The sequence below is a fragment of the Heterocephalus glaber genome, unplaced genomic scaffold (assembly GCF_053883595.1).
Source record: "Heterocephalus glaber isolate CG9 unplaced genomic scaffold, H.glaber_assembly_v1.0 deba00001447, whole genome shotgun sequence".
Lineage (NCBI taxonomy): Eukaryota > Metazoa > Chordata > Mammalia > Rodentia > Bathyergidae > Heterocephalus > Heterocephalus glaber.
The window spans coordinates 5632590-5702009 of NW_028258299.1; the positions used below are offsets into that span (position 1 = coordinate 5632590).

Here is a 69420-nt window from a genome sequence, read left to right on the forward strand (position 1 = left end):
CGAAAAGGGGACAGCGGGATCGGAGGGGGCGTGAGAGGGGCCGGGAAGCCGTGACCCCACCGCCGCCGCCGCCGCCGCCGTCCGTCCGAGGCCGGGGGCGTGGTCTGCAGGGTGCGGGCGTGGCCTGGGGGCGTGGTGTGCAGGACGGGCGGGGGGAGGGGCGGGGTCGAGGGCGGGGCGGGGCAGGAAGGCCCCGCCCACACGCTTCGCTCTCCTTTTTCCACTTTAAAGAGGCTCGCCGCGTTCGCCGCTCGGCACGGAGTCGCGCTCGCAGCCGCGCTCGCGGAGGATCAAGGCTTCAGGCGCTGGCGCCGGGGCCGCGGAGGAGGCGACTTCGCTGCCTGCCTGCGGCGGGCCCGACCGGGCGCCCGGAGAGCGGCGCCCCGAGGCCCCGGTGGGTGGTGCGCGCGGCGGGCGTGGGACGCGGGTGGGGCCGGTGCCGCCCTGCGCTTGGGCAGCGACTCCGGGGCCACCTGCAGGGCGGCGCTGGGCAGGGGTCCCGGCCGCCGGGAATCGGCGCGCTCGCCTGCGCCTGGGGCGCAGGCCCGGAGGGACGTGGGGCGCATGCCGAGTTTGGGGGCCCGGCGCCCCAGGCCGCGTCCCCGCGCCCGCGCACGGAACCCGCCCGGTCCCCGGCGCCCGGTAGGCGACTCTGCCCGGCGGAGTTAGTTTCGCTTCTCCCTCCACTCGGCGCCGGGTCTGCGGCGCGGCTCGCCTGGCCCCGGGCGCCACCCTGGGCGCCACCGGCCGCCGACCGGAGCCTCCACTGCTCCTGGGGCCAGGAGCGAGAGCGCAGGGTTGTCGGGAAATCGATAAAGCGGCGCGCCGGGGCTCCTACAGCCTGCGGGGGGGCGGGACGGCTCCCCGCACCTGTGGGCGTGCGGCCCGGCCATGGCCCCGCGCGAGCCCCCGCGGTGGGCACCGGAGGGCGGCGGCGGCGGCGCGGCGGCGCCGGCGCCGGGAAGCTGTGGTTCCGCGCGTGTTCCCGAGCGTGCCTGCCCGTGCCTCTGTGCCCTTTCGTGGAGGTGTGCGCTCTGAGAGGGTGTGTGTCCGGCACCAACACGTGTGTGCCAGTGCGTTTCGGCCTTACGAGCTTGTCTGCGTGTCGCTGTCGTGTGTGTGCCCCAGTGTGGTTGTGTCTGAGTGTGTCTTGGGCGAGGGACTGCGTCCCCCATCTGTGGTAACCGGGCAGGGGCTACTGCCCAGCGGGACCCCCCTTGCTGGCTCTCCGGAGTGGGCCGGGTGGAAGTCCAGTGGGCACCCGGCCGGGGAGGCCCCCGCTGGTGCCCGGCTCTTTCCCTGCTCCTCTGTCTTTTTCTCTGAAAATGCACTGCACGGTTTGGTGATGACTTGGCAGGGGCTGCTTCCTGAGTGAGTAATATTTAATTAAATACTCCAGCCAGTAGCATCAGCCTGGTCATGAGTTGAGTTTTAACAGGTGTTCATGGCAAAAGCGCCATCCCCTGTGACTAAGGTTTGGTGTCCTTGGAAGAGTTTTCTGTCCGGGGGCAGCACGTGGGGGTGATTTCATCCCTGGCTGTTGGGTGAGGGGTGCACAGAAGGATGTGGGACTGCAGTTCCTGTCCCTGCCCCTCGAGGAGGTGGAAGGTGCCAGGTTAAGCATGGGGGCGCCGCCGTCAGGAATGGCGGAGTGAGCCTACACAGGGCATCTAGCCAAGCCCACCCTGGCCTTCCCGGGGGCCCCAGCGAGGATGGCTGCCTTACCCAAGCTGCACAGCCAAGGCTGGGCACCAAGACCAAGAGCCAGCTGTTGCTGTTGGTCCCTGTCCCCAGCACTGAGGTCATGGGCCAGGCAGCTGCAAAGTGATGGATTAGATCATTTGAAGTGTTCCTCCTCTTTCTCCTCTTTCTGCAAGGAAAACTTTATCCAGCAGATGGAGTGAGTGAGTGAGTGTGTGTGTGTGTGTGTGTGTGTGTGTGTGTGTGTGTGCATATGTGTGTGCCTCTGTGAACTGGAAAGCGTGGAGTTGCCAACTGCAGTACCTTTACAAGTCTTCTTTTTTGTACCCAGCCTGGCGGCCACCCTAGAAACAAAGCCACCCAAAGCAGTAGCCACCTGCCGAGCAGGGACGAGCCCGGTGCAGGCTTCAGGGAGGTTGGGTGCTGTGCACAGTGGATGGGTTTCGGGGTCTTAGGAAGGCATAGGCCTGCCTGGGGCTCCAGGTGATGTCATTTTGGAGTGAGGGAGATGTGTTTCTTGGGCTGCTGCAGCCAGGTGGGTCCACTCTCCCTTGGGTTCCTTGGAGATTCCGTGTGAAACCCGCCTCTGTGGAGCCCGCATGGATGGTGGAGGCCAGCAGCTCTCTGAGGACCGTGCCTGCCCCACGCCTGCCCCCTTCCTGCATCCACTGCCTCCTCCAGGGTGAAGGATGCTGGGCTGCAGATGTGATTCACATTTAGCAAAGCCTTGGATTCTCATAGTGTTCATGAGCGGAGTTCGGGAATTTTGTACCGGTTCTTCTCAAGAAGTAAGACTTGGTTGGTGTGTGTGAATGGATTTATATTTTTGTTCTAAAAGGTTTTATTAGAAACCAGGCGTGGTGGTGGCCAGCAAGCCTGTAATCCCTGTACTCGGGAGGCTGAGGCATCACCATGAGTTCAAGCCCAGATTGGACTGCATAGCAAGACCTTGTGTCGCAAAACAAATGAAAAATACCACCAAAAAGCCCCAAAAGTTTTATTAGATGGCGGTACAAGGGCAGATACAGGTTGCCTCAGTTTTCCTAGGGGTGCATGGGGCTTTTGTTCCCCTAAAGCCCGATGGATTGAACCCAGACTTCCAGGGACTTCCATTTGGGGTTCTCAATGCAGTGCTCCCCTGTTCCCTAGTTACCTGATCACAACATCCCTCCCAGTCCAAGAGTTCAAATTCTGCCCACAGCCAGGTGCCAGGCACTGTGCTGCTATGGGCTGTGATGCCAGCCCTCATCAGCATAAGCGTGGAAAACAGTGTCAGAGGCAGGTGCCAGGCCCAGGCTCCTGTCTGAGTCTTGGGCATGAACTCATATATGGACCCGGGATGTGAGTCCTCTCTCTGTCTGCCTCTTTCCAAGCAGACAAGTGACTTGGCCAAGGCCTCGGGGCTCCTGAATGCTGGAGCCACACTCGAATCCAGTACCTCGGACCCTTTGTACTGCCTTTGTCTTTCCTTCAGGAAGTTGTGTTAATTTTTTTGAACCGGGAATCGTACTCAGGACCTTGTGCTTGCGAGGCCGGTGGTGGCACCACTGAGCTAAACCCCCAGTGCTGTGTTTTTTTTAACAAATTTTTTTTTACTATGAAAAATTTCAAGGAAGGGAGGCAATAATGAGTCTTCAGTTTCCCTCACCAGGGTGGACATATGCATACACAGGCACACACATATACATACATGCTCATGCTGGGTTTTCTTGCAGCCAGTGCACAGTGTCAGGTCATCTGTAGCTACTTCCTCAGCAGCCCTGAAGGGGAAAATTGAGTCGAAAGGTCAGGGTCAGCTTGGCCTTTCTGCCTCAGAGGCAGGGTGGACAGAGTGGGGACTGTGCACTCCAGTGGCTTAGAGGGCCACCCTCTGGGCCTTTGGGTAGCTTCTTGCTTGTTTTGTGTTGTAAAAGTTCAGCTTATTGCCAGGCCTGGTGGTGCAGGCCTGTAATCTCAGTACTTAGGAGGCTGAGGCAGGAGGATCACCATGAGTTCAAGGCCAACCTGGGCTACATAGTAAGACCCTGTTTCAAAAAAACAAAAGAAAAAAAGTTCTGCATATTGCCCAATCTTAAAAATAATGAGTCGAACAGCCAGGAGGCAAACCACATCAGCAGCAGCCTTAGGCTCTGCAAGCTTCCCGAAGAGTCGGCTTACAGTCACTCAGAAAAACTGAGCCGGAGTCATTGGATCTTGGGGTGATGGAGGCCAAGTGGTGTTCCTCACCCGCCAGAGGCGAGGTGGGCGTAAGCAGCAATTACTGTAATGGACAGCAGCGGCAAAGCAGCAATCAGCACAGTCTTGACTCGAGCAGACCTGTGGCGGTGGCAAGTTAATCATGGTGCTCTGAGAAGGGAGATGGAAGCCTGCTATGTTCTTCCTCGATCTGTGTAAGCAGAAAAACTCCAGGGCGAGTGAACTAAAGTCGAACTCAAATCACAGAGCACAGAGCCATCCACTGAGCCAGGCTGCAGACCCTGCATTCCTGAGCAAGAGAAGACTGGCTTCCCTGGAGTTAGGAGCCCAGTGCACCCACAAAGATGTATGCTGGTACCCCAGCCTTCCCCCAAGGGACTTATGTCCTTTTATCAGGGACACTGTGCACTGGAGAAAAGGAAATAATCCTCGTGAGACTCCCGGATGCCAGCTGTCACTCTGGCTGCCAGTTAGAGAGGGACTCATTAAAGCAGGTCAGGTGATTGGTGGAATTTTAGCTCAGGTCCAACACACAGTGAGTCTGACGGCTCCCCAAACATATCCTGTGCTTATTTTTCCGGCTTCACAATGCATAATTGGAACAGATGTGCTTAGCAGCTGGCAGAATCCTCACAGTGCTTCCTTAACTTGTGGGGCGAGGCCTACCATGGTGCAAGGGTCACATGTGAGGCGCTAGAGCTGCTTCCACCTAGGGAGATGTAAATCAGAAGCTGCGTGGCACCCTGGAGGGACTGCAGAGATCAGCGAAACCATCAAGGACTTGGAAGATGCCTGGTGTGCAGTTTCTACACATCTCCATTCAACTCTCATTTGGCCCGTGCGGAAAGCCCGATGAACCCTGGAGAGTGACACTGCTTGGTGACTCCAGTTGCAGCTGCTGAACCAGATGTGGCTTCCTTGCTTGAGTAAACGAATGTGTCTCCTGGTACCTGGTGTGCAGTTACTGATCTGGCGAATGCTCTTGTCTAATTCCTGTCCACCATGCTGACCAGAAGCAGTGTGCTTACAGCGATACACCTGTGCTGTCCTGGCTGGGGTGGACATCAGCTCTGCTGTCTCACAGTTCAGCCTTCAGGGATCCTGATGGCTCCCCCTTCTGTAGATCACACTGGCCCATTACACATTGTGCTGATCGGACCTAGTGAGGAAGAAATAGCTCCTACTCTGGACTCACTGATACAGCATTTGTGGGAAATAAATCATATTGAAATTGGACCTTTTACCCCCTTCCCAGAGGTCTAGTGGTATGGGATGTCAAGAAACCTCTGGTGAAGGGTCATTGACCAACCAAGAAAGAGGCACAAGACTAGTGGATCCATTTGCATTTTGGCAGCAACAAACCCTCCTTTGGGTATATTGCTATGGTTCATCTTGTAAGGGTCCCCAAAAGTGGCTGGTTTCAAGTGGGGCCCAGGACGGGAGCAGGCTCTGCATCAGATCTGGGCTAAATGCAAGCTGCTCTGCCACTCAGGCCACATGATCCAGCAGCTCTGGAGGCACCCGAGATAGTAGGGGCAGGCAGGGAAGCTGATTGGCGCCTTTGGCAGGACCCTCAGGCAGGTGAACTGTAGCCCGGGGCTTTGGGGTGTCAGAGCAAGGCCCAGCCATGGTTTGCAAACAACTCCTCTCCTTTGGAGAGACAACTCTCAGTGTGCTGTTCAGTAGAAAGTAAACCTTTGACCGAGGGTCATCTGCTCGTTATAAACTGGGTGTTACCTGGCCCATGGAGCCATCACACCAGGTGTGCATGGCAGGACTCCGTCAAATGGGAGTGGTAGTTTCATGGGCTGAGCAGGTCCTGAAGTGCAGAAGTGGCCCAAATGCCCACAGTTCCTACTCCTGCCACACTTCCCCCGTCCCCAGTGTGCACCTCTAGAGGTTATGGGTGCACCCCAGTGTCAGTTGGTGGAGGAAGAGTGTTCTGCATCAGCACCCAAAAGGGGACAGCGGCAGCACGACAGTCCCTCTCTGGGTTGTCCTTGAAGGACAGTGGTGTTGGGAAACCTCCTTACTGGGCAGAGCTTTGGGCAGTGGACCTGGCTGTGCACTTTCCTTCAAAGGAGAAATGGCCAAGTATCAGTTATATACTGATTCATGGGCTCCAGCCAGAGGTCTGTGCTGGAAAGAACACGATTGGGAAATCGGTTGCAGAGAAATTTGGGGAAGAGGGATGAAGAGGTACTTGGCCAGACCCCTCTGAGTGGACAAAGGACAGGAAGATATTTGTAAGTGCTTGGCAGAGGTGACTGCAGGAGGGGGCTTTAACGATCAAGTGGACAGGATGACCCATTCTGTGCGTGGCGTCAGTCTCCTTCATGAGCAAAGTGGCCCTGGTGGCAGGAAAGGAATTTGTGCATGGGCTCAGCCATGTGGACTTCCGCTCCCCCAGGCCTTCATGGTGAGAACCATTGCTGACGGCTCAAACTGCCAGCACTGGTCAACACTGGGCGTCCAACATGGCACCATCACCCGGGGTGCCTGCCAGCCACCTGGTGGCAGGTTGATTACATTGTGCCGTTACCATCAGGGGAGGGACAGCACGCTGTCCTTACAGGAACAGATCCTAGTCCTGGGTACGGACTGGCCCTCCCTGCACACTTTGCTTCTGCCAGAAACACCATCCGTGGACTCCACATGCCTTTCCCACGACCACAGCCTGCAGTTGCGCTTCTCGTGGGAACATGCTTGGGTGACTCACCGATCTTCAGAGTTTACACCGTCCTGAACCAGCCGGCTCCATAGTCCGGTGGGATGGCCTGCTAAAGACACAGTTGCAGCTCCAGAGATGTGGCAGGCTCTTCCAGAGAGGCGGGCCAAGTACTGCAGGAGGATATGTGTGCTCTGACTCAGCATCCAGGCTACAGTGCCACTTCGAGGGATGCAGACAGGAGTGGCTCCACTCACGGTTTGCCCTGGTGACCTCTTGGGGATATTTTTGCACCCATTCCCATGATCTCATGCTCTGCTGGCCAGAGGGAGGGGTACTTGCACCAGGAGACATAAAGCTGGTCCCTCTGAACCGGAAGTTATGACAGCCACTCGGCCGGTCACCTTGCCTCCTCTTGGCATCTTAAAGTCAGCAGGCTAAGAGGAGAGTAAGGGTGTCGGCTGGTGATCGATCCAGACTCCCGCGGGGAAACTGGGCCACTGCCCTCCCACGGAGAGGTAAGGGAGAGTACGCTGGCATACAGGCGACCCTTAGGCCCTCTATTAGTATTACTGAGCTCCGTGGTTAAGGTCAGCAGAAACTACAGCTACCCTGTCCAGGCAGGACCCTTTGGGTGTGCAGGCGTGGGTCAGCTCATCAGGTGAGGCGCCCTGTGCAGGGAAGGAGAGTACTGCATGTGCAGAAGGAGTACGCGATACACCCATGCGAGCAGTCGTAGGAAGTGGGGCTGAGTGCCACAGAAACTTCCTCCCTGTTTTGTGCATACACACGCAGACAGTGCTCGGGTATCTTTGTTTGTTTCTTCTCTTGTTCTGTACCTTCTAACATAAGAGGTGCTGAATTTATACCAGGAGTCAATCACCATTGCTTTTGTGTCTCGGTGATTATGTTTCCAGAGAGAAGTGAGCACAGCTCCCAGAGACTGGCTTGCGCCCCGTGCTCTGTAGAAAAGTGGCACTGTGCTGGATGGAGCCACGACCGTGGTGTGGTCTTCATCTGGCGATTAAGTATGGCTTGGGGGGATGGCACGGGGGCCAAGTTGGCAAGGGGAAGCTTGTGATAGTTGACTTGGGATGCGGAGTTGGCTGGATGAACGGACAGCCAGGCAGCAGGAAGGCATTGTGCAGGAAAGGAAACCCAGAGGTTTGGGCTGTGATTAAAACAGTTGGGCTGCAGGGAGCTGTGTCTTTTCGGGAGTTTCCAGAGCTACATGTGTGAGTCAGTGGACCGGGTGGGAAGGATCAGGGCTCAATGGGTGGGTGCTTCCAATCAGCAGAGGGCCTAGATGGAGCAGAATGGTGTCTGCATCCATTTTCTGTGACTATGACTAAATAACCCAGGTGGGGTAATTTATAAAGAGCAGAAGTTTATTTGGCTTATGACTCTAGAGGCTGAAAGGTCCAAAACAGCACCAGCACCTACTGGGCATCAGGCGAGGGCCTGCTTGATACATTGTAACGCAGTGGAGCACATGACGTGGCCGCAGGGAGCAAGCCTGCCAGCTTAGCCACGAATACCATCCTGGGGCGCCACCCCATGACCACCTCGGGTCCTAATGACCCCCAGTGACCCAGCTCGGCTTTGGGAGGAACTTTCAGGGTACACCCTCGCACCGTGGCTAAGGTGAATGCTGGCTGTCTCCTGCAGCCAGGCCACCCTTGGATGTCACTGGACTCACATCACCTCCCCACCCCGGGCTCTCCAGCTTTGGCCGCAAGCTGAGAGTCATATCCTTAACTTTCACGGCTCTGAGGGCTTCCCTGGGTCTCAACTTTGCCAGTGGCCCATTATGGGCCTTCTAGGCATCCATAATCACGTGAGCCAAGTCCCCTAGTAAACCCCTTCTTGTCTGTCTCTCTGGAGAATAGTCACGGAGCCCTTAAGAGTCTGGTGAGGAGCCCGGGTGTCCACAGCCCTGACCTGCCAGGTGTAATTGACCTGGAAGCCTTTCTGAGGTGGAATAGGCAGGCTTTGGTGACTTGAATTGCAGATGTCACTGAGGAATCCCGGGAGGTCATGGTGTCCCATAGCTGTAGAGAGGGGCTGGGGGGCTACATATGTGGAAGTGCTTTGAACTTGTCCCGAGGGGACATGGTCCAGGTGGATGGGTTCTGGTGGCAGCTGGGCCTGGGGTACAGATGGGCTGGGACCTTCCTTCCGAGGAGGTGATGATGGCATTGCAGAAGAGTGTGCAGCTGGGATGCAGCAGGCCAGGGCATGGAGCCTTGTCCCTGGCGTTTCCTCTGGGGCTGGGGACTGGGATGCCTTTGACCTCCTCACAGCAGGTCACCACTTTCACGGGGCCTCCCCAGCACCTCATCCAAGGAAAGATCCAGGTGACAGGGCAGCACCGCCAGCCAGACAAGACACCCTGGGCATTGGTCAGACCCAAGTGGAGGTCAGTGACCTGGCTGGGAGGCCCCTAAGGTGGGGAGACGAACAGACAGGGGGTGGGACTGGGTCTCCTGGGGGACCTGTGGTGGCAGTGACCTGCTTCAGGGAGGTGGCAGAGGAAGCGGGCTGTGCTGGTCGATTTGCTCATTGGGTGGATCCCGCGAAGCTGCCTGCTAAGCCAAGATGAAGCATGGGGAGTGGCCGGTGTTGTGAGGGACCAGGCTCCCCAGGCTGGTGCCTAGGCACCCCTCGGATTTCCATGGGAAGCGGCCCTGGGTGGGTCGGGAAGACCTGGGAATCAGAAGCATTGCTTGAATGCTCTGAACACAAGACCGTGAGTCGGCTCCGTGGCGGCTCTTCTAGCTTGAAGATTTTAAGAAAGCGCTAATGAGAAAGGTTGCCTGTGTTTGTGAAGCTGTGAAAGCGATTCACTGTCATTGCCTCTGAGTGATACCTAAGAGTCGGGGTTCCTTTGGAAGCATCTCCTCCTCTTTGGCGGAATGTGGAGTCCCGGGAGTTAGAGTCCCCCTGCCATCGTGTCCTGTGTGGTCGGTTCCTCTGTCCCACCTCCTGCCCTCCGTTGGCCCTCAAAGCTCGTCTTCCCAGCACCAGGCCACATGCAGGGCCGTCTGGACAGATGGAGCGGGATAAAGGTTTCTTCTCTCTTTTGAAAAATTCCTTCGTCATTCAGCCACTGTTCCCTGAATGGTGGCTCTGTCCCTGCTGTCACGGTGCCTGCTCCGAGAGGTGCCCAGACAGGGCTGCCCGGAGGCTCGTCTGAGCCGAGTCCTTCCCATGACTGGGTTTCTTTCTTCCCCTAATGCGTCTCACCGCAGCTGAACTTGGCCTCTGGTCGCACTTTGTGTATTTTATGATGGAAAATTTCAGACACAGACAAGAGCAGAGACTGATAGGGTGAATCCCAGGTCCCGGTCAGCGGCTTCAGCCATGTCCGCTTAGTCCTTCGTTTCTTTAATGTGCATGGCAAGATGGTCTGGCTTAGGAATACCTTGAGTCCTGGAAAAGATCAAGTGGGTCATGGGCGGGGGGTTGCGGCTCAGATTCCCCAGAGTGACACCTGGACCCCACCCCGTTTCTTGCAGGACCTCAGGGCCGCCAGAGTGGGGAAGAGAAGATGGGCCAGAGGGACCCTACTTTTACCTGGGGGCACGGGGAGCGAAGTTCTGTACGAGATTTAATTTGGGGCCCACTGTGAGGGGCCTTCTCCCACCCACCTGCGCCTGCTGACTCCCAGAAGTGCTTGCGGTAAACTGTCGAGAAGAGATAAAAATCAACAGCACCAAGGGCCAGCAGGTGACGCCCAGCATGCTTCTGAGAGGGGCCAGGTGTCAGGTGTGAAAAACGGCTTCACCCACCCTGTCTGGGGGACTTGGGGTGTGACCTCTCTCTTCTTTCTGGTGGTTTGGAACATCCCTGGGAAGATTCTCTATGCAGAGTAGAGGCTGAATTTCTGTGTTGCCAAAACCAGTTCCTAAGCCTCGAGATATGGAAGCCCTCAGAGGACGGAACTTTTGTCTTCGTGTAACTTTCCCTAGCCCTCTCTTTCTCTCTAAATGTTGGATATATCCTTTTTTTCTCTTGTACCAGGGATTGAACTCAGGACCTTGTGCTTTCGAGGCAGGCAGCAGCACCACTGAGCTAAATCCCCAGCCCTTTCCCTCTAAATGTTTATAGGGCAAAGCAGGGTCTGCCGGAGCTCACTGGATCCTGTAGAGGGTGCAGTGCTGTCTCCCCGGGTGTAGACAATGGGCGCTAACGTGGGATTCGCTTGCCCGTGTAATTTACATGCCACGCGGCTGACCTGCTGTGAATGTCCACACCCATGGTCTTGGGCTGTGCACACACTCAGGCGGCCATAACACCGACTTGGGTTCATTATGCTCCTGTGGGTGGGGACAGGGTGGTGGGGTGACGATCTCTCAAGGTCCGGGAGTGCGGGTCTCAGTCCATTGTGCTTTCCTGGAAGGCCACCATGTGAGTACTGGAGGCGCTTGTGCTGACTCGTTGGTGGCTTGGCTCAGAAAGCACTCAGGGAAAGCTGCCCTCGGGAGTTTTGGGCTGCATGGAGGGATGGAATGAGGCAACCTGGGATTTTGTGAGCCAGTTGCCTGGAGCCAGCCCCAAGGTCACGGAAGTCCATGGCAGGCCTGTTGTGCGTGGGCCACCTGTGCCCTGGGCTTCAGAAATGAGGCCAGTTTGCTCCATGTTTATGGAGCTCTTGACTGTGCCAGGCTCCAGTGTGCACTGTTGCTCAGAACCCTGTCAAGTGCAGCTACTGGGCCCATTGTACAGATGGGAAACTGAAGCTTTTAAAATACAGGTCAGGGGCTGGGGATTTAGCTCAGTGGCACCACACCTGCCTCACAAGTGCAGGGTCCTGAGTTCGATCCCCGGTACCAAAAAAATAATAATAATAAATAAAATAAAATATAGGTCAGCTTACCAGGCATGCTGGTGCACACCTGTAATCCCAGCACTTGGGAGGCTGAGGCAGGAGGATCACTGCAAGTTCGAGGCCAGCCTAGAATACATAGTGAAAATAAAATAAAGTCAAATGACTTTCCGAGGGACTTGCAAGAGGTCAGGCCAGACACAGTGTGTGCTTTGCACCACTAGCCGGCCCACTGCACTGTCTCAGGAGCTGGCCCTTAGCCGGTGCTTGGTGAAGGTTGAGTGGACAAAGCGGGTGTCATTGGAACGATGAGAAAGTGGAGCTCCTGATCCTGTCCTTCTCAGGAGTGACCCAGACAATTGGGAATTGTCCCGAAGGCCTGCTGGACATTTTGGGGGTCTGCTGGGCTGTGAGGGTCCCACAGAATCCTTCTACCTGCTCCAAACTTGGAATCTATCTGAGGCTTCCTGCTGGGCTCCCTTCGGCCCCTGCCTGCTCCCCGCCCACCTCCTGGGTTCCTGACCCAGACAGACAGAGAGGGAGAGGAGGGCAGGGCCCCCGACACGAGTGTCTGCTCTTTGTCTAGGCAGTCCCACCAAGACCCTCCAAAAACAGCCTCATCCCTAGATTTCCCCCACCAGCCACGGGGTGTGGGTCTCTTATACCAGCTGTTTTTCTCCAGGAAAAAGCAACCCTAAGCCTCGGACTTTAATGACTTTCCCAGGGACACTTCCCGTGGACATTTCTGGTGGTGAGTGGCTGAGGTCACGCTCCTAAACCCAAGGAGGGTATCAAACCGGGTCACAGACTCCCAGGTCCCAGGCCAGGGGCAAAGGACCCAGGGCCAGGGACAACTGAGACCACACAGAGCACACTGTCCTGGTGAGGGGTACCCCCGGGACGGGAGACACTGGCCCTCTGGTGTCCTTTTCTTTCCCCCCAAGGGAAGCCCAGGAATCCAGGCCTTTCGAAACATCAGATAATTCAATGGGGGTTTGTGCTTCTTTTTAAAGTCACAACACTACCAGTTGGTTTGAAATGAAGCAGCTGTGGGGTGAACCTGCTTTTCCTGTCTCAATACAGCGGGCAGGGCACATGGTGTGGGTACTGCTCCCACCAGCACCTGGCCTGGCCCGCTGCCTGCCTGCCTCCTGGCCAGGCTGCATTGTGGGTAAAACGCAGGCCTGGGAACCAACTCAGCAGACTTGCCTGTGACAAGAGGCCCGAGCTGCTCTGGGCACTGAGCCCTGGGACAGCCACACCTGCCCATTCGGCTTCCTTCAGGCCATCAGGTCAGGGACCCACCCTAAGCTGTGGCCCTCAGGATGTCCACACGTGGCGCCTCGGATACATTATGTCTACCTGGTGTTCTGTCACCTCCACTTTGCACATGGGAGGCTGAGGCCCGGAAAGCATCCCCTACCTTGGTGGGATGTGATAGGGATGTTAGGTTGATTCCCAAGCCAGGTTGGGCCTCTGCTTTCCCCTGAGGCTCCAAATCCAGTGCCAGGGAACCTGCCCTGGGTACCAGGTGCACTGACGGTGACCCCCTGCAGGGGCATCGCCTGCTGGTGGGAGGGTACTGTGGGCAGGCGAGCGGTCAGGGTCACCTGGTCCTGCTCTGGGATGGGGAACCTCAGGGGCCTGGGCGGCCCCACCTCCCAGAGCACCCTGCGCACAAGGTTGCTGACTAATTCTCTCTGCAAACGGCTCAGTTTCACATGCTTGCATTTCCAGTAACTGCGTGGGTGGATTTGTTTCATTTATGGGGAAAATAAAACAAAACAAAACATGGAGGGGTTTTCTTTCCCAAGAAGAGAGGACTTGCTAATTATGGGTTTTGCGCGTGCAGCTCCGGGCATCCTGGTGCAGTTCTGCAGCCAGCAGGGCCTCCTGACGGATGGCTTCCTCCAAGGAGAAACCGCTTAGTCATTTACAAGCAGGACCAGGTGCCAGGGGTCAGGGGGTGGGGAGCTACACTGTTCGGCCCAGGCTGCCAGGGAGCTCCAGTGCCCGCCCGGGGCTTTTTCCGGCTCAGCCCTGCCCTCGGCAGGCAGGGGGAGGGGCACTGGGCCAAGAGGACGGTGCCAGGAGAGACTGCACCCCCGCCCTGGCGTTCGGTACCCCCAGGGGACCTGGGCCGGCAAGGCACGCTGGCTTCCGCTGCAGAGGGCTGCGAGGCAGCTCCCCGGGTACAGGGAGGAGAGTGTGGGGTGCATGTGGGTGTGGGCTGTCCCCTCGAACACCCCAGCCCAGTGATGGCAGCACATGTGTTGGGCCTGGAGAGCTAGCTGTGCACAGGCCACTTTGTGTCAGCATTGGGCAGGCCCTGGGTCCTCCACTGTGCCCTGAACTAAAGGCGGAGGCCTTCTGTGGCTGGGCAGGGAGGTGCGAAGGCTGTGGCCTGATAGGTGGGCGAGTAAGAGGGGAGCAGGGGCCCCTAAAGGTACCAGAGTGGGGCTCGGTGTCCTGGAGCGTGCATGTCCCAGTGTCCCAGGATGGACAGCAGTTCAGTGACATGTCTGGGTGCAGCCAGCCTGCTTGCTTCTGCCTTCCCTCCCTCCCTCCCTTCCTTCCTTTCCTCTTCCTCTTCTTCCTCCTCCTCCTTCTTTTGGTACGGGGGTACTCAGGGCCTTTGCACTGAGCTATATCCCTAGCGCTTTTTTTATTTTTCATTTTGAGGGAAGGTCTCCTTAAGTTGCCCAGACTGAGCTTGAACTTGCAATCAGCCTCCCAGAGTGCTGGATTAAAGGCATATATGTGGCCCTTCCCCTTTCTTTAGGACAGTGGCTGCTCCTGGGCCACACTGGGAAGCCATGTCCAGTCTGGGTATGGGGCTGAAGCAGTTCTGAGCCTGGCTAAGATTTGGGGGTTGGTGGCTGCAGCCTGGTACTTAGGTACAGTGTTTAACCTCTCTGAACCTCAGTTTCCTCCTGTGAAATGGAAGTGTAAGTGTGGAGAGAGGCTGCCTGGCACCATCCTTCTGACAGCTGGGACCCCAGGCCCAGGTCCCCACATGCTGGGGGGTCCTAATCCTGGCCTTGGAGAGCTCTGTTTGCCGCCTGGAAGGGAAGCCCGCAAATGCCCAGCAGTCTTCCAAAGCCTGCAACACAAGGTCAAAGGGGTCGGAGGGGAAGAGAGGCCATCAGGGCTCTGGAGGGTTTTGATGCAGTCCAACGTGTACCTGGCAGGTGAATCTGGGGAGGCTTTCTGGAGGAGGCTGGGCCTTGCCTGGGCTGTGGGAGAGCTTGAGAGCAAGGAGGAGGGAAACTGGGAGAAATTTCTGGCCGATGGGAGGTGATGTGGATGCAAAAGCAGCAGGAGCTTAGCTGGGACCCGGAGATCCAGTGAGGGCCTCACAGATGTCACAGATGTCAGCATCAAACTAGATTTGACTCCAGGACCCCAGTTTAGGTATCTGGAGAGAGAGATGCAGATATTCAGGCCACCGGCGGTAAGGACGGTGTCAATGCCATATGTAGTTTGTTTCCTGTGACAGGGGACTGATTTGCTTTTTGAGGCCCTGCAGCTTCCTGGCTGCCTGGGTGGGAGCTTTTTATTCCTCCTCAACCTTCTGTTTATCCCGTGTGTGTGTGTGTGTGTGTGTGTGTGTGTGTGTGTGAAGGGCCTGTGTGCCAGGGTTGGCCCGGGCATCCCCGAAAGCCAGTGGAAGCAGGGTGGACAGCTGTGGGCTGTGCCAGGCCAGGTGGGAACAGGAAGCAGCTGTACCCATTCCCCTTCCCAGACAGCCTGAAGTGCTGGTGCTTCCTGTGCCCGGGGAGCAGGCCTCTGGGGGCCAGGCTGATGGTGGGCAGGGGTGAAGGTGGACATGGGCACCCGGAGCCCCCTGATCCCCCCAATTCCTGGCCAGTGGGTAATGGAGTCTCCCTGCTTTAGCCTCTCCCCTTGCTGCATATCCTCTGTGGCCTGGGGCTCTGCCCCTTCCCCTGGCTGTGAAAACATTTCCCAGGCACAGCATCTCCAGGCTGTCTGGGGACCGGGCCGGCAGGCAGCAGTGTGGAGTCCTGCTTTGTGGCCCACCTGGCCCTCGCCATTTCGTCTTTGTCCCAGGGCCACCCTCCTGCCTCTGCTCCCAGGCTGGGCATCCTGGGAATACCATGACCTTTGAACTGGATCCTGGATCATTCTTTAGCCTCCTTGAGCCTCAGTTTCCACATCTGGAAACAGCTGTGAGGTCCTCTTGAGGAACTGCTGTGGGGCTAACTGAAGACAGGTGCAGTGGTCGGAGCATTGTTCTTTTGTACATTCGGCAGTTTGGGCAGAATTCACGCAGACCAGGGGCTCTGGGCACACAGCTGGACGGGGCAGAGTCCCTGTCCCTGAGGACAGGACTGTGTGGGTGCCTGGTCCAGAAGGGGCTCTGGCACAGGCTGGGGGTCCTTGCATCAAGTTTGGAGAGGAGCTCAAGTGGTGAGGCAGGGTCCCCGTTCCGCATGCATCCCAGGCTCCCTGTGGCTGGCGTTGGGTCGGGGCTTGAACCAGAGCAGCCCTGAGTGTCCACCCTCAGGAGAGGAGACTGCAGGGGTGGCCAGGAAGGTGGAGAGGGCAGACTGGATGGGCCAGTGGGCCGGTTGGTTTTAGGTGGCTCTGAGTGGACTCCGCGCCTATACTGCTGTTTTTGTGGCCACTCCCCCACCACAGCTTCAGGTGGGAAGCCACCTGCCTGCCTTGGCTGTCCCAGTGCATCCATCTTCAGCCCTCCCTGAAGGACCATGGCGGGGCCTTGCCCCGAGCTGGCCACCTGCCTGCCAGGTGCCTGAGTCAGAGACAGCCAGATCTGGTGACTACAGTGAAGCCCAATGTAGCTCCTCAGGGCTAGGCCAGGGTTCCCGGCTGGGGATGCAGATGTCCAGGTCACTGTGGCTTCTCAGTCCCTCTCTCTGCTGTAGTTTCTCCCTCCTCAGTTTGCATGGTGGAGACTTCCTCCTCCAGATGTGAACAGACACTCCGAAGTGAGCACCAGACAGTGTCCTAGGTGAGGGGCTGGAGCTTCAAGAAGACAGACAAGGATGACAACCAGCCATTCTTGTCTCTGGGGCCAGGACCACCCTTGTGTGTTGGACACGTCCACGTGCATGGCCTCCTCTTCTACCAGGGCCAGATGGCCATAAACTCCAGAGGACTTGCCTCCCAGGTGTGTGCAGATGTGGGATGCCCATATCTCCCTCATGCCTTGGAAGGGTCCTGAGGCCCAGGAGAGTCCCTGTCTCTTAGTGTCCCCTGCACACAGTTGTGGGGTGTTTTATAATAGCTGGTTTGTTCAGTGCATCTCATTTATCCCTTGATGCACAGAGAAGAGCACACCCATCACCCCCTCTCACTGTGAAGTATTTGAGGCCACTGAGCAGAAGGGGAGGGAACTGGGGACACAGCTTATGAGGAATCCCAGTGGAGGTCCTGGAACATTTTCCAGGCAGACCTTGTTGAACGCTGTTGGGCTCCTGGCACCCACCTGGCATGGTGGCAGGGGTGTGGTGGGTGCTCATTAGGAGTCTGGCTGGCTGGCTGGCTGGGTGTATGGATATATGGATGGGTGTATGGGTGGGTGGGTGGATGGATAGGTGGGTGAGTGAATGGTTGGGTGGATGGACGGGTGGGTATGTAGGTGGATGGATCAATGGATGGATGGGTAGAGGGATGGAAAGATGGATGGATGGATGGATGGATGGTTGGGTAGGTAGATAGGTGGATGGGTGGATGGATGGTTAGATGGATGGATGGATATATGGATGGGTGTATGGGTGGGTGGGTGGATGGATAGGTGGGTGAGTGAATGGTTGGGTGGATGGACGGGTGGGTATGTAGGTGGATGGATCAATGGATGGATGGGTAGAGGGATGGAAGGATGGATGGATGGATGGATGGATGGTTGGGTAGGTAGATAGGTGGATGGGTGGATGGATGGTTAGATGGATGGATGGATAGATGGCTGGGTGGATGGATGGCTGGGTGGATGGCTGGATGGATGGTTAGATAGATAGATGGATGGATGGATAGACGGCTGGGTGGATGGATGGATGGATGGATGGTTAGATAGATGGATGGATGGATAGATGGCTGGGTGGATGGATGGCTGGGTGGATGGATGGCTGGGTGGATGGGTGGATGGATGGTTAGATAGATGGATGGATGGATAGACGGCTGGGTGGATGGATGGATGGATGGATAGATGGTTAGATGGATGGATGGATAGATGGCTGGGTGGATGGATGGCTGGGTGGATGGATGGATGGATGGATGGATGGATGGATGGTTGGATGGATGGATGGATGGTTGGGTAGGTAGGTGGATGGGTGGATGGGTGGATGGATGGATGGATGATGGAAAGATGGCTGGGTAGATGGGTGGGTGGATGACCTAGCCAACCTCCTCACTAATGATGGAAAAGCTAGCACCTTTGACCCAATCCAGCACACACTCCATGGCGATCTGTGGACCATCTCTCTCAGGGCTGCACCATCCTTGGCCTCGGCCCCCATGCCTAGGTCAGTGCTTGGCACACAGTAGGGGTTGGATTCCTCAACCAGAATGAAGACTGAATCAACTGACCTTTTCCAGTAGGATCCCCTGTAGGATCATGTCTATTCACAGCTGGCCACAGCTTTCCTTTTGAAAGTGTGCTGAGGGTGGGCTCTGTGTTTCCTTGTAGGGGGGACTTCTCATTTATGTCACCCATGTTCTTGAAGCTGAAACCTCACTGGGGACCAGGTTTAGTGGATCAGGGTTACAATACACTCTGGACATGAAAGGCTAGAAGTGCTCACATTCCAAGGGAAGACCCCCACTCCTTCTCTTAACATAGGCATCTCAGCCAGGTATGGTGGCATGTGCCTATAATTAATCCCAGCACTCTGGGAGGCTGAGGCAGGACGGTCGTAAGTTCTGGTCAATTCAATAAGCCTGGGGAATTCAGTGACTTAGTGAGACCTTGTCTCAAAATAAAAAATAGAAAGGGCTGGGGCCATACCCCAGTGCAAAGGTCCTGTGTTTAATCCCCAGCACTGAAAAAAGTAAAATAGTCATTTCACTTCCCCTTGTCTGGCCCTTCCACATCTGAATTCCTGAGTCCTGACTCCCGCCTTCGGGCCCAGGCCATGGGAGAGACTTTGCCAAGGATTCTGATGAAAGAGGCAGTGAGTAATTACAGGTGCTGGAAATAGTCCCATTTCCTTTCAGCCTCCTCCTCCTATCCCCCTCAAAAAAGAAAACAACAAATTTCCCCAAAAACACTAAGCTGAAAAAAGCTCTTAAACCTTAGTTTAGTCTGCAGGGGCGGCCCCGGGTGGGCGGCCTTAAACATTTGCATTCCTGGGGCTTAGCCGGGCCCCGGAGGGTCGAGTTTCTCGGTTAGTGGTCCACGAGCAAGAACCCATACAAAGGAGAGTGTGTGCAGTGGAATCCCAAGTATCTGGACGGCTGGGGCGGGGGCTGCAGGCACAGGGACCGGCTTCATGCTTGGGTGAGAGCCGCTCCGTGCGACCTCAGCGAAACCCACCCTGACCGGGTTCACCACTGGGTGCCCAGAGAGAAGCATTTTCGCAGTTCAGGGCTTCGGACCGTGGAGCAGAGGGTGAGAGGCATCTGGGATACCAGTGAGCAGCGGGAGTGGTGGGAGGGAGGTCACCATTTTCTCCTGTGCTCCTGATTGTCCCTGTGAAGTGCTGTTGGGACCAGCCTGATGGCAGAGATGGCGAGAGGTGGATCACGTGATCTCTTTAACCAGCACTCGGCTTGTACCAGGCCCAGGGTGGAGTGGGTGGCAGCCTTGTCTTGTCTCATCCTCAAGTTGTCCCTCTGGACCAGGATTGTTATTCCTGGTTTGCAGGTGGGGAAACTGAGGCTCAGAACAATCTCAGGTCAGAGCTAGGTCAGGGTCAGAGGTGGGATTCGAACCCAAGGTTGTAACTTCAAAGCTCGTGCCTGTCTCTCCTTGTTGCAAGTTTCCCCCAGATTCTCCTTTGTTCTTCCGGCTGGGAACAATACCTGTGCTTCCACCCGATTCCCTTCATGCACTGGCCTCTGGGCAAGAGGGACCTCAAGCCCTGACTCGATGGGTGATGGACAGGGGACATTGACCAAGAGGCCCCAGGGTCCTTTGCCAGTGCATGCTCCTCAACAGTTTATGAGAAACGGTCACTGCTGGACAGAGGGTGAGGCAGCTGGGGAAGGCAGTGCCTAAGGGGTCCTGGGACAGTGACCACCTGCTGGTTCCTCTGGACACTGGCGGGAGGCCAGGAGAATGGGCATGCAGTGACAGGTGGCCTGGAAGGACGCTGGTCTGGCCTGGGGCCTGCTGATGCTCAGCAGGAGGAAGCACCGCATTAGGTCACCAGACCCTTCCCTTTGTTGTCTGGCGCGTCAGACGCCTGTGCTTGCCTGGAGGTTCCTGAATGGGGTTTGGAAATAGGTCACTCCCTTCCCGTGCCGCCAGCGCTGACCCGTGTGTGACCTTCCCCGTGGTGACAGTGTCTGGCCGTCACTCTTTGATGCCGGGTGGCCACCTCTTCCCAGCTCTGGCCTTCAAGGACTTTGCTGTCCCGGCCGAAGCCCCCTGGATGCGCCTTCCTCAGCCCCTCCTGCCTTCCGCCATGTTGGAAAGGGGAAATCCGAACTCCAGACCTTCTGTCGGAGCATCGACCTTTTCCACTCTCATGATGCACAGCCAGACTGATGGCTTGAGTGTCTGGGTGAAACCGACTAGTTCCTGCTGGGCTGTAGCCCAGGGTGGCTGGCGGTGGGACTCGGCCCCCCAGGCCTTTGCCTTCTGTGAAATTGCTGGGGTTTTTCCACTTCTCTCCTGGCTTGTCCCCAAGCTGTCCCCTGGGGCTGTGGGCAGAGATCACAGTGGATCCAGGAGATGCTTGCCGGAGAGGTCAGCAGGTGGTGGTGGCCCACGCCTGGAGCCCTGTGTTTGGGGTGGGGGTGAGGGGAGTGGCTTAGATGGGACTGATGTAACTTTCATAGAATCCAGGTGTCAATGGAGCAGAAAGGGGACTGCCAGGCTGTCTCTGTCCAGGGAGGTGGCTTTTCTCACACCTGCTGTCCTTGTGTCTTCAGGCACCAAGAGCCCATGGTGGGCAGTTTCTGGGGAAATAGCTATGATACTTAAGTATAACTGTCAACTCGACTGGCTTGGGCGCTGCTGAGGGGATTAGCAGAGCCCACTTCTGCGTGTGCCTGGGTGGTCACAGAGGCATGACCTTGGGTCTATATCTGGTCCCTGGCCCCTTCCTCCCTGGCACTGCTCCCCTGCTCTGCTTCTGGCCACCTTGAACCAAGCAGCTTTGCTCTACCATGTCCATCTGCCATGATGCTCCTGCCTTGGAGCCAGCAGACCATGGACTGAACCTCCTGAAACCATGAGCCAAATTAAACCCCTCCTCTTTTAAATGTTGTGTGTTTTGTGTCAGCTATGGGAAAGCTGACTGACACTGGATATCTCAACAGTCACCATCAGAAGCTCAAGGATGACCTGCTACTCACAGAGCAGTGGGGTTACAGCAGAGCCCCACAGAACAGGGCGCCTGGTGCCTGGCTGCCCATGCCTTGCTGTCCTTGACAGTGTCCCTTTGTGGCCAGCTGCAGAAGGCTCTGCTTGGCAGGACTGGGGGTCCAGACTCTTTACCCACTGAGGGGGCTGTTCGGTGGGGACAGGGAGGGAGTTATGACAAAAGCTTGTTCTGCTTCAGAGAAAACCCGAACCTGGGCTTCCCTGCCATGGAGTCTGCCCGTGCCTGGCCTGTCTTGTTCCACAAAAGGAGCTTTGTGTGTGGCTCCTGGCGCCCCGATGCTCTGGGAAGGGCCCGATGGCCTCCCGGCCACAGCACGCGGCCATGGTCACCTCGTGACCCCTGACTTCTTGGAGCCAACACCAGGCCAGAGGGTCGGGTTTGGGGGCAAGAAAAGTTGTCTGTTCTCCAGAGCAGACGTGCGTTCTTAGGAAACCAAGTGGGGCGGAAGCAGGAACGCTGGCCTCGTGGACTGGCAGAGGGGAGAGCCCCAGGCTGCTCCTGCCTTTGGAGACTGGCCGGGTTGGCTGCCTCAGGTGGAGCTCTGGCCTCACTTGAGGACAGAGGAGCCTGGGGACAGGCCAGGGGCAGAGGAGCTTTGGATTGGGTGGAGGAAGGTTCTGTAGCCAGCCAGGGGCAGACAGATGGACACCCGGCCACCTTTCCAGGAAGGTGGTGTGGCTGGGGAGCCCTGGATCCCCAGGCCTTGTGACCAGCACAGACAGAGGGTGTGGGACAGGCAAAGGTTCCTGGGGATTAGGCTTTGCAAAAGCAGCCGGAAGTGGGGACCAGACAGCGTGATGGGGAGAGGGGAGCGGGTGATGAGGCGGTCCTGAGGTTGGGGACCCAGTGAGCATTTTCACGGGGTGGCCGCGTGTCTTGTCAGCGAGGGCAGTGGCAGGAAAAGGGTGGGGGACACAGCTAGAAAGGCAGCGCCCAGTCATAAAGTGCTTCTATATGCATGGCTTGGACCCTTGTCTGTTCGGTGGCCTTGCCTGTTGCGTAGCAGGTACCCAGTGAGTTTGCCGGGTGATCTTCATATTTTGTGGATGCCACTGGAAGGGTTGAGCGGGATGCTGCCCTGGGAAGCCACTGTGAGGACACGGAGAGGGCTCAGCACAGAGCCCGGCCCTAGACACCCCCCCCCCATAGCTGGCCGTGTCCTACCATGGGCTGCCTGAGCTACGGCTGCCCTCTCTGCAGGAGAGGTGTGGCAGGGTTGAGCCTGTCCTTAGCTGGCCCCAGCACCCTCAGAGTAGCTGTGCCTGCCTCCCCCTCTGAGGTGCTGATTGGGGCTGGCGGGGCTCAAGGTGGAATAGTAGCAGAGCTGTGTTTCTAAAAGCAGCCGCTGAGCTGCCTTCCCTCGTGGGTGGTCCAGCTTCCTGGGTTGGCGTGAAGCACCCTGAGGTTGAGGTTTTTTCTCCATAAAAACTGGAGGGAGAGCCAGGCGTAGTGGTGCATGCCTCTAATTCCAGCAGTCCAGGAGACTGAGGCGGGAGGATCGCAGCTGAGGTATTTTAGTGAGACCCTATCTTAACATAAAAAGAGAAGATGCCTGTCCCTGCCATGAAGAAGAAGGTCCCTGTGAGTCCCCCAGAGTTCTTACACTGACAGGATCGAGGAAAGGCGGGGAGGCAGGAACAGGGTTTGGGGGTCCCTGAGGCCAGGTGGCTGGCTTCCTCCTGCACCTTTATTCCCTCCCTCTGTCCCCAGACGTGTGGCCAGGCCAGCTGCTGCCATCCATGGGTCTTCTCTGCCTTTGTGGGCTGTGTGCTCACAGGAAGTCCTTGTGGGAAATGAGTCCCCCTGTGGGACAGCTGGGGACAATGTGTGTGGTCCCTGCACCACCCCAAGGGCCATCATATTGCTCTTCTGAGCTTGGTGTCTCCTTGCTGTGGAGGCGGAGATGCACGTGGGCCACACACTGCACCCTGTGGCAGGACTCAGAGCCACCTGCAGTGCCCACTGGAAAATCGGGCTGGTGTCCTGGCGGTCACACCAGCTGGCCAGAGTGGCGCAGAGCTGGGGGTCGGCAGAGGTGTCCCTGGGGTGTCCGTCTGCCTATGGCCACATCCTCCCTGTGTGTGGGCTGGCTGGAGGGCCACAGGGGCCCAGGACAGGAGCTGGGGACCAGATCTGAGAGCCCCACGAGGCTGCGGCACCCTCCGGTCCTGCCCTGGCTGCCCATGTCCACTGTCCCCAAAGGAGACATTGGGGCCCAGGAGATAAACAGCGGCTGGATCGGCAGCCGGGCAGAGCGGGAAGTGCCGTTTCCCAGGGGCTTTCCTCATCCTTCAGTTTAGTCTGTGATGGTTTCACTTGAAAGACTTTCTGTCTGAGTCAAAACATAAAAATCCCCATGGACGCTGGGGGATCGGGAGGGGCGGCTGGCACCTTCCCTGGGGGGTTCCTAGTCCTTCCTTCTGGCTCGAAGCCTTGCCCAGGCCTCTGGCCCCTGGGGCCCCCATCTCCCATCCCCTGCTAAAGGACCCCGTGCATGGGCGGAGGGCCCCCGTGGCCTTCCGCAGCCTCACCCTCAAATAGGATGACCCATGAGGCGTGGGGAGAAAGCGTTGCTTTGTTTCTATCTGCTCCCATCTAATTTCTGTTTTGGGGTGCGTGTGTGTACTGGGTCGGTTGCCTTGTCATTGTTGAGTGTGATGTAGGCACAAGCTACATCTTTGGGGGAAACATGCTTAAAATTTAATTGATTGCCAGTGAGATGCAAAACTGGAAAAGGCTGGTAAACTGCTGCATGTGCGTGAGGCTCTGGTCTGTGGTCTGTGTGGGGAGCGGGCGTTCTTGGGGGGCTGGGGAAGTCTGGGGACACAGCAGCACTCTGGCTCTTCTCAGTGCTGGTGGGTGCCTCGTCCTCCCCAGGAGCCTGGGCCTGGAGAGAGGAGTGTAGGCATGATTCAGCTGTTTCCTGAGATCCCAACCAAGGGTCAGCAAACTTCCTGGACCAGAGGGTGAATCTGTAGGCTTTGGGGTCTCACGGTGTGTGTTGGAACTGCCCAGCCCTGCCACTGCCCGCTTAAAGCAGCCCAGACAGTGTGTAAACCGATGGCCTGGCTGTGTGCCAATAAAACTTTATTCACAGAAACAGACGGTGGGCTGGGTTTGGCCTGTGGGACATAATTTGCCCAGCCCTAGTCTAGTGGGTATTGTGGTATACACCTGTGATCCCAGCATTCTGGGAGGCTGAGGCAGGAGGTTGGAAATTTGAGCCTGGCCTGGGCAATTTAGCAACTTAGTGAGGATCTGCCTCAAAATAAAGCAAAAAAGGGCTGGAGATGTAGCTCAGTGCGAAGGCCCTGCATTCAATCCCCAGCACCTCAAAAGAAACGAAAAGAAAAAGAAAGAGGGCAGGCCTCAGTGGGCTGCGAAACCAGCCTGGTTCCTCAAGGTGCCAGCCTCTGGACTCGGGTTTGTGAACCGGCGCTCCTGTAAGAGCTACGCTTTGAGGGCTGGGGCGTGGCCTGGACCCCACAGAGTGTGCTGGGCAGGTGGGTGGTGGCTCCTGACGTCATGCTCTGTGGCACATGGAGCACCCCCTCCTCTAGGGCCTGGTAAACGTGGCGGGGTGCTGTGCCGGGTGCTTTGTGGGGCACCCCTCTGGGTGTTGGGCAGAGATGAGCTTTGCAAGGAACTCCCCTTCTCCTCCAGCTTGGGAACCCCCAGCATTAAATAGAATCCGTGAATTTCTGCTCTGCAGAACTTATCAGAGCCTTTAGGATGCTGCTGGCTTTGGGACTCTCTAGGAAGGGGTCAGATATTTCCCCCAACTCATGAGTGCTCATCTCTGAGGGGTTTAAGGATCTGTGGAGCCCACCTTGGGAAGAGCTGATCTCCCTTTGGCTCTTTATTTCACAAATGGGGAAGCCCGGTCTCTGTGGGGGGCCCCAGAAGGCTGGTGATGGCATTGGGGTGAGCCCCTCCTCCTGGTGGGGAGGTGGAGTCCGGGGAGCCTCAGGTGTTGGTCCCCGGCTGTGCTTTGGACCCCATCAGGGGGTTTTCGTCCCTGAGACACCCGCTTCTTGGTCTAGGGCTCTGCAGCCTCAGGTGTCTCCCAACTGCTCTTGCTGGTAGGGGCAGCACAGCCTTTGGGGCCTGGGCGGCCCTGGAGGAAGCTGAGTAGCACCCTGGCCTTAGCACCCCGGCCCCAGCCCTGACCCCAAGGCGCTCTCAGCCCGGCCGCTGCAGTGGCTCTTGGCCTGTCCCTTCTGGGCGTGGCCTTGGCTGGGCTCCCGGGTCGCCGGCAGGTGTGGAGGAGCAGGACCCAGGAGAAGGCTGCAAGGGGCCTCAGGGCCACCGTAGGTGCCCAGCACATGGGCTGTGGGCAGCTCGGGCCTGCTTAGGCCTGGGCACCCTACTGCGGGCTCCACGGCGGGGGCACAGAGATGGAGACAGAGGCGGAGGCGGAGGCAGCATTGCATGTGCCGCCAGGCCCGGTGTGTGGGGTCGAGGCCCGGGGACCTGATGTCAGCGTGGATGGTCACACGCCAGACCACCTCGAGGCCTGGGGACGCAGGGCCAGGATATGTGGAGTCGGAGATCACAGAGATGTTCTGGGACAAGTGTGGCTCATTTTACTCTCAAAACGCCGCCACTCAGAAGCATTTGGGAGCCTCCCAGGACTCGTTCTAGAGCCCAGGTGGCAGTGGCGTGGGGGAAGGAACAGCTGGCCCGGAGCTCCCTGGAGTGGTGGCTGCAGGGGAAGCACAGCCCCACCACCCGCGGGGACCTCAAGCCTGTGTTCAGTGTGCACCCAGCATCTGGCATCAGCTGGGCAAAGGGGTGGACCGCATTTCCTGGGGGCCAGGGCTCGCCGCTTAGAGCAGTGAGGAGCTCAGGAAGGCGGGGACCTGGGCCAGGCGTGGTGATGCCTGCTTGTGGTCCTAGCCCTCGGGGAGGCTGAGGCAGATGGACTGCAAGTTGGAGCCCAGCCTGGGCAGCTTAGCAATTTAGTGAGACCTTGTGTCTAAATAAAAAAGAAGACGGGACGGGGATATAGTTCAGGGTGCGACCCCAGTATCGCAAAGCAAAACAAAACAAAAAAAGGGTGTTTGGTGTTTTTAATACTTTTCTCTATGTGACTTTTGTGTGAAGAACCAGAGCAGTTGTTATGTGTAAATATTTATGTGGGTCCTGTGTGAACATTTGCATGTGTACGCACAGACCACCTGAAATCCCACCACCTCGAGGTCAGCAGCTCACATTCTGAAGCCAAGCCCGAAGTGGAGCCCAGTGGTAGACAACTGTCCCATGTCTACAACGTGCCAGGCTCTGGGTTTGATCCCCGGCAGCCGACCTTGTTGTGCTAATGCCAAGCACAGCAGTGCTGGTGACTTCGTGACTTCGCTGGGATGCCAGTGTGTGAGCTGCCGCCTCCTGTCTTCCCTTCTGTCTCCCTCCCCACCCCAACTGTGGTAATCTGAAGCATGTTCTGTCCTTGTAAAAAAGATGGTGACAAGATAGACCTCAGGGTGAGATTTACCGGCAGTGTCACCGCTGTGAATGGACGGCTCTGCACGTTAAGGACGCCGACACTCCAGTGGAACTGCCGCTCTGCCTTCCTCTGTGAATCTGGCTCCTCCAGGGGCATTGTAGGAGTAGAAGCAGATCGTATTTGTCCTTTTGTGACTGGCTTACTTTACTTAGCATAAATATCTTCAAGATTCTTTTGTGTTGTAGCATGAGTTAGAATTTCCTTACTTTTTAATTTTATTTTTTTGTGGTACTGGAGATTAAACCCAGGGCCTTCACACAGAGCTATACTATGCCTTCAGTGCTTTTTTTACTCTTTATTTTGAGACAGGACCTCGCTATGTCACTAAGTTGTCCAGGCTGGGCTCAGACTTGGAATCCTCCTGCCTCAGCCTCCCAGAGCTTCCTTTTTAAGGCTAAATTATATCCCATTGTGCATATATAGAGATTTTGTTTATCCACTCATTCACCCATGGACACTTGAGCCCTTTCTGTCTGCTGTGGATGCTGCTGCTGACAACACAGGTGTGCAGATGTCTCTCTGAGATGCAGGGCACATACCTGGAAGTGGAGTTGCGGGTTCACGTGATGCTCTGCGTTTTGTGAGGAACAGACCTGGACCATTTTACATTCCTGCTACGGAGGCACAGGGTTCCAGTTTCTCCACATCCTTGCCAACACTTGTCAAGTCCTGGTTTGGTTTGTGGATGTTCTGACACCTTAAAAACAAACACATAAACCTTTTATTGAACAGTGATACACCCAGGAGAGTTCGGTACCTTCCTGCTCGCCCCACCGTGAATGCATGACCCCTTGGGGTGCCGATGACTGTACAAAGCTGCCTCAGTCCTCCCCTGAAGACTGGGAAAGGCCTCCTGGTCTCCGTGGTTTCTCCCTGGCTCCTTCCTCACAGCAAGAGGCCCCGTCTCAGTACTGAGGGAATCTGGGAGTCCGAAGTGAAGCCCCGTTACTGCTCCAGCTCCCTCTGTCTGCTTGGGAGGTTGCTCATCTTTTCACTCCGCTTTAGGGTATTTGCTGTTTCTCTGAGAGCCAGCTGTTCGCATCCTCTAGGCATCTCATTATGTGCGCCAGTAGGATCTAAAGTGGACATGGTCCAGGTCGGCTTGGGGTGGGCAGGTTTGGAGGCTTCTGAACAGGCCTTGCAGATGACAGTGATCTGGGTGAGATGGGGACACGGTGCTCATGAAGGAGGCTGAGAAGGAACAGAAGAGGAGATGAGGTTTGCATCTGCGGGACCAGGAGCCCGAGGGTGGGAGTGGCAGATGCGCAGAGGCACCTGGGTCCCCCTGAGAGCCCCATGTGAGGGGCGTGGTAGGCTCCCCAGGAGACGCTGCTGGAGCCAGAGGGGGCCAGAAGGGAGGCCAAGGCCACCAGTGAGCCAGGGGCGGAGGAGCTGGCAGAGCCTGAGAGCGAGGACCACAGGTCACAGGGACAAGGGAGTGGCTGAGGCCAAGAACATGGCCTATTTTGGGGTGTGACTGAGAAGCGTACCGGATGCTCTTTTTAAGGCCATTCAATTGATGGAGCAGGAGTTCACGGCCTTGGAAGAGCAGGTTCCCTCCAGGGGCTGGGCCTGATTGGCCTGGACAGGGAGGAGGCCACCGGAAGTGTGTGGCTGCAGGAGAGAGCAGCAGCTGTGACTTCTATGCTCCTCAGCAGCAGGTGTTGGCTGAGCACCGGTCCTGTGGGCTTTGTGGGCATCAGCCATCCCCAGGTGACCGAGTCGGGGCTTCACAGGCTTGGGTGGGTGGGGGAGAGGCCAGAAGTGCAGAAGCCACCTTCCCAGGACACCCTCACTCCACTCTGTTCAGTGTCTGGCGCCCCTGGGGACTTGAGTCATTTCCTGGACAGCAGCCTGTCCTGGCTCCTAGCTGCTGGGGCTTGGCCTTCTGTGCGTGGATCTGCTTTTCTAAGTCACTTCTGCCTCCTGCCGACCCTGCATCCTTTCAGCTTGCTGGAGCACCCAGTGTGAGTAGCTGTTGGCCATGCCACCCTGCCTCAGGGGCCTCAGCCAGTGTTGATGGGACCGCATGGCCTCCCTCTCTACTGAAAGAGATCCCAGGAAACTGTCACTGAAAAAAACCATGACTACTCTCTCTTGGGGCTGATTGTCCCCTCTAGCATGGCTCCTGGGGGAGTAGGACGATGGACAGCAGTGGCTGAAGATGGATTTAAAGAGGCAGGGGAAGCCAGGCCTAGGACAGTCACCAGGTGTCTCGGTAATGCTTAGCATCTGTTAAGGAGCATCAGGACAGAGGGACCCTCCCTCTTTGAGTGATTTTTCTATGCCTTGGGGTTTTCTTTCTTTTATTTTCATATAAAGCAAAGTTTTAAAAAAAATTCTGGCAAATATGTACAACACAGAATTTAACTTTTGAACCATTTTCGAGTCTGTTCAGTGGCCCTAAGTAGATTCACGTTGTTGTGCACCAGACACCCCAGTGCACCTCAGGACCTTTTCATCTTCTCCACCGCAACTCCATCCCATTACACACTGATTCCCCACCCCTCTCCCCCAAGCCCTGGTGACATCTGTCCTGCTGTCCCTCTCCACAAATCTGACCATTCCAGGGGCCTCGGGGAGTGGAATCCTGTAGCATTTGTCTTTCTGTGACGTATTTCCCTTTGCAAATTGACCTCGAGGTTCACCTGTGTTATGGCAGGGGTCAGAAGGTCCTTGCAGGTTTGACTTACATCCCTCGTGTGTATTCCACATTTGGCCACCCGTTCATTCATCTGGAGTCACTTGGGTGGCCGTTGGCTGTCGTGAACAGTGTTGCAGCGGATACAACTGTACAAATGCTGGTGCCAGTTCCTGCTTTCAGTTCTGTAGGACAGATACGCAGAAGTGGGACTGCTGGTTAGATGGTAATTCTGAGTTTTTATCAGGGGCTACCATACTGTTTTCCAGAGGAGCTGCACTGTTTCACAAAATGAAGCATTCCAAGCCGGTGATCTTTAAGGCATCTTTATGCTTTAAAACGGTGTTGTGGTTCCGAGGTGCCTTGGTCAGCGGCCTCGAGGTGACACTTCGCATTAGGATTTGACCCCCTAGTGTCATGTGAACTCTAACCATGGCATGTGCTAACCACCACCCCATGTGCTAATGCATGTCATGCAGAGTTGTGCAAGCACTGGGCATTAATGGAGGACCCACGAGGTGCTAGTGCCTGTCAGGCACCTGGTTCGTATTATCTCCTGTGCGTCTCTCTGCAGTCTCCCGGAGTCTGCACACTTTTGTAGGTGAGATAATGAGCGATGCTTTGTCATACTCTTGAAGCGTTATGTCTTGGGTTGCAAATGTTTTGTGCACCTGGCCGATGTGTTTTCTAATTCATCCTTCCTGGGTGTTTACCTGCGTCCCCCAAAGTGAACGAATGAGAAGAGAGAGCGATTGAGGGTGAGAAAGAGGTAGGACAGGAGGGGAAGGAAAGCGACCTGAAGGGTACCAGCGTGTGGGCGGATACCTCTTGAGCAAGTGTTTGGGGACTGCTTCCCACACAGGAGCCTGGCAGATCCCCCAGGGTGAGGCACCCCAAAGGTGTCAGTTGCTGTGTTGTGGGAACAGCTGCCAGCGCTGCCCTTTGCATGGGTAGAGGAGCATCAGCCACTCGGTGGGAAGACGGGATATTCGCTCTCCAGGGACCCTGCCTCAGATCCCCCTCCGGAAGCTCAGGGGGCTGCGTGGACTAGTGGAGAAAGCTTTCTGATGTCATCTCCCCATCTGGTCCCTGCAGGTCCCCCTCAGGGGCTGCTCTGGGTGCCCAGGTCCCAACTCCTCACCGTGGTATATGGCCTGGGCCATTTGGCTCCAGCCTCTGTTTCCAGTTCTCTCAGGGTATTATTGCCTTAAATGCCCTGGCATTCCCAGAACCTCTGCATCACCCTGGGACAAAAGGAGAGGGGAAAGGGGCTTTCCGGTAGTTTCTGTCTAGTTGTCCCGGAAATGTACCATGTAAATTCCCAGCCCGTCAGCTGCCCAGATCCCCTGTCCCAACAGAGCGTGGCCCAGGGCGGTCATGTCACACCTGCAACTGCCAGCCCTGCTGCTCAGTGAGGTTGTTAACTTGCTCTAACTGGAAGACCTCCCTGGTTTGGGGACAGGAAACCCTGCTGGGGGTTGGGGGTACAGCACAGGGCTGGCTCTGGCTCTGTCCTCTGCCCTCCTCTCGGTCATGAGGGCAGAGTCCTGCCATGCTGGGGGAGAGTCCCAGCTTTGCACTTGGAGCCTCAGGCCTGCCCTCCTGAAGGGGACATGGTGGCCACAGGGCCCGGGCTGACAGCCTCCCCGCCTCCCGTTCATTCTGCCTCCTTCCTGCCCTGCCGCCCAGCCTGAGACCCGCACAGCTCCGGTGAGGCTGAGATGGCAGGAGAGCCACACAGGGCCTTCGAAGAGAGGTGCTTGGCTCTGGGGACTCCAGGTGTGCTGGGCATGGGGACCCATGTCTGGGCTGTGCCTGAAGCCCCTTCGGGACAGCGCTGGAGGGGGCCTGACCCTGGTGCCACCCTGGTCGCACCCTGGAGGGGACCACTGTCCCCTGTACACCTGGCGACAGTGGCTTGGGGGACAGAGAGTCGGTCCCACCACCCCCACTTGGCCCCGGGCTGAGTCTTCAGCGACTCCCTTCTGAGGCGTCACGGCGCCTCTACACCTGCCAGGCTGGGATGGAAAGTAGCTGTGAACCTTGGCATGGAGCCTGGGGTCAGCTGCGCTTCCGCCTTGGTCCAGCCCCCTCCATTCCAGCTCCATCTCCCCCGCGTCCTCAGGGTCTGGAGGACACTGAGCTCCACAGCAGTCTGCCATTGGGCCTATGGCCTCCCCTCCTGGAGGCTGCGGGGCGCCCAGGCCATGGCCCTGTAATTGTTCCCAGCAGTGTGGATCGAGGCCTGCTCGGCCTCCAGTGTTTGTTTTGCCTCTGTGTTCGGCCAGTGGTAACCAAGGGCCGCTTCCCCTTGGTGACAGCCAGCGGGCTGGGGCCAGGGCTCATCTAGCCGGGCTGAGAGCCTGGGACCCTGCGAGCGGCCTCGGGCACAGGGGACAAGCTGGTCTTTAGCTTCCCCTGCCCTCTCTGCTGTCCCCCGTGGCGAGGACTCGGGGCTCTTCTCCTGGCTCTGTCCCCAGGCACTTGCGCCGAACATTCCAGAACTCCAGATCCACCGGTAGGTGTCTGGAAGACGCAGGCCATGGCAGGCCAGCGCCATGGGGGTGGGCCAGGGGTGGGACAGTTGATTTCAGCCAGGGCTTGGGCTGTGACTGACGGCTCAGTGACTGTCCCCTTGCCTGATGTTGGGTGGGACCCAGGCTGCAGGAGGTAACCCCAGGGAAGTTTGGAGGAGGAGGAGGAGGAGGAGGACGAGGAGGAGGAGGAGGAGACATGAAGGGAGGCCCTGGCTTGGGGAGCCAACAGGGAGGGCTTCGTGGAGGAGGAGCCTGCCGATGAGGGCACACGGCTCCTGTGGGACTGCCCTGGGCAGGGCTGGCAGGGCCAGCTGGTGTCAGGGTGTGCGGAGAGGTAGAGGAGCTGGGAGCGCATCCGAGCGTGGGTGGGCTGAGGGGCATCTGAGAACAGCTGTGATCAGAGGGTGGGGTCACGGTGCCCTTTGTCCTCCCAGACGCCAGGGAACCTCAGGCTGGGCGAGGGAATGGCAGCCCGGGTTGTGTGTCCCCCGACATCTGTGGGTCGGTCCATTGTGGGGACAGCGCCCTGACCTGAACTCTGTTCCCCAGGGCGGCCCCTCCTCCTGATCTGCCCATATTCACGGAGGGTGAAGGCCCCCTGTGGTCTCCTGGTCCTGGACAGGAGGCCCTGCCCTAACAGTGCCAGCACCCCTGGGCACGTGGGTCACCTGGGTCCGATGCCAGTGCCTTTTGAACACACAGGGGATGGAGCCAGAGCGTCTGCGTTTCCTGCGAGCTCCTGGGTGGGGCTCGTGCGGCCCTGGGTGTCCCCTCAGCTTGAAGGGACTGTAAAGGAGCTGGCTGCTGCACATGCAGGCTTCGTCCTCTCTGGTTTTGTGTTTGGGGGCCTAGAGAGGGAGCTGTCAATCAATCGAGACGGGGGCGGGGCTGGTCAGCGCCGTTCTCACGGGCCCTGCAGCCAGCCCAGCTGCTGATCCCATTACACTCAGTGATTCATTGCCGTGGTGGATGCGATCGAGCAAGGCAGGCGTTGTGTTGCGAAAATGCGGGTCCTGGCAGGGCAGGCGGCTTGCGCTGCTGGCAGGTCTCGCAGTCTCAGCAGAAAAGAGGCGCCTCTGATATGGGAACGGAAACTCGGAACGGTGCGATCCTCCTCTCGAAGTTTTTTTTTGGTGGTGGTGGGGGCGGTGCTGCACCAAGTTAGAGGTCGGAGCTGCCAGCTGTGATGGGGCAGGGCCCCAGGGGAGGCGGGGGACAGGGACACGTCACAGCTGCGTGCTTATTGAGTGGGAAGTCCAGCTTTTAGAGGAAATACCTTTCTGAAGTGGCCCATCTGATGTCACAGCTCTGCCTGAGTGCTGGGGTCCACTGTGTCCCCTGGGTGGGCCTGACCCTGGCATGCTGTGTTTGTTTCCAAGGTTGCGCTGGGTCCTTCCTTGCCCTCCTCCTCCTGGTTCCTCCTGGTTCCCCCTCCTCTACCCCGATTGCCCTCCTGGACTAGCCCATTGGGTGGATATTGGGCCAATTTCCCTTTTTTTTCCCTTGTGTCTTCTCAAGAAGTGATGAAGGGTACACATCGCCCCAGGTCCAAGGGGGTGTGTTGGGAGACCTTCCTGAGCCCGGGTCCCAGCCACCTGGGACCACCCAGGGGACCCTGCCACCCGTTCCCCATGACACGGACCCAGCAGGCACTGAGGCAGAGTCAGGCAGAGTCTGGCCAGCACTGCCGGCCTTGGCAGTCCCAGCAGCAGTAGCAGCTGAAGGCTTCCTGCAGGGACCCCTTTGTCACCCTGAGTGAGCCTGAAATGGCAAGAGGTGGCCACAGAGCCGAGTCCCCCCACCTCCCGGCCACTGCTCTTTGCAGAGACGGCCGAACTTGGGTCTGGGAGTGGGTTTCAGGATTTCTGTGGCTGCTTTCTGTCACCAGGGACCCCAGGAAACCCGTTCCCCCTCCTTCCTTGTTTCCTTCCTTCCTCCCTTCCTTCTCCCCCACCTCTACATTACGAATGTATCACTAGTGCTTGCTGTATACTTAAGCCGAGCTTTCTGTGGGGCCCCTGTCTTATCCTTAAAGCTGACCAGTGATGATGGCTGGACCATCATCACCCCCATTTTGATGGAAGGGGGACCTGAGGCTGGGGGGCTCGAGATCACCCAGCTTGTAGAGCTGAAGTAGAACCCAGGGACCCCGACTCCACACAGCACAGCTCCTCTGTCTTTTTGGGATTATGCCCTACCCACATTTTCCAGCTTTGTCTCAGCAGCCAGACAGATTCTTTGCTGTTCTCCTGCCCCAGGGCCTTTGCACATCCTGTTCTTTCTGCGTTCCCCCTGGAATTCAGTCACATGTTCCTTACTAACAGGCTGCAGGCTGAGGAGTGCGTTGTTAAGCGGTTTAGTCATCATGTGAGCATCAGACTGCATGTAAGCAGACCTCGCTGGCCCAGGTCTCTTGATGCACATGGGCTCCAGATGAGATGTGGGGCTCAGCAAAGGCGAGGTGTGCGGGGCTGCTGGGGGTGCGCTGTGGCACCCTGCTTCACGGCGACCTGTTGCATAAGCAGCAGGAGCGCGCTCGAAAGCAACAAGGAAGAGCACAGATGAGTTGCTATGCAAACTGCAGACATCGTGTTTATGATCCAGTGTCATACACTGTGCATAGTCACAGCTGCTGGCTCTTCAGTCACTGAAAACAGGCGAGCTGCACATCGCGCCGTGACGTCACCACAGCCACCACGCGCTGGGTGAAGGGAAATCTCCAACCACTCTAACCTTACGCACTGGCTTTGGCCCGAGCCTGGTGTGGCACGGGACTGCATTCACTGCCTTTCTCTGTCCCCGCCCGCGGGTCCCTGTCCTGTCCCTGTCCTGTCCCTGTCCTGTCCCTGTGTCGGGAAGCCTCCCCTCTCCACCCTCTTCTCCCTCTTGTTCGTTCATTTTTCTGTGACCTGCCCTGTGCTCAGTATTCATTCATCAACCCTGGTGTTCTGAGCTGTGTTGTCACAGCAAAGCCTCCGACGCTCGCACAAAGTGTCCGAGTGACCGTGTGCCGTGTGTGCCTGCGACACTGCCATCCGCCTGCTGTGTGTCCGTGGGGACTGTGGCGCTGGCAGGAGGGGCGTGGGCTGCGCCGGGCTGCGTGACAGACCCCGTGAGAGCTACCAGCTCGTCCCAAGCTCCACAAGGCAGCGAGTCCTGCCGGCTGCGTGGCAGCTAGACCCTGACATCTTCACAGGGCTGGGAGCAGCATCTGGGGCCGGGACAGTTTCCTAGTGGCAGGAGCGGGGCTTTTGGTAATGCCAGCAGCCCTCCGTACTCCATTCTTTTCGCAGCCAGGCGAGAGCTCATCGTGGTGTGGGCCGTACTGTGTTCAGCCACTGACAACACTATGTCCATCTCTATTTTTCAAAACAATGAGAAGGAAAAGGTGAAGACGTCTAAGAGGCAGGGAAACCCATAGGCACATCACTGTAAACACAGGGCATTTTCATTTCCCCCTTCACTTTTTCTAGGTTTTAATCAAGGCAGATGTGGTTGTACCTTTTGTCCTTGTCCTAGCAGATCTTTGTCCTCACCTGTGTTCAAGGATCCTTCCCATTAGTGTTTTTGACTGCTGAGTAATACTCCATCCAGGCTCTGCAGGGCACTTCCTCCCTCCCTGCCGTACCCTTCCTGGGATCAGCCTGACCCCGAGACCCTTCAGCTTGCCTGGAAGTTTGGGGTTCATTTATTTGCCACCTTGGGACCACCCAGGACTCTCCCCTCAGTGCATTCAAGCTTTCTGGGCTGAGAGGCTTGGAGGAGGAAGGCCAGGAGCAGAGATGAGGAAGCCCCCGGGGCTGTTGTAGCCTAGCAGTTAAAGTCCCTCTTCCCAGCCACCTGGGAGGCTTGGGGACTTACCTGTCCACCAGGTCCCCAGAGATGGCCATTCAGGTGCTCGATGGACACACTGCCCAGTTCCTTTTCCCAGCCTTGCGAGTCCTTGGCCGAGTCTAGGTGACAAAGCTCAGGGCAGCCAGCTCCGCAGAAACCCCCAGCCCCTTCAGCCCACCACGGTCAGTGGCAAAGGACAGGAGACCTCGGAGGGGGTTGGTGGGACACTCGTTCTTCCTCTGCAGAAGTGGACAGCGGGGTGTGTGGTTCTGAGATCTGAGATTTTTGAGGGTCAGAGAAGTGACTGGGAACTAAAGGAAAGACATGGCTTTCAGGCCTCCTAGTCCAGGAAATTCTTAACCCATGCGTGGCTGTTCTTATAGTCAAAGGAACCCCCACCCACCCGTAAGGGGACATCACCGAAACCATGCTGATGGCACACGGTGGAATATTATGCAACCCTCATGCGTGATATTGATGCTGAGCCAATGCAGCCAGTGTGTCCTGGGGAACAGCAGGCTGGAGAGTGGATGTGGTGACCTCTCAACTGTCCCGTGCCTCCACTTGCATAGGCAGCAGAGCGTCCTGCAAGCCCCATGCACCTGTCCCTGCGGGTGGTGGGCGGCAGGGGAGGGAGCACTTTACCTTACACTTGATCCATTTCCGAATTGAGATTCCTAGAAGCATGTGTGACATTTGAAATGGTTCATCTCCAGGTAGAAAAGACTTTCTTTCTTTTTTTTTTAGCATGGGATTAGTGCAAGCCTGGTAGTTCTCACTGAAAATGGATTTGGGCTGGGTGGAGGCTGAGGCAGGAGGATCACTGTGAGTTCGAGGCCAGCCTGGAATACATAGTGAGTTCGAGGCCAGCCTGAACTATATAGCGAGACCTTGTCTCAAAAAACAAAAAAGAAAATGGACTTGGGATTCCAAAAGCTTTCGCTATAATTTCTTTAAACCTCGGGGACTCATCAGGATGCAGGCTGCTGGTGGCACCCCAAGGTGCTGGTTCAGAAGGTGCACTGGGGCTGAGTCTGCATCCTCACAAGTTCCTGGGAATCTCGGCCACCGTCTGGGGACCTGGCTTTGAGAAGCCCTCCTCGAGCCATTACAGGGTCAGCCCTACGGCCTTTTCCCCGGGCCCGGAGCCGTGTGTCAGGTTCGGGGAGAGGGAACAGTTGTATGATGCCTCTGGGTGCCCATTCCTGCGCCAGGGGCCATGGCCCCCTTCCACCCCAGGGGACCAGGCAGACCCACTGGGACAGACGCCCCCTGCAGGCTGGGCTCTGCACTCCCTGTGGCCAAGGGCACCCCTGATGCTGCCTGGGCGACCCCCTGGCCCTGGCCCTGGCCGCCACCCTTCCCGGTGTAACTAGGCTCCCACAGGGACTTCTCCTTTTAATTTTCAGTCTCTGTATGAATGTCACACCCGTTTCCCAGGGGCTCTGTGCAGCTCACCAGGCCCTTTCTGAAAGGACCGTGAGTAATCTGTGTCCTTCCGTAGGTGTCACTGGCAGGTGCGTTTTTGGTTTTTTGAGGTCAAAGGCAGAGCTCTGGACGGTGTGGGATTTTCTCTCCAAAATCACTTGTCAGAACTTTCCAGAAGGGTCCAATCCTCTTCATTGGCTCTGTGTGATTTCTTTTTCTGTGGTACTGGGGATCGAATTCGGGACCTGCACCACCAAGTGCAATTCCTGCTCCTGGGCCCCAGGGGCGGAGAGACCAGGAACCGTCATTAGCCAGCAGCACTCGGGACAGTGGGCGGGTGCTGTCCAGCCAGGCAGCAGGCTTGGCTGATTTAATAACAGACTGCTGGGGCATGTTTCTGTTGCAAAATCCTGGGTTGCAACCATGGCCGTGTGGAGCAGGAGGCAGAGTGGGGAGGCTGTGTTTGATCTTCAGGTGAAAGGAGGCTTTATATAGGTCACTTTGTTCCACATCCTCAACCTCAGGTTCCCGTGCTGGGTCAAAAACAATGGTTTCACTGTTCTGGGGTCGGGTGCGCTAAGGGGGGTCCGAGCCCTGGGAGGCGGGTGTGCTTCCAGCCGTTGATCCCCGTCACCTTGGCAACGTCCCCAAGAGGGATAGAAACAACAGAACTGAAAGGCTATTGCAGCAGAGGTGGCTGGGCCGGCCAAGCAGAAAGCACGCTGGGGCCAGGGAAGGCACACGGGGTTGTGGCTGTCACTGAGGCGCAGCACGGGATCCAGGCAGGTGGCCGTCCAGCCCCTCCAGGCTTCCCCAAGGTCCTCATCCTGCCTCTGGTCTAGGTTGCTGTAGGCCGAGGTGTGGCTGCCTGGAGGGTGGCAGCATGGAGCAGCTGGGCTTTGGCGCGTGGGCAGGTGAGTGGACAGGTTCGTGATTTAAAAACGGTGCCACTGGGAGTCTTAGAAAAAATCATTACGGAATGATGTTCCTGTTTGGGCCGCACAGAGCTTCCCTCTGCCCACCGTGGACCGGTGACGTGGTCTCCGTGGGTAACAGAGGACAAACAGAGGACACCATGTGTGACATCCGCCCCGTGCATGCTTGGTGAATGGCCCAGGAGGAGAGGCTGGGGTCACTCTGGGAGTAACTTGTTCTTGGGATACAATGAGTTCCATGAGTGCTTTTCAGTCTCTGATTCCCTTTTTGTATTTTTTTGGTACCAGGGATCGAACTTGGGACCTTGCGCTTTCGGGGCAGGTGGTGGAACCACTGAGCTAAATCCCCAGCCCTTTGATTCTCTCAGTGAAAACCACTTCATGAAGTAATATATGCACCTAAAATATTTTTTTCAATTCAAAAAGTGTTCAAAGCGCATACATCTCCCCTCCCACCCCAGCCCCAGGCTCAGCCTCAGAAGAAGGTGAGAGTCCTTAGCTCCTGCATTGTCAGAGCTGGGCTTCTGCTCTGTGAACGGTCGTGCAGTTTGCTCTTTAAAGTGTTGACAGCCTTGGGGGACATCCTGCGTGGCATGGGTGTGTCCCGGGCCCTCCGCATCCCCCCAGGCCTGCATGGTCCATGCTGTGGGCCCTGTGCAGGATGGGGTGGGGCTTTCAGACCAGAGCCCTGAACGAGTGGTGTGGGGGGCGGGAGCGAACACTGCTGCGTGCCTCCCCCATGCCAAGAGGACTGTCCTGTCGGGCCACCCCATGTCCTTTCTGTTGACTCCAGGCCCCCTGTGCACTCTCCCCTGGATCCTGCCCCAAGGCCACCACAGATACCTTCTGCTGCCACAGGGGGACACGAGCTCTGGGAAGCCCTCTCCCCAGGGTGCAGGCAGTGACCGGATTTCTGGTGGGTTCTTGAAGCCCCAGGCCACTCCCTCCCGAGGCAGAGGCAGGCGTGAGCCATAACAGCCTCGTGACCCAGGGTCTCTGTGTGTCAGTGGTAGGGAGTGGGGCTCCTCCCACGGGGGACAGGGCTGCCTGGGGCCAAACCACAGGCTTGGTGTGGTCTGGGGGGGATGAGGAGGCCCCTTGCCTGTGCTTTGGATCTTGCTCAGTCTGTGCTAAGTGAATGCAGTCTGTCAAAGTGCGTGTGCGTGCTTGCATGCGTGCGTGCGTGCGTGCGCTTGTGTGAGTGTGTGCCCACGTCCAGTCTGAGCTCCTTTACTCGGCCCTCCAGTCCAGGAGACTGGAAGCTCCCACCCTGTGCGTGGCACTGACGCTGGGGACCAGCCCGCTTCTCATCCCCAGCTGTGTAGGGCAGGCAGGGGCCACTGCTGCGCCAGGCTGGGTCAGGGCACAGTGGGAAGGAGGAGGGGCTTGGCTGACCCCAACCCTAGCCCTGCTCCTCTGGGGCACCTTGGCCTTTGGAAAGCATCAGACACTGGAACCCCATGTGTGACAGCCAGCTGGGTGCCCTGGGGACGGAGCACAAGAGAACTGTCCATTATTTGGGGCTGCCAGAATTCCTGTGGGGGCAAGAGAGGTCCAGGGCAGGAATGTGATGGTCTAGGGGTGGGCTTGAGTGGCCAGGAGGAGGAGTGGGCAGGGGCTCTCCAGGGGACACAGCAGCTGACTTAGAGTGGCTTCCTGGGAATGAAAACTTGGCACTAAGGAAATGAAAAGCAGGAGCCACCAGCCAGAGTCCTGTGGGCCGAGGTCAGCCTCGGTGGCCACTGCTGCCATTACCTTGGTGTATGACGTGTGCACAGGCATGTGTCCATGCACATGAGTGTGTACATGTGCAAATGCGTGTGCGTGTGTGTGTGTGTGTGTGTGTGTAGGCATGCATGGGACTGGCAGGCATCTGCCCCCTGTTCTCCTGCGCTAGCCCTGCAGGACAATGCATAGCCACACCCCTCATGCCTTCTGTGGCTTGGCTTTTCCCAGGTGGGGACATGGCTGAGTCATCTGGCTCTTGGGCACTTGTCATGTACTTGCTCTGTGACCCCAGGCCTTGACACTCACATGGTACCTCTAGGCCCTGGGAAGCCTGGGCTTCTGAATTTGTTTCCCATGATAGCAAGAAATGGGGGTGACCCCAGAGCCAACTTCCTGCCAGCGGTCTGGTGTCCACAGCTAGACTCCCACTTGGCCCAGTGGAGCCTGCAGTGGCCCCGTGACAGCAGGAGCTTTCAAGGCCACCTGTGTCCCCACCATGGCCGGTGCAGCCCTTCCTATCCTGAGCTCCGTGTCCAGGTGTTTTGGGGGGTCAGTGGTTTCACACACAGTTAACAGTCAGCAGAGCCCACTGTCGGCTTTCTTACAGCTTCATTGGAACACAGCCGCGCCCATATATTTATGTGTGGAGTCCAAGCCTAAAATATTTACTATGCGGCCATTCCCAGAAGAAGTGTGTTGCCCTGGTTTAGAACTGACCATGGCCTTGATCTGACCACGCCCAGCATTCCAGGCACCTGGGTTGTGGCCAAAAGGCATCTGTTGGGCCAGGTGTGGAGACCTGGAAGTGTGGTTAACAGTACTCTCTCTCTCAGTGCTCGGAGCAGTCTAGGGTGTAAAAACAAAAACAAATCACCGCTGTTCCAAGCCCTCCCTGGGAAGTTGTCTCCTTGGAGTCTTAGGTGAGCGTGTGACACACAGGTGACACACACGTTACAGATGAACTCAGGAAAGCTAAGGGCGAAGCCTAGTACTGAAGCCATGATTGCCCTGCCCAGGAGGGAGCCCAGGATGTACCCCAGGCTGCTGTCCTGGGGCAGTGGAGGGTGGCGAGTCAGGGTCCCCAGAAGTGGCCTGTCATTAAGGATGGACATAGGGAGACTGAATGCATGGCTTCTCTGTTCTTTACAGCGCAGAGGTGGCTAGGCATGCACAGCGGGAAAGTGACAGGTGACAAGAAAGAAGCGTCTTTACTAGACACACTGTGGGGGGTAACAAATCAGGAGTGACCCTAGTGTTGTCGTGGTGATTGCCCACCCAGGAGGTGACTCGGGTGGCAGAATGGCTGCAGGTGCCCTTGCAAGGGAGTCACCCCAGGGTGCTGGAGGGGGACCCCAGCCTTACCCTAAGCCCAGTGCTCAGTGGTCCCCAGATGTCCCTGCCTGGCAACCTATGCTGGCATGTTTCACGTTCTCTTCATCACCTTTCTCAGGCACCTTGTTACATTATTTACCCAGGAGCCTGCCCTGCCCTTGTCCAGGAGATCCTGCCCCCTAGGCCCAGCAGCCAAGTGTCCCTTCCGGAGGCCAAGGAGGATCCGATGGCAGAAAGACTCCTTGCTCTGAGTGAAGCCCAGGAGCCCAAAGGGCGTGATATCTCCTTTCTCCAAGGCTGGACTCCAGGGTGGGGTGCGGAGAGCCTGGTGTCTCCCTCTGGCTCTGTGTCCCCACTCCCTTAAGAATCTATGGGTCAGTGAGCCAGAGAGGGACGGGCACCGTGTGGTTGGACCTCCTCCGCAGAGGGCTCTAGTTGATGGTGTGGGGGCAAAACGGCCATTGGTCATCTCGGTGTTGGGCCAGAGCACGTGGGATGGGGAGAGAGCCCCTGTGCCCGTTTGTACCAGGACTCCACCCTGGGTGGGACAAGGGCCTGTGAGGCAGTTGCTGTAGACTTAGGGCATCCAGGAGGCTCGTGGGCCCTTCCCTACAAGGGCACCCACAGACCCCAGTTCCGTCCCAAGAATGAATGACAGTGTGATTGTCCAAGGCAGCTGTGCTGGAAAGGGAGGCAGGGCCGGGATCTGAGGGCTCCACCTTCCCCTCTATGCAGCCAGGCCTGGGTCACGTGCAGGCTTCACCTTGACCAAGAAGGTGCCCGTACGTCGTGGCTGACTCTGGCTTCTATGCCGCCTTGGCCTTCTGCCCTGGGTGACCCTGACTGGGTACCTGTGGGCCTCCGCCGAGCGCCCCAAGCTGACCAGACATGCACAGCAGCAGTGTGGCCTCGGAGACGAGGCATTGCATTCTGCACCAGGACCCCAGGCTGCCTGGGCATCTCAGGTTCGAGGGATCTGGGGCTCCAGGCTGCTGGGACATGCTGCACCCTGTGCTCCTGGCTAACTCTGTTTCCCCTGCCCTGTAGCCCTGCTCACCGACCTCCTGTTTCTCTCTCCCCCACCAGGCACCCTGGGCGCTCCTGGGCGTGCAGAGTTCTCCTAGAAGCTTCCCAGGAATCCCATCTACCCTGAGGTTGATGAGTTTGCCTTGGGAGTCCTCGAGCAGGTGAAACCAGAGGCCACCATGGGTCAGAAGGTCACTGGAGGGATCAAGACTGTGGACATGCAGGACGCCACCTACCGGCCCCTAAAGCAGGAGCTCCAGGGCCTGGATTACTGCAAGCCCACACGGCTGGACCTGCTGCTCGACATGCCGCCTGTGTCCCACGACATCCAGCTGCTGCACTCTTGGAACAACAACGACCGCTCGCTCAACGTCTTTGTCAAGGAGGACGACAAGCTGATCTTTCACCGGCATCCGGTGGCCCAGAGCACGGACGCCATCAGGGGCAAAGTCGGGTACACCAGAGGGCTGCATGTGTGGCAGATCACATGGGCCATGCGACAGCGGGGCACGCATGCTGTGGTGGGGGTGGCCACAGCTGACGCCCCACTGCACTCGGTTGGGTACACAACCCTCGTGGGGAATAACCACGAGTCCTGGGGCTGGGACTTGGGGCGCAACCGGCTCTACCATGATGGGAAGAACCAGCCAAGCAAAACGTACCCAGCCTTTCTGGAGCCAGATGAGACGTTCATCGTCCCCGACTCTTTCCTCGTGGCCCTGGACATGGATGACGGGACCCTGAGCTTCATTGTGGATGGACAGTACATGGGAGTGGCTTTTCGGGGACTCAAGGGCAAAAAACTGTATCCTGTAGTGAGTGCCGTCTGGGGCCACTGTGAGATCCGCATGCGCTACTTGAATGGACTTGATCGTAAGTGTTACCCTCAATGTCCGAGGCGGTGCCCTTCCTATGTCCCCAAGGTCCTGGCTGGGCTTGGGTCAGAGGTTTATGCAGTTGTTAGATGTAAATTTTTTTTGAGACAGGGTCTCGCTGTATAGTTTAGGCTGGTTTTGGACTCACTGTGTAGCTCTAGCTCAGGTTGGCTTTCAGCTTGCAGTGATCTTCCTGAGTGCTGGGACTATAGGCCTGCAGCTCCAGGCCCAGCTTTTAAAATGTTGTAAAGTAGATTATCTAGCAGTGACTCGTAGATGAATGGATGATGGATAGGAAGATGGCTAGATGGATGATGGGTGAGAATGGGGGGTGGGTAATGGATGGGCTGATGGATGGATGGATGGATAGATAAATGATGGGTGGATGAATAATGGATGAATGGCTAATGGATAGATAAATGATAAATGGGTGGATGGATGGATGATGATGGATGAATGGATGGATGGATGGATGGAATGAGGGGTTGGATAGATAAGCAGATGATGGATGGTTGAGTGGATGCATGATAGAGGGATGATGGATGAATGAATGGAGGAGTGAATAACTGAGTGACCCTTATCTCTGATGAACCTCCTTCCCAGTTTGATCTGCAGTTGACCAAATTCTAGCTCAGTAGCCAGTCTGTTATTGAGTTGAGGTTTGCAGCCTAGGGCCTCTCAGATAAGTGAAAACCAGTGACTGGTTGCACTCACTAGAGAGATTTTGGGTCTTTTTCCTGGTGGCAGAGGCTCCTCTGGAACATGGTCCCAAGTGGGGTTGTTCAGTCCTGATGTCAGGGGACAGTGCGGGAAGGAGCCAGTGGCTGAGAACCAGGATGCATCTGCGGTGATTTCCGAGTGTCCCTCTGGAAAGGGGAGTAGACCTTCACAGACCCCCGTGTGCAGACATCCTGTGCGGTGCTCTATGCTGGTGGGGGGGAGGCTCTGCTGTGCCCAGCTGGTATCCATGCCAGCAAGGGGGCCTGGCATCCAAGACCGCCACCCCTCGATGGGCCCTGCTCCCAGGAGCTTCTGCCTGGGTGTGTCCCTTCCCCATCTGCAGATTCCAGCTCAGGAAGGGGAAGCTTCGTCCACCTGTGGCTGACTGTCTTTAAAGACAGGCCTGGCCTGGCACCTCAAGTCCTAACCCCATCCCGAAGGCCAGGCGAGTGGTAGGCAAGGACCCTGCTGGGGCCAAGAGCACAGCTGTCTCAAAGCTGGCGATCCGCAGGTCCTCCCTCCTCCTTGGGAACATCCTGGAGCACCCAGGCATGCGGAAACTTTGGAAGCCTTGGCGCTCCTTTCTCCCAGTCCTGCATTCTGGCTTTCACTGGTCGTGGTGCTCCTGGCAGAGGTGGCACAGCCATGTTTGCCCCAGTGGGGATGGACATGGTGGGACCCAGGATCTCGGCCAGCCCCGGCTCAGCATGTCCCCTTCCTCCCACCAGAGCAGTGCTGGAGCCAGGGAGGTGAAGGCAGACGAGGGGAGCATCCTCACCTGGCCACCGAGGGACTCTCATGAGCTCTGGGAGTTCACACAGCCACTCTGTTCCTGCCTCCCAGCTCCCGGGAGGGGTCTGGGCCTGTTTGCCCTCGGTGAGCCAGCAGGTTCTGCTGCTGCATCCCGAGGCCCAGACATGTGTCCTGTGCATGGGTGACACTGCTTAACTCTGCATCCCAGGGGAGGTTGGGAGCTTTTGTGACTTCTTGTTTGGAAAATCCTGAAGGGGTTGGGAGGCTTATGAGGATGGAAATAGTTTGCTGGGAACCATGTCTGTGAGCTGGAATCTGGATGAAGACTTCAAAGTATCACATCAGGACACGGTCAACGAAGACCCCTTCCTCTCCACCCTAATCAGAAGGCCAGGCCATGCCAGGGCCCCTTCATCCTGTCTTCCCCAGCCCTGATCAGACATGGCTGACTTTGGAGGGTCCAGACGGGAGCCTGGATGCAGCCAGTCCCTGGGATGCTGAGCATGGCATGTGGTCCTCTGCCCATGGCGGGGGAGATGCCGGTGCTGGACACCTCAGGGCTTTAGTGAGGGGGTGGCTTGCGTCTTAGAAGGGTCCCTGGCTGCTGTGTAGAAATGCACAGTAGGGGCGCGAGTGACCACCATGACAGTTGTAGGTGAGGCGAGAAAGGGGCGTGTCTGGGTAGCGCCAGGTGTCATCCTGTGTGGGTGGGGGATAGGCAGTCCTCACACATGGGTGGCATTTAAAGCTGTGCCCCTGGATGAGCCGGGGCACCCAGAGAGTGGGTTGGGCCCTGTTGGAGGTCAGAGGCCTGGGGGCGGGGGGCCAGAGGAGGAGCAGCCATGTGGCTGGAAGGGACCCGGGGCATGGTGGTGGACTGGAGAAAGAGCTTCAGGAAAGACACAGTAATGACAGCTCAGGTTCATGGACAGCTGCTTTGGCCAGAAGGCCATCGGTGACCTCACCAGGAGTCACTGGGGTGGGGTGAGATCACAGCGTGGTGGAGGAAGCAGGGGGTGGTCATTCATTTCCCGGGGCTGCCATAACAAATTACCATGATCCGGGCCGTGCCCATGACCCAGCAGAACGCATGCTGTCACAGCGAGAGGCCAGAGGTCAGAAACCAAGTTGTCAGCAGGCCCAGCTCCCTCCGAGGCGCTGCGGGAGAAACCGCTCCCACCTGGTTCCCGACTCTTCTCCTGCTGGCCGCTGGCAGCCTGGGCATCCCTGGCTTGAATCTATGTCCCTCCCTCCCACCTCTGTTCCCACCTGGCCTGCTCCCAGTGTGAGTGTGTATCTCTGTGTCTTCTCTAGTGAATTTAGGCCGTGGTCATCCAGCATGACCTCATCGTAACTGGTTTCACCTGCAAAAATTACATCTCTGCCCACACAGGGTCACATCCCGAGACTGCGGGTGCTCACGCGTTGGGGGGCACCCCAGCCCCTGTGGATGTGGACACAGTGGGGCTCACAGGCTGTCCTCCCCCTGTGCTGCCACCTGGGCCGTGTGGCACACTGTCCGGCGCTCCTTCCCCGACAGCATCCCTGTGGGTGGTCGGCACTGGTGGGGTGGGGTTGGTGCCCCCCGAGGCCGCTCTCCGAGACAGTGCTTGGCTTTCCAAGGCAAATGAGGAAGGCAGGATGTCACGGTGAGATGGGCAGAAGCCCCAGCTAGCTCTGGCCACTGGTGTCACCTTGGTGTCTGGGCCAACTGTGGCTATCTTGGAGGTGCCCTGCTCCTTGGGACATCTAGGAAACCACCCCGGCCCCACTGACCTCAGGGAAACCTGGCATGGACGGCCTGCCCGGATCTCCCCGGATCTCCCCGGCATGGTCCATCGCCTGCAGGTCAGGCAGGCAGGCTCTAGTCCTTCCCCCGTCCCGGGCCAAGCAAAGACCCGAGTTCCCAGAGTGTCCCTATGTGACCTCCCTGTTGTCCAGCCTGCGCTGACCACAGGCCACTCTCCTCTGTGCTGAGGCCGTAGCCCCTCGGTGTCTTCCGGGGGGCAGGGGTAGAGAGACAGGGCCTGGAGCTGCAGGAGGAAGAGGCCTCTGCTCTGGGGACATCCCTGACCTCGAGGTCCTCCCCACCCCGAGCCTCCACCGCTTCCCACCAAGGCAGCATTTCCCCTGCCATTCTGGACTTAAAAGTCCCGCTCTGCATCTTGCACTGAAGTGTGGCGAGCGTAGCCATGCTCTGGGCTTCAGGGAAGGCTTGGAGCCTTCGACTCCCAAGATGCTGTCCTGGTGCCGATGGTCGCTCCTTCCTGCACCTCTGACCACCTGGGCTCTGGGAAGCCTGGTCACCCGCCCTGCTGCTCTGAAGCAGCCTCCAGACAGCCATTTCTCACAGAACCGCCAAAGTCGGCACACGGGCTTTTCTGGTTCCACAACCTTCTGCCCCACAATGGCACCTGATTTACTTCAGAGCACCCTCTCTCTCATTCAGAACAGTCATTTAAATGCCCAGCATCTTAGCCTCCAGGATGTGGGCATGGAGGCAGAGCCCAGGTCTACAGGCCAGGTCCCCCCCACCTGGTGGAATGGCGGTGGACACGAGGTTTGTGGGTGGAGCTGGATGCAAAGCCCACACCCCCGGCCAGAAGCAGTGAGTGCGGAGACCTTCCTGGGGACTCAGTAGCCTGGCAGGGAGTGACTTCAGACTCCTGCATGGGGATCAAAGGTACCGGCTGGCCAGGGCCCCCTTTGTAGGGAGGGAGGGCTGGACCATCTGGGGACAGGACAGAGAAGGCCTCCAAGGGTGAGCTGGAAGCCGCTCTTTCATTTGATGCCTGAGGCCACTCTGCCATGTGGTCCCTATCTGGGAGCCTGGACAGGGTGGGCAGGCGGCCCGGGCTGCCCTCGGGGTGTTGGCCGCAGCAGGGCTGGCATTTCCAGGTTCCTGGGCCTCTGCTGTAGGCACCTGAGAGCACAAGGGCTTCCCTGGCCCCACAGCGATGCACACTGAGGGTGCTGCTTGCCCAGACAGGGAGGCCCTGGGTTCAAGTCCGAGCTCCATCTCCTCCAGCAGGGCAGCTGTGGACCAGTTATTTAAACTCTGTCACATCCCGCTGTCATAAACTAAGGACGATGGTGATCGTGGCTTCTCTGTGACTGTCATTCATTGCTCCTAACTGTCATCCGCGTTGGCACATGGCCTACAGAGGAGCCCCACCAGAGCAGCTTCTCTGGGTTATTCAGTTAGGTTAAAGTCAGATTCGCTAAGTATTTATTTATTCAACTCCATATGAAGCCAGGCATGGTGGCACCTGCCTGTAATCCCAGCGCTTTGTATATTAAAGTGTTTCGTGTGTATTTAGCAGCCTGTAGGAGGCAGGAAGATCACAACTTGGATCCCAGCCTAGGCAACTTAACTTAGCGATATAGCCAGACCCTGTCTTAAAGTTGGAAGGACTGGGGACGGAGCTCCGGGTGAAGCCCTGGGTTCAGTCCCCAGCGCTGGGAAAGCAGGCCCGGGCCGGTGCGCGTAGCCCTTCGCACTCGAGCCCCGCCGCGCTGACCTGAGCTCTGTCCTCTGCTCCCCAGCCGAGCCCCTGCCGCTCATGGATCTCTGCCGGCGCTCGGTGCGCCTGGCCCTGGGGAAGGAGCGCCTGGGCGCCATCCCCGCGCTGCCGCTGCCCGCCTCGCTGAAGGCTTACCTCCTCTACCAGTGACAGCGGACGCCCGCCCGCCGCCAGCCGTGCCCGCCCACTGAGCCCGCCACGGGCCGGCGCTCACCCTCCGTCCTCCGGCTGCCTCTGCTGGGCCGGACCGACGCCTCCCAGGCTCCGTGCCTCCCTTCCCAGGCCGCCGGTCTCAGCCCCTCCTTGGAACCAGGCAGAGAATAAACTCCTCCGAAAGCCTCCGTGCAGCGCCTGTCTGCTCTGGGAGGGGGATGGGCGCAGCCACCGGGGTTGGGGTGGGGGGCTGCGGGAGGCGCCAGGGCTGGAGGGCAGATACCAGGGGGACGAGGGCTGGGCTGCGGACACCAAGGCGGAACCCCAAGTTGCTCCTCCCAGAAGCAAATGGGCACCCAGCACCCATCCCGGCTGCTGGAGCCCACACCCCGTATTTATTCTTTTAACAGTAACAAAGGCCATTTATTTATTCCACTTAGAAAGGAGACCTTGTTGCAGTCACCTCTCTCCGAGGTGTTCTGTTGCTTTCCTCCCCCTGCCACCTCCCTGGAGCGTGTATGTCGCCCCGTTCCCTGGGCCATGCCTGTGACGCATGTGCCACTGTGTGCAGGGTCCTTGTGCAGGTCCCTGGTTGGTGTCCGGGGCTCTGTGCTGAGGTCCCCAGCAGGCCCCTCAGGCAGCACAGCCCCATGTGCAATACAAGTCTCGGGGACCCCTCCAAGCGGGCACGCACAGCCACTTACCTCTTGAGTCCACACATCACTGCTCGTGCCTGCACCTCTTTTGCCGTCTGTGACCTTGAGGGAGAGCGGGTTGGCTCCACTTTTCCACATCTGCTTTTCTAGATGAGATTTCTTTCCCACGGGCATCCTCAGAAGCTCCCTGGTCCAGGGGACCATGAGAACAGAGAATGGGTCTCCATCCCTGGAAGCCATGGGCAGGGAGAGACAGGAAAACCAGGAGTGGAGTCGAGCCCTGTGGAAGTTGTGGTCCCTGCTCAGCGGCTCAGCAGGGCTCGGGGCCCACAGGGAACAAGCAGCTTCCGGTCATCCTCGCACCCCAGGCTCAGGAGGCCACGCAGGCAGCCTGCTGGGAGAGATGCCCGTCCCTGGTGACTTCGCCTTGCCTTATGCCCGCACCTGCCAGAGCCTTGCCATTGCTTTTATCTTGAAATCAGCCCCTTTAGAGTCCAAGTTCTATTCATGTCTGCACAGGTACAATAGATGACTTTATTGGTTTAAAGTGTTTAATATATATACATTTATATTTATCTGTAAGAATTATGTTGTAAGCAGCTGCTGTAGGGTACCTTAAAAAAAAAAAAAACTTCCAATGGAATATATTTTTTAAAGCACAAAATCGGTGCCAAGACTAGGTAGGAATGTAAATTACCCCCTTCGTATTTTGAGGGCTATTTTTCCCTTTGGGGGCAAGGGTCTTACCTGTCGGACTCTTGAAGGTCTTCCTCACTCCTGTTGTGAAGAATGTTGCACGCGAGAGAGGTTCACTCGTACACAGGCACACGTGTTGCCCCTGGATGCTGGTGAAGCACCTGCTCTCTCCACACCTCCCACCCCCTGACTCCCTGGGACCCTACCCCACTTCCTTTCCCCTCTTCCCAGAGCCTTGTACAGTTTTGACACTCCCGTTTCATTTTATGATGGTTCATTCTAGTCAGTAACCTAATAAAGGAATGTTTGCTAAGATACGAAACCACTGTGGAGTCCTTCCTGCGTGCTTTGGGGAACAGGAAAGAGGTGCAGCCGAGCCCTCCTGGGTCCAGGCCCCAACACTACCCACGATTTTCCCTGCCACGCTTGGCAGAGAGCAGAATGCCAGCCAGGGCCTTGGGTGGTGGAAGAAAGTCCCAGAGGGATGATCGTAGAACACACCTTTCGGAAGTCTGGAACCCTGCACCCAATGTGGGGAGCTGCAGATGAAATAGAAAGCAGTTCTGCACACTGGTCGGGCGGCCCGGGTATAAAGCTCGCACTGACTGTGGGTTCACCAGGCGGAGAGCAGAGGCCGGTTCGGCATCCTCAGAGTCCGAGCTCAGCGCTGGCAGAACGGACAGATCTTTGTTCATTTTGTGTTCCTGGGATCCGGGCTGCAGAAACACCTACAGAGCCTTTGCCTGGTGCACCTGCTCTGCTGACTGCTGCGGCAGAGCCCCTGGCAGAAAGGACAGAAAATGCTGGCTTATTTAGAGGCTGGATGACAGATACTGTGAAGAGTCAAGCAGTGTACTCAGTGTCATGAGGGTTTCCAAAGAACCAGCAAAACCGTGTGGCTGGAGTGGGAATTTTTCATCCTCCTGGGATTCTTGGTCCGAGGTACCCTGTCTTTCTCTGAGAGCCTCCTGACTAGCTTTTCTGAGATGGGCTTCAGGAGCTCCTGAAAGATGTCTGTTAACATGCAGATTTCCAGGGCCCCACCTGAGATGGGCAGAATCAACATTTCTGGGGCCAGGCCCAGGTATCTGTACTTTCCCCAGACTCCCCAGGTGTCCTTGCCTAAGTTAGACTCTACAGCTTGTGACTGTGACAGCTCTTTCTCTTACAAAGTTGCTGGGTAAAGGGAAATTTGTTCAGTGTGTTGGTGGCTTGGCCTAGGGATGAGCACATAGATGCCTGAGTCAGGCCTGGGTTCAAATATTGGCTCTGTGGCCTTGCACGAGGCTCTGTAAAATGGCATTCATCGTTGCACCTGTCCCATAGGTGGGTGACGGGAGGGCAGGAGGCTCCCAGAACAGGGCCCAACATCTGGGTGAGTTGTGCCAGCAACTGCTTTAAGAACACACCCTTCTTGAGCAAGGGCACTTCCTGCAGTGGGACTTGGAGGATGGACCATGTTCCTGAACCAACTTCCTGCTGAAGTTCTCCGAAGATCAAGATGACTACTGGGGAAAGGAGCTCCCAGATGCCTGCCCCAGACTAGGGCAGAGGGAAGAGGTGGTCTAGAATTATTTTTAGGTTGGAGTTCATGTCTGGGTTGCAGTTGGAACTCGGGCTTCCTTTGAAGGGGTGGCCGGGGAGGAGTGGGGTCAAGCATGGGGGCCGGAGGAGGCAAGGGGAACATGAGGGCCTCTGTGCTGCCGGGAGCCTTCTAGGGGGGGCAGGGTTCTGTGCTGGAGGGAGCGGTATTAATAAAACCATCTGTGCAGACTTGGCCCATGTGGTTGTAATTAATCCCCTGCCTTTGAGCAGGTAGCCCGCACTCGGGGCTTGGCCATAGATGGGAAGACTCCCGTCTCCGTCCTCCTGCTCCTCGGCGGGATGAGGAATGTGCACTTTACTGAACCATAAACTATGCTGGGGAGCTGGGGAGGGGGCCGAAGACAGAGCAATTAGTTCATGCTCTGATCCAGACACCCAAACATGGTTGGATTCCAGCTGCAGGGAATATTTGAAATAAATGAGCTGCCCAGGGCCAGCAGTTTGCTGTTTTCTGGATGGGGCCATGGCAACCAGGGAGGAAATCATGAGCTGGGATTGGGCTCAAGAATCAACAAATGATGTCCTGGCCGAGTGAGCCCGGAGGAAGCCGCTCATGGCTCTCCTAGGGTTTCTCGGGACTCGGCCGCTGGCAGGCAGGATGCAGCCTGACCATCCTGGTGCACTGCACGGCAGTGTCCTCTTCTGTCCCTGATTGTTTTCTTGTAAGAAGAGAGAAAAGTACCTCCTCTGGAACCCCTCTTCCCAGGCCAGAGAAGAGAGCTGCTGTCACCGCCCGTCTGATAGCAACTTTCCTAGCCAGAGCGGACGTGCTCCGTGAAGCCCAGGCTGAGGCGGCCGGCCGGAGGGAAGGTGACCCCGACTTCTCACCTGGCCTGAGGTCTGTCTTCCTGCCAGGCCCCAGTCACAGCTCATCTGGGTCTGCCTGAGACACAAAGGTCTCCTCCAGCCCCTGTCCCCTGATGGTGGGCCTGCAGCTGTCCCTAGAGGTGTGACTTATTAATCTCAGGAACCTCAAGACGCGAACATCCAGGTCTGGGAATCTGCATTGTCGTCACTGGGCTGCCTTGGGTCCCAGAAGTGTGCAGAGCCACAGAGGCCCCTCCATGGATCCCTCATGATCCTTCAGGGACCAGAGCAGCCTGGTAGCCTGTACAGCGGAAGATCCCATGAGGAAGTTAGCCTGGCTCACCCAGCTCTGTTGGCGCTGGGTGTCAGTGTGGCAATGCCAACATCTCACCCATGCACAGGAGGGCTGCTCTTAGGAATGAGCCAGGCCGGTTCCCAGGGAAGCAGTTGCAGTACAGGCAAGGCCATCTTGGCCTAGGCTCTTCCCCTGAGCCTCAGTTCCCCAAGGAAATTAATCCCTAGAAAGCAGAACCAAGAGCTTGGAGACACCGTCAGGTCTGCAAGCTACTGCCCTTGCAAGACCAGGAAGAGATGCTCTTCATCTCCATCTGGTTCCAAAATATTCCCATCATCCCCAAAGCCACCCCTACCCATGCGGCACCCCTGGCAACCACAAATCTACTTTCTGCTTCGTTGGGTTTGTCTCTTTCTGATGTCTCAAATCCATGGAGTCGTACACCATGCGGCCCGTGTCTGGCTTCTCTTGCTTCCAGTTGGCCTGGGTTTGGACTCTCTCTCGGTGTCCCCTCAGGGTAAGCGCATGGCTCCATGGTCTGGGAAGGGGCATCATTGCTGGGGTCACTGGGAACAGAAGCCTGGAGCCCCAGGTGGCAAGGTGTCCCCCTCTATCATGCTGTGGGACAGCAGTGTGGCTGGCATCCCTTAGCCTCCCCAGCAGGGCTGCTCTGAACTGATCTTAGAAGGACATGGAATGTGAGCCCTGAGCTATTTAAAGATCTCGGGAGGCTGGAGGCTCGGCTGGGCGCAGGCCAGGCAGGGGTGCCTCGGTCGGCAGCACAGGGCTCCTCCACGCACATGGTTTGATTTACAGGAGGGCCGCGAGCCACTCCAACTGCAGACAGAGAACTATTTGAAGCAGCTGCCAGATGTTGTGTCTGAGCTGGGTTTTTACAACTTGCTTACTGGTTAGCAGCCTGCCTCCCACCGGAGTTCAGCTCACCCCAGTGGGTTCAGAGACCTGGCACGGTGCCCTCCAGCTCTGCCCCAGCCTGTCTTGCCTTTCACGGAGCCAGAGTTCAAGCCTGGTTTCTGAAACATCCACCTTCCCAGGGAGCCCTGACTTCAGAATGTCTTTCGGGCCCCCTAAGAATGCCCTGGCTTGTTGTCTGGTGCCTCTGGAGAAGCAGAGACACCCACCCCGACAGCTGTGCAGCAAGGCACCCCCTGAAGCAGGCCCAACATTCCAGGGCTGTCCCCAAGCATGTGGGTGTCCCTCTCCTTCCAGCCTGGCCCCTCTCACATGTTTTCCTTTGACCACCTGTCACCAGCCTCTTAAAATTGACCCTGGAAAGCCATGGGGACCTGGGCAGGGACCAGGGCTCAGCCAGGGACTTTTAGAAGGTTCTAGAAATCCCAGTGATGCAGGGAGGGACCATTGGGACCAACTTACAGGTGAAGGCACCATGTCATGCCAGGCCAGCCCTGTCTGATGGGCCGGGGCTTCCCCCAGCACGAGTCTATTAGGGTTCACTTGAAGCTGGGGGTGCTTCTCAGCCCCCCCACCCCACCCAGAGGCTTGTTCTGAGAGGCACATGACTCAGGCTCATGGTCACTTCCTGAGGCTATTTGGAAAGGACTCAGAGCAGTTCGGGTGACAGGGGGTGGGGCAGGGAAGAGGGCGGGGGTGACGGGTGGAGACTCTGATTAATCCAGTTGCCTCGAGTCATCCAGGGATCCAGGACACCGCCAAAGTGGCCAGTGTTCAGTTTTCCTCCTGAAAGTGCCAGAAATGTTTTGTCCACTGGGAAGGAAAACATCCTTTGCCTGCACACTGCAGCCTGGCTCTGCTTTCCAGAGACGCCTCGAGGCTCGGTGGCCATGAGACCTGGGGGAGACCCTGCATCCCTGGGGTTCAAGGAAGACCCATCCTGCCTGCATTTGGGGCAGCCCTGTGGCCCCTACCTCAGCCCCTACTCTCATATTTTTTGCTTCTGAATCTTCCAGAGAATCAGAAAAAGTTCTGAGCAGTTTCCCAAGAACCTGTGACCAGCCCAGAAAGGATGGCAGAAGTTGGGGCACAGCCAGTCTGAGTGGGTCCCTGCACTTGCCTCGGGGCTCCTCATCACGTTTGTTTTCAGAACCATGGGAAGAGCCAGCCTCCCCCAGCCCCTCCCCTGTTCTGCTCCAGACACTGCTGGGAACCGGCGTCTGAGTCCCTGCAGCCTGGCTTCCTGGGAGGACAAGTTGAGGATGTTGTTTTCACTCAGGGAAACCATGAGACTTCTCTTCCTCCCCATTTCCAGGAATGGACAGTTCTGCTTGGAGCTCAGAGACAGCTCCCCCGCTCCCAACCAAGGATGCTAACGGAGGAGAGCCTGGGGGGACCTCCTGCCCGCTCTGGGTTTGAGCCATCAGGGAACGTTTTTGGCTGATGCTTGAGGGAGCCCAGGGCAGGGCTCTGCAGGCAGAAAGAGGGAGAGCAGTAACCACCGAGCAGCATGGTCCCAGCCCAATGCTGCCTCACTCCACCAGGGGCTCGCTAACCTCCTCTGGCCCCTGGTGCATCCAGTCCTCTCCAGCGAGAGGGCAGGAACAGGAAGACAGGCACTCTGAGTCTGTGTTCTCCTATCTGTCCCCTCATCCCTCTGCGAGGCTCTGGAAGATAGGACCTGAGCATTGTGAGCACTCAATACGAACAAGGGGAATCAAAAAATGCAGTGAATGTTTAGATTTAAAAAAAAAAAACATTTCACAGGAAAAGACACATTGCTATGAATCCCCTTCAAAATCCTCCCCCTCTCTTCAAACACACGCATCTCATCATTTTTGCCACCTTCTGAAGCAGTTCTCTAAGTCCTCTTTCATGAGTGTCTTTACGGTTCATGCTGCTGCTGAGTGCCATCCAGAAATAGAAAGGCAGCTCATAAAAACACGACGTTGTGTCCTCATCCACCTCATTCACCAGATCTGGCACTGCGTGACTTCTGGCTCTTCCCCAAAGTCAAAATGACCATGAATGATGAACATTTGGTAAACACTGATTCAGGATACTGAGGCAGCCACAACAGCGTGGCTAAAACTCACATCGTCTATGTGTAGCTTCTTTGGGCCAACGACCCATTGAATGAAGGGGCAAAGAAGCAGGGTAGCAAGTGAGCCACCGGGAACAAGACTCATTGATGATTCCCCAGTGCCTGTGTCCCCTGGGGAGCCCAGAGAAGTGGGGTGACTGCGGAAGGCCGGGCCCTGAGCAGTCAGTCCAATGATCCACAAGGCTGTCCCCGGCGAGGTGGCTCCTCTGTCCCTTCCTGCACCTGCCTTGCTCATGAGGGCGAGTTCCGTGGCCTCTCCGAGGGTGGCTCTGCCAAGGGCACCTGCAGGGCCACACTGGCCTCCCTGGGGCCACATGACACTGTTTGCCCTGACCACATCACGTGCGAGATGAGAGAGAAAACTGCCTTTTGAGGTTACCTTGGCCTCCAGGCGGGCTCGGCTGCCCGCTTATTTTTACGAGCTCTACAATCTGCTCGCTGTCCTCACAATAAACAGGGCTGTGCTCTCCAGGATAGCCTTGAACGATAACACCCGCTGTCTAGACAGAGGCCGCCCCTGACAGGCTCATAAATAAAAATAGCTCTACTTTCCAGCGCTTGCTGGAGCCCCGGGAGGGGCAGGCTCCGGCAGGGTGGGGCGGGGCAGGGTGGGGCGGGCTGTGCCCTCCCCACACCAGGGACTGGGAGTGCACATTCGGGGCCAGAAGGAGTCCCGGGGTCCTGGGCGAGCTGCCACAGCATCCAGCCCCTCCCTGTCTCACCCTGGCCATGCACCTGTGGGTCTGCTAGGGGTTCGAATCAGGTGGACAAGGAGTCGCTGTCGGCCCAAGGCGATGTCCAGCATGGGGCACTGGTGTGCACACCCCTGGCTTCTGCTGTCTCTTGGTCACTGCTCTGTGCCCTGCTTGCTCAGCACCTGCTTTAGAGAGGCCAGGGAGGCCAGGCTCAGGTCCTTGAGCAGCAGGCAGGTCCAGGGACCTCACACTGTGCCAGGAAGGTAGGAAGTCTCCCTGAGGGTGTTCAGTCCAATGTGGACCTCTTGTGAAAAGGGCTCAATGCTCCAGCTTAGCCACGGCACCAAGTCCCCACATTTAGCATGTACAGTACGTACACATAGATTAGTTTATGTCTACACTTAGAACAGTGCCCTTGTGGGTGAGATACTCTTGTGCAGTACACAACCCAAACACCGGTACAAGGCAGCCCCTTCCTCCCTCCCCATCTTGTCTAGGCCCATTGATCAAGTCTGGAACAAAAAACCTAGCTCCTCGGTGAGTGAGCAAAAGCTTCATTTTAGCCTCCAATACAGAGTGGGGAAGTCAGAAGGGCCAGATAAGGTTTACAGAAACAAAGAGGATACTTGTAACATGGAACCTGGCTGTCCTCATTACTGATTTTCTGAGGACGAGATCCTGTCCTCTGGCTCTACACCCAGCACTCCCGCCTGTCCTGGAGGTCCAGGCTCCCCTATGGGACCCCTCGAATCCACTGCCCCCAGCCTGTGGGTCTCGAACCTGCTCAGCCACCTGCGGGTGGCAGCAGGACAGGCACAGCAGGCCCGTGAGGCCCCCTGGGAACAGCTAGGGGTGCAGGGTCCCTAAGTGGCATCATCATGCTGTCCTGTCCTTGAGGGTCCCTGAACACCCCCCAGCAGGCCAGGCTGCAGGCAGGATGGCCTCAGCGAGGGCCCCCCCATGCGAAGTTGCTTTCCCTGACCCTCCTGGTCCCCCCTGCCCAGACACAGTGGCCCTGGTCCAGGAGGAGAACAGGGGGACCCTTCAGCCCCGAGCTGCACCACCTCCGTGACACAGAGGTGCTGACCTTTGGGGCCAGGTCCCCACACTGCCCTAGGGTGGCTGAGGTGCCTTTGGTCACCCCAATCCCCACCTCGGGTGCACCCCTGTTCCCCCCAAGGGAAGGGAGTCGGAAGAAACACTGGGGACCCGCCTGAGTCACGGGACCACGAGGCTGATGAAATGGGGAGCCCAGGTTCCCCTCCGAGAGGTCAGGGAGAGATGGCGGAGGGGTGGGGCGGCCAGGGACAAACCAGTGCCACAGGATGTGACAGGCGGTGCTTCCATGGGGCGAGGGCACCTCCCCAGGGACAGGAGCCAAGGTGGGCTTGGAGGACAAGCAGACCAGGACGGGACCGCCCTGTCCCACACCTGCAGTGACGGTCACCCCGCTCCCCTGGCACACCAGACCCCAGACAGGAACAGAAAGAAGGGAGAACATGAAACCAGAAAATGGAAATGTGCAGCCTGTGCTCTTTGACGTCGAAAGTCACCGGAAAGCTGTGTATAAAAGCTAGGAATACCACTGGGCCAGTTACTGGAGCAAAGCCAAACCCTGCAGCAGCCGAGGCTAGGACTTAGGGACCGGTCTGCACCCCAGGCCTGTGTGAGGCCCCGGAGCATTCCGTCTCCTTTGGTCCCACAGAACTTCCAGGAGCCACATTCCTGTTTTCATTTTACAGAGGAGGAAACTGAGGCAGGAAGGGACAGGATCACCCAAGTATGCCTCACAGCTGGCAGGGGCAGGGCCAGACTGCAGACAGAGACAGTCTGACTCCCCACCGGGCTCTGTCCCCTCCGCCTCTCTGTGCCCTGCACCGCCTGGCACTACTTTGGCCGGAGCCGTGTTTACTCAGAGCCGGGCGGGAAAAAACAGAGCCACCCTGGCTTCGCTCCACTTCTGCACATCAGTGTCATCGAGGACATGGGCGATGGGGCAGTGTTAGGCCAGCAGCCCTGCCTTCCTGGGGCATAGGTGCCCAGAGGGGGCAAAGGGAAGACGAACACAGAGAGCATGCAATTGCAGAGCCCTGTCCCCATGGCCCCCCTGGAGGGAAGAAGCCCTGGGAGCTGGGCTGTGACAGCGGGCGTGGCCCTTGCTGGTTGTCCCTGAGACCTTTGCAGTCTGCTCACACCCTGAGCTCCTGCCAGCCCCCTCTTTACAGCAGAGGCAATGGAGGCCCTGCAGGAAGAGGACGGCCCAAGGTCATGTGTGAGAAAGTGCTAGGTGGGGTTCCATTCTGCTGTCCCCTACATCACAGCTGTGGTGGGGGCCTCGGACAGACAGGTCCCCCAGTGCCTGGAGCCTCAAAGCCAGGCTTGGAGGGAGTGCCTGAGTCACCTGTCCCTTGGGAGGTTGGTGGTGTAGAATCTCAGGGCAGGGTGGCAGCCTGGGTCTCCCTGTCTGACACACAAAGCCCAAGAGTTTGCCCCTCTGCCTACAGCCTCTGCTGAGCTCAGGACCATGCTGAGGAGCAGGAGGCCCCACTGCCACCTGGAGCTCCTCCACTGTTGGCCCATGAGGCCTCCGCCACCATCCCTGCCTGGAGCCAAGAAGATGGCCACACTACCCTGCCCCTGATGTTACCTTTGGGGAGCCACCTGCCCAGCACACAACCCAGTCCATTAGTCTTCCCAGAGACCCGTGTGGGCACTGTGGAAAGGGGCTCTGACTGCCCAGGGCCTGGTGCTGGATGGACCAGAACCTCCCAGGTTGCTCCGAAGACCCAGCCTGGCTTCCTGTCCGCACCTACCTGCTCCCGGCTATAGGAAGCAGCCAGCAGAGAGGGTCCCCTTGCAGGACTTGAGCTGCAAGGAAGCTAGGAGCGGCTGCTTCCTTCTCTGCTGGCTCTTCCACCAAATGTCAAATGCCCAGTCCTTCTACCCCCAGCTCTCCAGTCCCAGGGGCGCAGCCCGTATGTCCCCGACTGGCAGGATCCCCAACCCTTGTGCCCAGTGCATGCAAGCTGGTTTACAGTCTCATCTCCCCTCCTGTTCCTGCCCAGAACAAAATCCTCCTGGGCTGCTCAGTTGGTGCTGGGTCTTGTTGCTGGTTCCATAATTCCAGGAGGGAAAAGAACCCAATTTGGGCTCAGAAAGTGGAGGTGCAAGGGAGAACCCACTTCCCGTTTTCCAGCTTCTAAGAGGCCCCTGCGTTGTGGGGCTGGTAGCCCAAACTTTCACCTACAGTGCCAGAGGGGTGCATGTCCCTGTCTCTCCTCCGTCTCTGTCAAATCTCTGCCCTGCCTCTGGCTCTGTGTCTGTGTCTTTATCTTCCTCTCTAGTGTGTCTCTCTCCATATCTGTCTTCATCTCCTCCTGTCTGTCTCTATTTCCTTCTGTCTCTGTCTCTATCTCTTTTAGTCTGTCTCTGACCCTCCAGGCCATGTCTGGTAAGGGCCCTTGTGATGACCTGGGGCCTGCCTGGATAGCCCAGGCCTCCCCACCTTGAGGCCCTAATCACATCTGCAAAGCCCCTGTGCCACATTCAGCCACCTGTCCATGGGATCTGGGGGCCAGAATGTGGACATCTCCGGGGGCCCACTGTTCTGCCCCCTGCGTCCCCTTAAGGAACCAGCCTCACACCCAGGCAAATGTGCTTAGGGTGCCTCCCTGACTCGCTCCTGGCATGTTGTTGGCCCTGCCCTGAGAGTCCACCCACATAGCCTGCTGCAGCCAAACCTCTACACTCCATCCAGCGGCAGACATCAGGTGCCTCTGCTCCTCACCAAAAGGCAGTGGGGGGTGTCAGGGCAAAGGTCCAGTGGCCACCTGAAGGGACACCGTGTCCTCATAGTCACTGCCTCAGTGCTCCAGGAAGTCACAGGAAAGCACAACTAGGGAGAAGAATCTGCTGGGAGTGGGAGGGGACATCACCAGCATCCTCAGTGGGTGACACTTGCCCCGATGGAGTCTTGCGGGACAATTCCAGATCCAAGAAGGAGCTATAGGGTAAGTAAATTTTTTCCGTAGTGAGGATCGAACTCAGGACCTTGCACTTGCAAGGCAGGCACAGTGCCACTGAGCTACATCCCCAGCTCACACCCACCCTTTTTAAAAATCACTTTTCCTAAGGGCTGGGGATTTAACTCAGTGGCACCACACCTGCCTCGCAAGCACAAGGTCCTGAGTTTGATCCCCACTACCACAAAAATAAATAAATAAGAAGGGTGAGTGACCTGCCCCAGGCCACCCCTCCAAAGCTGGGACCTACAGAATCCACTGGCACCTTGGGGACCCCGGGCCTTGCCAGGCCTCCTGCCCTGGACGGGGACCCTGGCAGATGAGGGGCTTCGTCCTGTGCACACAGCCTGGGACAGTCTCGTGGTCCCCAGGAGGAGGATCAGAAGGGAAATGCAACCCAAAAATTGTGTCCCCAGGGCCACTCCCAAAAGCGCATGGCCCACCGAGCCCTGTTGACCTGAACCTCAGTGCATGGAGGGCTCCTCACGGCATGGTCACTGTGCCTGGCAGGCCCTGCCATGCTGTCCTGTGGCCCTGGGACCAAAGGTGGTGGTTTCAGCTTTGTCCCCAAGAAGGATTCCAGAGCCCAGGCCTCTGTCCCAGCCTCGATGACCCAGTGACAGGAAAGGTTTAAATATAGTTCTCGGCGAAGTCGGCAAGGGCGCAGCAGTGCCCTGAACACGGTGTAGAAGCTGGGCCTGGCCAGGGCCGCCAGCCACACCCTTGGGTGCGGCCGCTTTTCCCTGAGCCAAAGCAGGTTCAGGCCCTGAGTGCTCTGCCTGGCTAGGGAGCCCAGCAGGCCATCTGAGTCCCATGGACAAGGTGGGGACTTCTGGCCGCCAGCCCAGGACGGGACGACGGAGGATGTGGAGAAGCTTCCAGCTGCCTCACCGCCCTCCTGAGTCACACGGGAACTCGGGAGCTGGGAGCAGGTGGGGTGGGAGCGGGGCACAGGGTCACAGCGGGGGTGCAGGGCGAGATGCGCCCACAGGACAGGGCCGGCTGGAAAGCGGCAGGACGAGGATACAGCTGCAGCCTCCGGTCACACCGCTTCCTCTCTCCCAGCCCCCCCGCTCTCCCAGACTGCAGACCACCTAAAACCTCATCTCTGCAAACGCTGGCTGCCCCCAGCGGCACGGGGGCCTTGGCTTACCGTTCCCATCCCATCCCTGGGCTGCACACACCCGGATTCCCATCTCCCCCTCTGTCCCATCCTCCTGGCTCCTCCCCCACCTGCAGCTCCTCCTCCCACGCCCAGCACCAAATCCGGCATGCAGTTTCCACTCCTCAGCATCCCTGTGCAGTCTGTCTGGCCCCGCTTTGCTCAGCAGGCTCCATGCAGGATGCCCACTGTCCCAGAAGGCAACTGACCCTCCCCTGCTGTGCCCAGGAGAGGTGGCCACAGACTCTGCCTGCACTGCCACCTGGGCCAGCTCTGCCTCCCAGGATGATCCCAGCTGTTCCCCTTCGCTCTGTGTGCTGCTGGGGGCCCTTTTGAAGTCCCTGACTCCCCAGTAGTCCTTCCCTCTGGCTCCCCTGGGGACTACACTGCCTCTGGTACAGGCAAGCACCCCCAAAGCTCGGTGAAGAGAGGCCATCTTCCTGGGAACGTCCTACCAGGCTGGCCCTGCTGCGGCCACAGTCCATGGTTCTCGGGGTGGGACCGTGGCTTCTTGTGCACTGGTGTCGACTTTGGGTGCAAGAGAGGCCCAGGGTGGGGCTGGGGATTTAGCTCAGTGGTTCTGCCGCCTGCCTTGCAAGCGCAAGGACCCGAGTTCGATCCCTGGTACAAAAAAAATTTTTTTTAAATAAAAAAGAGAGAGAGGCCCAGAGGACATCACAGTGCCCAGCCCAGAGCCCAAGTCCCTGCCCCGCTCCCCAGGCTGATGAGACGCTAAGGCAGGAAATGCAGTGCCAGCTGCTCCCTGTGCACCGCGGCTGGAGGTGGCTCAGCTGGGATTTGTCAGAGATTCCTAGTGAGTCCACAGCCAGCCCAACCATGGAGACCTTCTCCAGGTAGAAACAAAGGCTTGGGCTTGGCCAGGAGTTGGCTATGCGCTGGAAGCAGCCAAGTCCACCTGGAGACTTTGATGGCCTGGACCACGCCAGCCTGGGATCCAGAAGGAGGAGTTTGGCTTTGATCCTGCAGAGGAGAGAGGTGGGCTCCCTCCTACCAGGGCCAGATGTCTCCAAAGGGGTTTGATCCCAGCATTTGGGAGGCGGAGGCAGGAGGACTGTCATGAGCTCGAGGCCAGCCTGGGCTACATAGTAAGTTCAATGCCAGTCTGAACTTCATAGTGAGACTTTGTTTAAAAAGATGGGCAGGGGGCCGGGGATTTAGCTCAGTGGTGCAGCCGCCTGCCTCGAAAATGCAAGGTCCCAAGTTCGATCCCCAGTACTATAAAAAAAAAAAAGGGTAGGGTAAGTGCTTAGCACCTCTGATTCAGCCACCAGCGCACCCCAAAACCCCAACACCTGCCGCCCCTGTGTGGAGCCTATGGTAAAATAGCAGTACAGTAGAAGGCTGGAAAAGCAGGCTGGGGAGAGCTCTCTGGGGCTGGGCCCAGCAGGAGGGCACAGGGCACGGCCCACTGGCCTTGCAGGAAGCCGGTGAGGGTGCTAGAGAGCTGGAGGCAGCAGCTGGGCCCCTGGCACTGGGGCTCTCACTTGAGTGCTTCCCTAGCACCCAGGACATGCCAGGCCCAGGAGTGCCAGCCCTTCGGCAGCGCCTGGGACCCGGATCCTCTGGAGGCTGCACCTGCCCAGCCCAGGGCCAGGGGAAGTGACTGGCCCAAGAGCCTCCTGCAGCCAGCGTCCCTGGGGAGCACACAAGAAAGAGCCTGTGAGTTTTATGGCCACTGAACTCAGGCTCTGTCCGCCCTCAGAGGGAGTGGGCCAAGCTGGTCGGTTCTAATTAGGGAATTGGGCTCTTTGCACAGCCAGAGGGGCTGAGGACTATGCCAGGTCTGCAGGCAAGCCAGCGCTGTTTTGCACTTCATCTCCTAGCAACAGGGCCACTCTAATGGGGAGGGGATACCCCAGGAGCCAGAGGGCAGCAGCTAACCTCATTGCAAGGCCTGTGAGTGGCCAAGAGCACACGGACGCCTATCGGGCTGGAGCCGGGCAGCTTGATCCTGCTGCCCATTTCTGGGGCTACTCATCCCCTACCAGGCTGGCCTTGAGGGGCACAGACCTCGACTGGAACCTAAGGCAAACTGCTGTCCTCCAGCCCAGGGCAGTCCGGCCAGGCCCAAGGGACTAGGGACAGAGCCTGGTGCCTTGGGTGGTCCCTGGTGACCTTCCGGAGCAAGACCCGGGTGTCTAGACAATGCCCAGCCCACAGTCAGCCCCCAAACAGTGCAGAATGAACAAACAAAGTCACGGAGGAAGCCTGTCTTGCACACAGTAGGCACTCAATGTGTGTGTTGAGCAAATGAAGGACTGGAGCTTGTCTTTAGTGTCACACAGGTGGTCTGCTTTGCCCACCTGTACCTGCATTGCCCAGCACAAGCCCAGGCTGCCAGCCAGCCTGCTGAGGTCCCCTCCCCAGTACAGGGACTGGGGAAGAAGGGACAGCAGGTCAGACAATGCGTGTCTGGCCTCTGAAAGTTTTTCCCAGCAGCTCCTCTGATTCACAGCTGTCCCAGGAACAGTCATGGCTGTGTCAATAAATATTGATGACACTGAGTGACCTTTCCGTCTCGCAGGCTGTTAGGCCTTCCTGCCCCTCCAGAAGCCCTGTCCAGCTGTTGTTATTGCAGCCAGCGTGTGAGTCTCTGCACCAATGCAGCCTCGGGAGGGAAGGAACCCGGCCAGCCGAAAACCTGGGAAGCAGTGCCTGGGCCCTGGACGGCAGGTCACTGTCCTGGGCCTCCTGCTGCAGAGGGATCGGGACATCTGGATGCCCCAATGCAGAAAGGAAGTTGCTGGTGGGCACACAAGCCCTGCAAAGACAGGCTTTTCTCCTTCAGGGGTTTTTACTTCCCATGGTGTACATGGAGGAGAGTTTGAGCTAGAAGCGTTTCCCAACTGCAGGATGGCAGAGTTCACCATGGAGGAAAAGACAGCCATGAGCCCACAGACCTGAGTCTGCTCCTCTATCCCACTTCCAAAACATCGCTGCTGCAAACTGTTTCTCCACCAGGCGCTCTGGGGAAGCAACCAAACCCAAGGAGGGCTGATCTCCTCTGAGAAGAGCCAGTCAACAGGAAAAGCAAAGCCTCTGGGGACAGGCAGGAGGATCGCTTCTTTGAGCTTTGCCTGGGCAACTTAGTGAGACCCTGCCTCAAAATAAAAAAGAGCTGAAGGTGCAATTCAGTGTGAAGGCTCTGGGTTCGATCCCCAGTACCAAACGAGAAGGAAAGAAAGAAAGAAAGAGAGAGAGAGAGAGAGAGAGAGAGCGGGAGGGAGGGAGGGAGGGAAAGAAAGAGAGAGAAAGAAAGAAAGAGAGAGAGAGAAAGGAAGGAAGGAAGAAAGAAAGAAAGAGAGAGAGAGAAAGGAAGAAAGGCTGCACAGAGGTGGCTGAGAAGGCAGGGAGGATGTGGGACCCCAGGGGGTCCCTGCTGGACTCAAGACCATGGGAAAGGACAGGAGGGCGGGGAAGGCTGTGGCACTCGCCCACAGTGGGAGACAAATGCATGCAGGAATTAGAAGGCGCATTTGCCCAGATAACCACGGAACCAGATCTGATGTCAGCCGGGACTGCAGGGTCGCTGCGTCCTTGAGCAATGTCAGCCAGGCGTGCAGAGGTGGTGCTGGTGAGGACAGACCGGGACATTGACCCCAGACAGGCTTTTCCCAGATCTCTCTTCGTCCGCCCCGTGGGGCTGGACCAAGACACTGTTCGTCCCACGGGCTCTGGATGTGAGTCAGGACTCCGAACTGCGCTGGGCTTTCTCCGACCCCTTGGGTCTTGTTCATTTAGCATGAGGACATTCTGGCAGCTTGGTCGGGTGGATGGGATAGGGAAACTTAGGGCTGCTGGGAGCAAGTCCTTTATCATCCACCTGCAAACTAAGTCCGTCCCACCATCATTCAGTCATTCAGCAAGTACTTATTGAGCATCTGTGTCCCAGCCATTGTCCTAGAGCAGTGGTAGCGAACCTCTTAGAGCTTTCAACAGCCCTCTGCAGCATGCGTGGGGAGGTAACAGTAAGCAAAGCGAAAGATACAGTGGCAATAACTCACTGCTGTGGTGGGTGACTTTTGTATAATGATGTAATAACAGCCATGCGTAGGATGTGACTCTGCCTACAGTTTACTAAGCCCCTGGGAGGGTAGGTGCTGTGCTGAGTGCCCAGCGGCCTCTATCATCTTCAGAGCCACCTGTGTCCCATCCGATGTCCCCATCCAACAGACGGGGCAACGAGGGCTCAGAGAAGGATGCTAAGGTCACAGCATCAGGTCAGGTTGGGATCTGAACTCAGATCTGGAGCCTGAGCTCCCAGGCCCCAGCTTGCCCTTTGGTGAGTAGCACTTAGGAGCTGAAGTCCCAGCCCTTTTCGGTCTGGCCTGATGTCCCCACTTTCGTCTCCTTTGGGTGCCAGGCTCCTTCTAGTATCTGGCTCTGACCCTGGGTCCCCGACTTCATGCCTGGCATCCTGTGTTTACTTGCTGGATGAAGCTACTATACAGACACAGTGTAGGGGATCCCAGCAGGGAAGGGGGGTGCAGCAAAGGTCCCAGGGGGCCCTTGCTGGGCCCTTTTATAGAAAGCTGGAGCAGCTTGCTCTGGCCACCCTGCCGACCTTGCCAGCCCCAGGCCAAACACACAACCTGGGTAAGGCCTGGTCATCGACTGGGTGGTTCGGTCCTCAGAGTGGATCTCTCCATTAAATTCTGCTTTGTGGTGCTGAACACCCTGCCTGGCTCATCTCAGAGAAATGATGTTTGTGTAGATTCTCAGCATCCCAGAATCTCCCATTCCTGCCACAGAAGGGCAAGAGCAAGCTTCCTGTCTCCCGATCCTCTTCCCTTAACTGACATTTGCTGGCCCAATGGACGCATGAGCAGTGCTTAGCACTTACTGTTTGCAATGGTCCAACGACTTTTCTTCCCAAAGAGCTTGTCTGTCCCCTCACCTGGTGTCATCTGCACCCCCTTCACCCTCACCAATTCCAGCCAGGCCAGAAGCTGCCAGGCCCCTTCCATCTGCCTAGAACACGCTTTGTACCCTGCCTTTCCATTGCACTCTGCTCTGCCTCTGTTGCATGTCCTTTTGATGCGAGCCTGGACTTCCAGAGGGTCCTGGCCTGGGAACCCAACCACGTGTGCACACCCACTTTGGAGGATATGCACACACACACACCCCTCCCAGCCTATGCACAGCCCAGGGCAATGCTGTCATTTCCTGTTCACTGCCTTGGCTCCTTCTAGATCATAAACTCTATGAGGATCTTGTTCACTACACAGCAGGGCCTACAACATCACATTTACCCAGAACGATAAATTCTAGCATTGCTAAATTATCAGAAAAGATGCAAATAAGCAGCTGGGCATGGTGATGCATGCCTGTAATCCCAGCCTGTAAACCCAGCCAAGAGGATCACAAGTTCAAGACCAGCATGAACTACAGAGTGAGACCAGAAAAACAAAAGAAGAAACAAAACAAAAAGGAATTTTTCACATCCATGGCCACATTCTGTGCTGCACTGGTAAAGGGAGGTCATGTACCCATAAATACAGATGCATAAATTGAACAGCAATCTTACTACAAATTAGCGCTTGATCACTATCGACTCAGCAAAAGAAACAGTTCGTGCCACTGATGAGCACGCACAGTCCTGACATGGAGCTTGGCTGACATTTCCATTCATATGAGCAAGTAAGGAAGAGCGAAGCCATGAAGATGTAGATTAGAACTTCACCTTTTGCTTAATGGCATAACAATTTTCGAGTCCTGGGAGAAGACTTCCTTATTTTCTGTTCTACTCACAATGCGACAGTGAAACATACAACTCACTTACAAGTTTAATGTGCATGATTGGCATTTTCTCCATCACTCTGTGTGTGTGTGTGTGTGTGTGTGTGTGTGTGTGTGTGTGTGTGGTACTAGGGAGTAAACTTCACACTGAGTTATATCCCCAGCCCTTTTCTTGTTTTTTATTTTAAGATAGGGACCTGCTGACTGCTAAGGTCCTCAGGCTGGGCTCAAACTTGTGATCCTCCTGCCTGAGCCTCCCAGAGTGCACTACCACGTCTGGCTTCCATCATTTCCTTAAATCCAGAAAATCGACAACGCATTAAAGCATTTGCCTGACTTGGAGCATTTACCACTTTCTGTGGTGTAAATCCTCCTGACCTGGCTGACTTCCAGGTACCAACGTGACACTCTTCAGTGTGGAGCTGAGAAAAGATGGCCGCCAGCCAGAGCTCTGTGATATTTCTGGCATGCCGGTACAGGAGACACGAATAGTCACAACATGGACTGCGGGAAAGTGAACTAAAGCAGCTAGGAAGCGGTGAGTTTTGAGTATTAATAGGTTTTGTTTTTAGTATAATTCATTTAATTGGAAATCAGTAGGACTTCATTGTTAACGTGGCTGTGTTTGACAACTGGTCCACAAAAATCCCTGAAGATTTAACAACCTGTTCTCACGAGCTGGCTTCCCCACACCTGTGAAGCTGTGTCTCATTCTCCCATAGTCCTCTAGGATAGGCCTTACTTATTGTGCCTGTTTTATAAACCAGGAAGCTGGGGCTCAAAGGCCACACAGCAAGGCTGGAGCCCAGGGTGATCCGATGCCAGGAAGATTTTAATCCTGCATCAGCCGCCTGGGCTGGGCTGTGGTGTGCAGAAAAACAAACCACACTGGGGATTTATTGTGTCAGCAGACAGTTATCACCCTTCCCCTCTAATCTGCTCTGGCCCCTGTCGCAGCCCCAGCATGTAGAACCCAGTAGAAGAGAAGTTAGAACAGGAGGCCTTCAAAAGAAGATGGCGCGGTGGCAGAAAGCCTGTGACCAAGCCAGGTGTGGTGGTGCATGTCTGTAGTCCAAGCACTTGGGAGGCTGAGGCAGGAAGATCACTGCGAGGTCAAGGCTACATGAGGAGTTCAAGGGCAAGGCCAGCCAGGACTACATAGTGAGACCTTGTCTCAAAGAGAGAAAGAGAGAGAGAGAGGAAAGAAAGGCTGAGACGGGCCGGGGATTTAGCTCAGTGGTTTCATCGCCTGCTGCGCAAGCACAAGGACCGAGTTCAATCCTCGGTACCAAAAAAAAAAAAGAAAGAAAGAAAGGCTGAGACCCGGACTCCACTGTACAGGGGACACTGCCCATCCACTCCTAACACTAGAGACCAAACCTCCAAACGCTAAGTATGGGCTGGGCCTCAGGCTCCCAGCTTCCAGACTGGGGACATTGAGGCCTAGTTAGTCTTTGCTTAGGGGGAGGGGCAGCTCCCTGGGCACTGCAGCATGGGAACAGCATCCCTGGCTTCCACCCTCTCCACGCCAGTTAGGGTGACCAAAAATGTCTCCAGGCTTTGCAAAATGTTCCCTGCAGTAGGAGACGAAGAGGCCAAAGTCAACTCAACGGAGAAGCATCGGGCTGCAGAGAGAGGCCAGGGAAGTCACAGCGCGGAGCAGGTGCACGATGGACACAGTCCGGGAAGGGGCTTGGTGCCCTGGGCCCAAAACCTGGCCTTGGATGCTAGCTGAGCCAGGTGGCTTGGCAAGGCCGGGGACAGCTGGCAAGACACACGTGGATTCATCTACCAGCCAAGAGCCTGCAGTTCCGGTTTCCTCTAGATCAGAGGTCGAGATGCATGGAGGGCGGGGCCTGGAAGCACGGCCTCTTTCAGTGTAGATTTAGGCATTTAGAGAATATAACCAGGGCCGGGGATTTAGCTCAGTGGTTTCACTGCCTGCAGCGCAAGCGCAAGGACCTGAGTTCGATCCCCAGTACCAAAAAAAAAAAAAAAAAGAATACAACAGAAATAATTTCTCCCATCACTGCAGAGTAAAAACATGGCCATCTCCCTGTGCATCCCTTTCGGGCTGAGAGCAAGGCTCCCGACGCTGTCCCTGTCCCCTCCCCGCCCCAGCAGAGAGGACCGGGCTGCCAGAGCTGTTTTGCTCCTAAGTGGGACTGGGCTGCCACAGCCCCTGTGTTTATTGACTCAGCCTCAGAAAGAAACCGGTTGTGATTATCAGGGAGCTGAGGGATGGGCAGGCAGGGCACTGGCATTGAGTCTCTCATCCCCACACGTGGCCACAGGGTGAGACCGGGCTGGGCTCGGGCTAGGGAGTCCCTGTCCCCTCTTCCTGTCTGCCCCGCCTGTCCCACTGCAGAGCGCACAGGGGTCCCAAGGAAGAGCAAAGGCAGGGCTGACTGAGTCATCAGGCCCGCAGGGCCATCCAGGTTGTGCCAGCAGCACGTTCTCGGGGCTGGCACAGCCCAGCGCAGCCCTGTGGCACTGTCCCCACCTGGCCCCCCAGGCCTCAGAGCTCACACTGCTGTGGACTGTGGCCGGCACCGCTCAGTGGACAGGTGTCCCACTGGTCAGAGGCTGGGACCTTCGAAAGGTCAGACCAACTGGCAAATTGGCCACCGGCATCCTCAGCAGGGCTGGCAGAGGCCTCTGGGAAGGGGGCTCACTCTGGCTGGGGTCCCGGGGGCCTGGGCGGCCACCTGACTTCCAGAGTTGGGGGGACTTCCAGGGAACCCAGACCTCCACGCCAGGCACGCTG

The 69420-nt window shown here is 57.3% G+C and overlaps 1 protein-coding gene across 4 annotated transcripts; it reads left to right on the plus strand.

Moving 5' to 3' along the window:
• The first annotated feature begins 256 nt into the window (after window positions 1–256).
• Spsb1 (splA/ryanodine receptor domain and SOCS box containing 1) lies at window positions 257–49592 on the plus strand. Of its 4 annotated transcripts, none has more exons than XM_021243519.2 (3): window positions 257–394; window positions 41954–42766; window positions 47788–49592. In XM_021243519.2, the coding sequence occupies exons 2-3, from the start codon at window positions 42073–42075 to the stop codon at window positions 47913–47915; spliced, it is 822 nt and encodes a 273-aa protein (XP_021099178.1). In that variant the 5' UTR covers window positions 257–394; window positions 41954–42072; the 3' UTR covers window positions 47916–49592. The 4 variants fall into 4 exon arrangements, with proteins under 4 accessions (XP_021099178.1, XP_021099179.1, XP_087070741.1 ...); XM_021243520.2 differs by lacking the exon at window positions 47788–49592 and adding an exon at window positions 44217–47781; XM_087214615.1 differs by lacking the exon at window positions 257–394 and adding an exon at window positions 31382–31591.
• Window positions 49593–69420: the final 19828 nt, after the last annotated feature.

Bases quoted from the DNA above. Each gene is read 5' to 3' on its own strand.
- Spsb1 (XM_021243519.2), top strand. From the start codon at position 42,073: ATGGGTCAGAAGGTCACTGGAGGGATCAAGACTGTGGACATGCAGGAC. The intron at 42,767-47,787 runs GTAAGTGTTACC...TCTGCTCCCCAG, and splicing joins CTACTTGAATGGACTTGATC to CCGAGCCCCTGCCGCTCATG.